Source organism: Scyliorhinus torazame, unplaced genomic scaffold (genome assembly GCF_047496885.1).
Source record: "Scyliorhinus torazame isolate Kashiwa2021f unplaced genomic scaffold, sScyTor2.1 scaffold_151, whole genome shotgun sequence".
Classification (NCBI taxonomy): Eukaryota; Metazoa; Chordata; class Chondrichthyes; order Carcharhiniformes; family Scyliorhinidae; genus Scyliorhinus; species Scyliorhinus torazame.
This window is the reverse complement of record NW_027307878.1, coordinates 257,809-329,897: the sequence shown is the minus strand read 5'-3', so window position 1 is coordinate 329,897 and position 72,089 is coordinate 257,809. Positions and strand designations below refer to the sequence as shown.

Sequence of the window (72,089 nt, the reverse complement as noted above, 5' to 3'; positions counted from 1 at the left end):
TCCTTCTGGTAGTGTGGCGACCAAAATTGAACACTATACTCCAAGTGTGGCCTAACAAAGGTTCTATATAGCTGCAACATGACGTGGCTATTTTTATACTCAATGCCCCGGCCAATGAAGGCAAGCATGCCGTATGCCTCTTGACTACCTTCTCTGCCTATGTTGCCACTTTTAGTGACCTGTGGACCTGTACCCAAGATCTCTCTGACTGTCACTATTCTTTAGGGTTCTACCATTCACTGTATATTTTCTACCTGTATTAGACCTTCCAAAATGCATTACGTCACATTTGTCCGGATTAAACTCCATCTGCCATCTCTCAGCCCAAGTCTCCAAAGGAAATAAATCCTGCTGTATCCCCTGACAGTCCTAATCTCTATCCGCAATTCCACCAACTTTTGTGTCGTCCGCAAACTGACTAATCAGACGCGCTACATTTTCCTCCAAATCATTTGTATATACTACGAACAGCAAAGGTCCCAGCACTGATCCCTGCGAAACACCACTAGTCACAGCCCTCCAATCAGAAAAGCACCCTTCCATTGCTACTCTCTGCCTTCTATGACCTAGCAAGTTCTGTATCCATATAGACAACATACACTGCCCTACCTGCAGCAACCATCTTTGTGACCTCCTCAAAAAAGTCAAGTTAGCGAGACACGACATCCCCTTCACAAAACCGTGCTGTCTTTCGCTCATATGTCTACTTGCTTTCAAATAGGAGTAGATCCTGTCTCGAAGAATTCTGTCCGGTAATTTCCCTACCAGTGACGTAAGGGTCACCGGCCTGTAGTCCCCCGGATTATCCTTGCTACCCTTCTTAAACAATGGAACAACATTGGCTATTATCCAGTCCTCCGGGACATCACCGGAAGACAGTGAGGGTCCAACGATTTCTGTCAAGACCTCAGCAGTTTTCTCTCTTGCCTCCTTCAGTATTCTGGGGCAGATCCCATCATGCCCTGGGGACTTATCCACCTTAATATTTTTCATGACGATAATCCTCAACTCTACTGTCCCACCTTCTACCCCTAGCGCTCGATCCCCTCATTGATTAAATATCTGCCTCTCTCAGCCTTGAACATGCTTAGCGCCAGTATTCCACAGATTCACGGCTCTCTGAGAGAACAGATTCCTCCTGATCTCTGTTTTACCTGGCGTGCTTTGACTCAGATATCATGCTCTCTGTTTCGAGACACTCGAGACACAAGAGGAAATCCTCTCAGCATCCAGCCTGTCAAGCCCCCAGAGTATCCTATATGTCTCAATAAGGTTACGTCTCTTTCTTTGAAACTCCTTCATAGAAATTACCTCCAAAGACGGGATCAACCTCGTGATTTTTCTCCGGACTGTTTCAAATGTCGGTATATACATTTCCTGAAATGTTGAGTTTATTCACACGGTGCATCAATCACATTGCGCAGTTTGGAGAACGAACGGCTGCCGTGAAGAGAGCTCTAAGACCCGACGTGGTCAGCACGGGGAGCAGCATGGTAGCACAAGTGGGTAGAACTGTGGCTGCACAGCGCCAGGGTCCCAGGTTCGATTGCCTGCTGGGTCACTGTCTGTGCGGAGTCTGCACGTTCTCCCCGTGTCTGCGTGGGATTCCTCCGGGTGCTCCGGTTTCTTCCCACAGACCAAAGACGTGCTGGTTAGGTGGATTAGCCATGCTAAATTGCCTTGAGTGACCAAAAAGGTTAGGAGGGGTTATTGGGTTACGGAATTTGGTGGAAATGTGGGCTTAAGTGGGTCGGTGCAGACTCGATGGGCCGAATGGCCTCCTTCTGCACTGTATGTTCTATGTTCTTGGTGCCCAAATGGACAGACAGAGACCCCCCCTTACAGTCCAACTCCGACAGCGGAGTCCGCACTATCGACGATCGACAATCTGCTTTCATTAAAAACAGTTAGGAATGAGAGAGCCTGTGATGTTGAGCATGCACCTGATGTGCCATTAAACCGAGTAATAGTCCACATACTGTCAACCGCCGCCAACACCACCCAACCACAATTACCACTACCCCTATCCCTCTAACCTCCTGCTCCATATACAGTTTCCACAGGAAAGACCTGGACCCAACTCCAGAATCATATTCTGCTCTGAAATCAAAATCTTTTTTTTTTTCTTTTTTTTTTCAGCATGGAAACAGGCCCTTCGGCCCAACCAGTCCATGCCGCCCAGTTTTTACCAATAAGCTAGTCCCAGTTGCCCGCACTTGGCCCATAACCCTCTATACCCATCTTACCCATGTAACTATCGAAATGCTTTTTAAAAGACACAATTGTACCCGCCTCTACTACTACCTCTGGCAGCCCATTCCAGACACTCACTACCCTCTGAGTGAATAAATTGCCCCTCTGGGCCCTTCTGAAACTCTCCCCTCTCACCTTAAACCTATGCCCTCTAGTTTTAGACTCCCCTACCTTTGGGAAAAGATGTTGACTATCTACCTTATCTATGCCCCTCATTATTTTATAGACCTCTATAAGATCACCCCTAAGCCTCCTACGCTCCAGGGGAAAAAGTCCCAGTCTATCCAGCCTCTCCTTATAACTCAAACCATCAAGTCCCGGCAACATCCTAGTAAATTTTTTCTGCACTCTTTCTAGTTTAATAATATCCTTTCTATAATAGGGCGACCAGAACTGCACACAGTATTCCAAGTGTGGCCGTACCAATGTCTTGTACAACTTCAACAAGACGTCCCAACTCCTGTATTCAATGTTCTGACCAATGAAACCAAGCATGCCGAATGCCTTCTTCACCACCCTGTCCACCTGCGACTCCACCTTCAAGGAGCTATGAACCTGTACTCCTAGATCTTTTTGTTCTACAGCTCTCCCCAACGCCATACCATTAACTGAGTAGGTCCTGGCCTGATTCGATCTGCCAAAATGCATCACCTCACATTTATCTAAATTAAACTCCATCTGCCATTCGTCGGCCCACTGGCCTAATTGATCAAGATCCCGTTGCAATCCTAGATAACCTTCTTCACTATCCACTGTGCCACCAATCTTGGTGTCATCTGCAAACTTACTAACCATGCCTCCTAAATTCTCATCCAAATCATTAATATAAATCACAAATAACAGTGGACCCAGCACCGATCCACTGGTCACCGGCCTCCAGTTTGAAAAACAACCCTCTACAACCACGCTCTGTCTTCTGTCGTCCAGCCAATTTTGAATCCAATTGGCAACCTCACCCTGGATCCCGTGAGCTTTAACCTTCTGCAACAACCTACCATGCGGTACCTTGTCAAAAGCTTTGCTAAAGTCCATGTAGACAACGTCTACTGCACTGCCCTCATCTACCTTCTTGGTCACCCCCTCAAAAAACTCAATCAAATTTGTGAGACATGATTTTCCATGCACAAAGCTATGCTGACTGCCCCGAATCAGTCCTTGTCTCTCTAAATGCTTGTAGATCCTGTCTCTCAGAATATCTTCCAGCAACTTACCTACTACAGACGTTAGGCTCACCGGTCTGTAGTTCCCAGGCTTTTCCCTGCTGCCCTTCTTAAACAAGGGCACAACATTCGCCACTCTCCAATCTTCAGGCACCTCACCTGTGGCTGCCGATGATGCAAATATCTCTGTTAGGGGACCGCAATTTCCTCCCTAGCCTCCCACAACATCCTGGGATACATTTCATCAGGTCCCGGGGATTTATCTACCTTGATGCGCTTTAAGACTTCTAGCACGTCATCCTCTGTAATATGCACACTTCTCAAGACATCACTATTTATTTCCCTTAGTTTCCTAACATCCATGCCTTTCTCCACCGTGAATACCGATGAGAAATATTCATTCAGGATATCAACCAACTCTTGTGGCTCTGCACATAGATGTCCTTGTTGATCCTTAAGAGGCCCTACTCTGTCCCTAGTTACTCTTTTCCCCTTTATGTATCTGTAGAATCTCTTTGGATTCTCCTTTGCATTATTTACCAAAGCAATTTCATGTCCCTTTTTTGCCCTCCTGATTTCCCTCTTAACTCTATTTCGACAATCTCTATACTCTTCAAGGGATCCACTTGATCCCAGTTGTTTATGTACGTCATATGCCTCCTTCTTTTTTTGACCAGAGTCTCAATATCTCGAGTCATCCAGGGTTCCCTACTTCTACCAGCCTTGCCCAGCACTCTAAAAGGAATGTGCACCCTGGTTAACACATTTTTAAAAGCCTCCCATTTACCAGCCGTCCCTTTGTCTGCCAACCAGCCGTCCCTTTGTCTGCCAACAGTCTCCCCCAATCTACCTCTGAAAGTTCCTGTCTGATACCATCAAAATTTGCCTTGCCCCAATTAACATAAGAACTAGGAGCAGGAGTAGGCCATCTGGCCCCTCGAGCCTGCTCCGCCATTCAATGAGATCATGGCTGATCTTTTGTGGACTCAGCTCCACTTTCCGGCCCAAACACCATAACCCTTAATCCCTTTATTCTTCAAAAAACTATCTATCTTTATCTTAAAAACATTTAATGAAGGAGCCTCTACTGCTTCACTGGGCAAGGAATTCCATAGATTCACAACCCTTTGGGTGAAGAAGTTCCTCCTAAACTCAGTCCTAAATCTACTTCCCCTTATTTTGAGGCCATGTCCCCTAGTTCTGCTTTCACCCGCCAGTGGAAACAACCTGCCCGCATCTATCCTATCTATTCCCTTCATAATCTTATATGTTTCTATAAGATCCCCCCTCATCCTTCTAAATTCCAACGAGTACAGTCCCAGTCTACTCAACCTCTCCTCGTAATCCAGCCCCTTCAGCTCTGGGATTAACCTAGTGAATCTCCTCTGCACACCCTCCAGTGCCAGTACGTCCTTTCTCAAGTAAGGAGACCAAAACTGAACACAATACTCCAGGTGTGGCATCACTAACACCTTATACAATTGCAGCATAACCTCCCTAGTCTTAAACTCCATCCCTCTAGCAATGAAGGACAAAATTCCATTTGCCTTCTTAATCACCTGTTGCACCTGAAAACCAACTTTCTGCGACTCATGCACGAGCACACCCAGGTCTCTCTGCACAGCAGCATGTTTTAATATTTTATCATTTAAATAATAATCCCTTTTGCCGTTATTCTTACCAAAATGGATAACCTCACATTTGTCAACATTGTATTCCATCTGCCAGACCCTAGCCCATTCACTTAGCCTGTCCAAATCCCTCTGCAGACTTCCAGTATCCTCTGCACTTTTTGCTTTACCACTTATCTTAGTGTCGTCTGCAAACTTGGACACATTGCCCTTGGTCCCCAACTCCAAATCATCTATGTAAATTGTGAACAGTTGTGGGCCCAACACTGATCCCTGAGGGACACCACTAGCTACTGATTGCCAACCAGAGAAACACCCATTAATCCCCACTCTTTGCTTTCTATTAATTAACCAATCCTCTATCCATGCTCCTACTTTAGCCTTAATGCCATGCATCTTTATCTTATGCAACAACCTTTTGTGTGGCACCTTGTCAAAGGCTTTCTGGAAATCCAGATATACCACATCCATTGGCTCCCCGTTATCTACCGCACTGTTAATGTCCTCAAAAAATTCCACTAAATTAGATAGGCACGACCTGCCCTTTATGAACCCATGCTGCGTCTGTCCAATGGGACAATTTCCATCCAGATGCCTCGCTATTTCTTCCTTGATGATAGATTCCAGCATCTTCCCTACTACCGAAGTTAAGCTCACTGGCCTATAATTACCCACTTTCTGCCTACCTCCTTTTTTAAACAGTGGTGTCACGTTTGCTAATTTCCAATCCGCCGGGACCACCCCAGAGTCTAGTGAATTTTGGTAAATTATCACTAGTGCATTTGCAATTTCCCTAGCCATCTCTTTTAGCACTCTGGGATGCATTCCATCAGGGCCAGGAGACTTGTCTACCTTTAGCCCCATTAGCTTGCCCATCACTACCTCCTTGGTGATATCAATCCTCTCAAGGTCCTCACCTGTCATAGCCTCATTTCCATCAGTCACTGGCATGTTATTTGTGTCTTCCACTGTGAAGACCGACCCAAAAAACCTGTTCAGTTCCTCAGCCATTTCCTCATCTCCCATTATTAAATCTCCCTTCTCATCCTCTAAAGGACCAATCTTTACCTTAGCCACTCTTTTTTGTTTTATGTATTTGTAGAAACTTTTAGTATCTGTTTTTATATTCTGAGCAAGTTTACTCTCATAATCTATCTTACTCTTCTTTATAGCTTTTTTAGTAGCTTTCTGTTGCCCCCTAAAGATTTCCCAGTCCTCTAGTCTCCCACTGATCTTTGCTACTTTGTATGTTTTTTCCTTCAATTTGATACTCTCCCTTATTTCCTTAGATATCCACGGTCGATTGTCCCTCTTTTTACCGTCCTTCCTTTTTGTTGATATAAACCTTTGCTGGGCACTGTGAAAAATCACTTGGAAGGTTCTCCACTGTTCCTCAACTGTTTCACCATAAAGTCTTTGCTCCCAGTCTACCTTAGCTAGTTCTTCTCTCATCCCATTGGAATCTCCTTTTTTTAAGCACAAAACACTAGTGCTTGATTTTACCTTCTCACCCTCCATCTGTATTTTAAATTCCACCATATTGTGATCGCTCCTTCCGAGAGGATCCCTAACTATGAGATCCTGAATCAATCCTGTCTCATTACACAGGACCAGATCTAGAACCGCTTGTTCCCTCATAGGTTCCATTACATACTGTTCGAGGAAACTATCGCGGACACATTCTATAAACTCCTCCTCAAGGCTGCCTTGACCGACCTGGTTAAACCAATCAACATGTAGATTAAAATCCCCCATGATAACTGCTGTACCATTTCTACATGCATCTGTTATTTCTTTGTTTATTGCCTGCCCCACCATAATGTTACTATTTGGTCTATAGATTACTCCTATCAGTGACTTTTTCGCCTTACTATTCCTGATTTCCACCCAAATGGATTCAACCTTATCCTCCATAGCACCGATGTCATCCCTTACTGTTGCCCGGATGTCATCCTTAAATAACAGAGCTACACCACCTCCCTTACCATCCACTCTGTCTTTCCGAAAAGTTTGATACCCTCGGATATTTAACTCCCAGTCGTGACCATCCTTTAACCATGTTTCAGTAATGGCCACTAAATCATAGTCATTCACGATGATTTGCGCCATCAACTCATTTACCTTATTCCGAATACTACGAGCATTCAGGTAAAGTACACTTATGTTGGCTTTTTTACCTCTGTTCTGAATCTTAACACCTCGATCAGTAACCTCTCCTAAGTTATATTTCCTCTTAACTTTTCTCCTAATTTTCCTTGTCGTCGAACCCACATCTTCCTGTAACAACCTGCCGCATCGCTTACCATTAATGTTTTCACTTCCCGTTTTATTTCTTTTAGTATTCCTGGTCCTATTCAGTGAGCTCCCCTCAGTCACTGTACCTTGGACTGTCGCCCTTTTTGATTTTTGACTATGGCTTCTCTGCCTTACACTTTACCCCTTACTGCCTTTTATTTCTGTCCCTGTTTTCCTACCTTCCAACCTCCTGCATCGGTTCCCATCCCCCTGCCACATTAGTTTAAACTCTCCCCAACAGCTCTAGCAAACACACCCCTAGGACATCGGTTCCAGTCCTGCCCAGGTGCAGACCGTCCGGTTTGTACTGGTCCCACCTCCCCCAGAATCGGTTCCAATGTCCCAGGAGTTTGAATCCCCCCCTCTTGCACCATCTCTCGAGCCACGTATTCATCCTCTCTATCCTGACATTCCTACTCTGACTAGCTCGTGGCACTGGTAGTAATCCTGAGATTACTACCTTTGAGGTCCTACTTTTTAGTTTAACTCCTAGCTCCCTAAATTCAGCTTGTAGGACCTCGTCCCGTTTTTTACCTATATCGTTGGTGCCTACGTGCACCACGACAGCTGGCTGTTCACGCTCCCCCCCAGAATGTCCTGCAGCCGCTCCGAGACATCCTTGACCCTTGCACCAGGGAGGCAACATACCATCCTGGAGTCTCGATTTTGTCCGCAGAACCGCCTGTCTATTCCCCTTACAATTAAGTCCCCTATCAGTATAGCCGTGCCATTCTTCTTCCTGCCCAGCTGCGCAGCAGAGCCAGCCACGGTGCCATGAACCCGGCTGCTGCCGCCTTCCCCTGGTGAGCCATCTCCCTCAACAGTATCCAAAGCGGTATATCTGTTTTGCAGGGAGATGACCGCAGAGGACACCTGCACTGCCTTCCTACACTTGCTGTCTTTTGGTCACCCATTTACTACCTCCCTCAGTACCTTTCACCTGCGGTGTGACCAACTCGCTAAATGTGCTATTCACGACGTCCTCAGCATCGCGGACGCTCCAAAGTGAGTCCATCCGCAGCTCCAGAGCCATCAAGCGGTCTAACACTAGCTGCAACTGGACACACTTCCTGCACGTGAAGGAGCCAGGGACAGTGGACGTGGAATTTTAACTCTTGGGCCAGACCTATCATTCTCCATAGCTATCTTAAAACTAATGGAGTTATGGTCACTTGTCCCAAAGTGATCCCTCACTAACACTTCTGTCACTTGCCCTTCCTTATTTCCCATGACGAGGTCAAGTTTTGCCCCCTCTCTAGTCGGTCCATCCACATACTGAATGAGAAATTCCTCCTGAATACACTCAACAAATTTCCTTCGATCCAAGCCCCTAATGCTATGGCTGTCCCAGTCAATGTTGGGAAAGTTAAAGTCCCCTACTATTACCACCCTATTTTTCTTGCAGCTATCTGTAATCTCCTTACATATTTGCTCCTCAATTTCCCGCTGACTGTTTGGGGGCCTGTAGAACAGTCCTATCAAGGTGATCTCTCCCTTCTTATTTTTCAGTTCCACCCATATAGACTCAGTGGGCGAACCCTCGGATATATCCCCTCTAAGTACTGCCGTGATGTTCTCCCTAATCAAAAACGCCACTCCCCCTCCTCTCTTACCTCCTGTTCTATCCTTTCTATAGCATCTGTACCCCGGAACATTGAGCTGCCAGTCCTGCCCCACCCTTAGCCATGTTTCAGTCATAGCTATAATATCCCAGTCCCATGTGCCCATCCATGCCCTGAGTTCATCCGCTTTGCCCGTCAGGCCCCTTGCATTGAAATAAATGCAGTTTAATGTAGACCTTCCTTGCTCTCTGCCCTGCTTTCTCTGGTCATGCTTTACACATTCTCCCTTCCTGCCTTTTGTTTCCGTCCCCACTGACTTCCTACATCGGTTCCCATCCCCCTGCCACATTAGTTTAAACCCTCCCCAACTGCACTAGCAAACACACCCCCGAGAACATTGGTTCCGGTCCCAACCAGATGCAGACCGTCCGATTTGTACAGGTCCCACCTCCCCCAGAACCGGTCCCAATGTCCCAGGAATTTGAAACCCTCCCTCTTGCACCATCTCTCAAGCCACGTGTTCATCTTAGTTATCCTGTCATTCCTACTCTGACTATCACGTGGCACTGGTAGCAATCCTGAGATTACTACCTTTGAGGTCCTACTTTTTAGTTTAACTCCTAACTCCCTAAATTCAGCTTGTAGGACCTCATCCCGTTTTTTACCTATATCGTTGGTGCCTATATGCACCACGACAGCTGGCTGTTCACCCTCCCCCTCCAGAATGCCCTGCAGCCACTCCGAGACATCCTTGACCCTTGCACCAGGGAGGCAACATACCAACCTGGATTCTCGTTTGCGACCACAGAAACGCCTGTCTATTCCCCTTACAATTGAATCCCCTATCACTATAGCTCTGCCACTCTTTTTCCCGCCCTTCTGTGCAGCAGAGCCAGCCACGGTGCCATGAACCTGGCTGCTGCCACCTTCCCCTGGTGAGCCATCTCCCCCAACAGTTTCCAAAACGGTAAATCTGCACGGCCTTCCTACTCTTCCTCTGTCTGTTGGTCACCCATTCCATATCTGCCTCAGTAATTTTAATCTGCGGTGTGACCAACTCACTGGATGTGCTGTCCACAACTTCCTCAGCATCGCGGATGCTCCAGGATTCCTCAGCATCGCGGATGATCTGCAGCCAATAATATTACTTATAACGCAGATGAGCTCCAGTTTCAATCGGTTTTAAGAAATACAGATCATAATTATAAATTGAACATTCACCGACACACTCTGTAACACAGCGGGGTTTGGAGACACTTACCGGCTGTGACAGTCACCACCGTCCCAGATCCCTCTGCAGAAGCATCGTACCATATATTACACAGTGACGCGGTTCTCAGACTCCCCGGTACAATAACCACTGACACCTCAACCCGTAGGAAACTGATCACCAGTCATTCGAAGCTGCCCAATTATTCGGAGGTTTGAAATACATAAACAACACCCAACGTTTCAAAGACTTTGTTGATTTAAACCGTTCTCTGTGAGGCCCTGAGCTATGACTAAATTGTACGAGGCAGGAAATATTCGCTTCATATAAACCAAGAAAAATGGAAAAGAAAGATGAAAATGGTGGAAATTACTATGAAACGTAACCAGGTTACAGCCACAATAACATCAGCCCGAAAATTCGCTGCCAGGCCGGGCGAATTGTTATTTGCTTTGTACGGAGGAAATTGTCCAGATCTCTGTCACTGTGAATATCCCAAAGTAGCACCGTATGGCAAGTCAATATAAAAACCCCGGCTATATGGTGAACGTGGGGACATAACTTCAGCAGTGGGGACTGCGGTCCCAGTTCCAGCTGTTGGAACAGGATCCGTCTGGTCTGAGGGTCTGTCACTGAGATCAGTTATTCCCAATCTCCATTCACTGACCCTAATTCCGGGAAAAGCATCAACATCCGCACACACTCAGCGTTTATAAAACTCAAGATGTCACCGGTAATGATCCAGTCTCATTATAAACCAGAGCATGGGATAGACAGTGTGAGGCGGAACTGTGGGGGTTTCAGGGCAGATTAACTCCGCTTTTACGTTTATTTATGTGATAATCCGCAGTGAGGGATTTTGTATCGCGGGAAGCCGAGAACCATCACTGTGTGCTCCTGTATTGATACTGAGCTTTACAGTAATAGGTGGCGCTGTCTTCAACTCTCACATCCCGAATTTCCAGCCAAAATGTCCTTGCTGCTTCATTCACCGACACAACAAACCTCCCTCCGCTGGAGACCCGCTCCCGCTGTGTGCCGGGCTGGGTTTGTCTGAAGAAATCCCCGCTCTTCAATTTAACAGTATATAATCCACCATATAAAACACAGGTGATGGTGAGGGACTGACACTCCTCCCTGGTCACCGCTGCCGGGCTCTGTGTCACTGACTGACTCAAACATCCTGGAAATTAAACAGAGACAGTTTAATGGACCATCATAGCCAGAAACACACATCAGGGCTAAAACCCCAGACAGGGTATGTAATTAGAATGGACTCGGGCAGCTTTATATTAAATCCACACAATGTGGGTTAGTTTGATCGGTACTCACCGGGTAAACAGACACACAGGGTGAAAACAAGGAGGCTTCCCATCGTTCTGCTGCCTGGAGCTGATAGTTTAGATGACGGGAATCTGGAGACTGCAGACCTGGACTGCTCTGGAGCACTGTTCCTCAGAGCTGAATTAAAATTAAATTACGCCCTCATATCGGCAAATTAGGCCACGCCCACAGTCCACCTCACAACAGAACTTGAGTATTTAAGGGGGACAGCCTGTTGTGAACACTCAGCCGAAGATCCACAGCTCCTGCTACCAGGGAGCCTCCAGTTTCCTGTCGCTTCATTGGATTTGTGAGCTGCGGTTGAAACGGAGCTCAAACTGGGCGCCAAGGTAGCACAGTGGTTGCTTCACAGCGCCAGGGTCCAGGGGTCGATTTGTGACTTGGGTCACTGTCTGTGCGGAGTCTGCACGTTCTCCCCGTGTCTGTGTGGGTTTCCTCCGGGTGCTCCGGTTTCCTCCCACAAGTCCCGAAAGACGTGCTGTTAGATGAATTGGACATTCTGAATTCTCCCTCTGTGTACCCGAACAGGCGACGGAATGTGGCGACTAGGGGATTTTCACAGTAACTTCATTGCAGTGTTAATGTAAGCCTACATGCGACAATAATAAAGATTATTATGATTATTATAAACCCCCCCCCCCCCCACCTCAGTCTATTTCTATTGAACAGGGGGGTTGAGGACGTGTTGTTTTGTCACTGGAGGCTCCCGCCCCTATCCCTTAGTGCAGTGAGTTGGGAGATCGGTCCATGTGATTTTGTTGGGTGGTCGTATTTCCACTATTATTGCAATGGTGCCGGTAATACCTTTAACAAACCCTGAACGGGTTCACGGAGCCTCGGTTAAGTGACTGATCAGAATGCCGGAGCCTCAGAACCAGCAGCTTCCTTCAATCCAGAAACTGATGATCAGGTTACAATATGACACAGACCACTGACAATATCCAGGTAGATATTTATAATATACATGATGATTACTGCACCATCGCCGTCTATGTTTTATAATACCAACAATGCTTCAATTTAGTAACGATTACTTTCCAGTTCTGTCATATTCAGAATGCTCATTTGTAGTGACAGAGAATGGACAAATATTCAGAAGGGCAGTGCACACTGTGGGATCGGTTTAGGGGCTTGGAAGAATGAGGACAGACAATATAAAGTGAATGCTGCAAGTTGTAAGGCACTGTGGAAAGAGCGAGAGAGGTGATGTGACGGGAGGAAAGGTTGAGACTTCTGTTAAATGCATTTTAGGTTATTGGCTTGATCAACAGGAAGCGTGTATCGAAGGTGAAACTGTTGAAGGTAACTATGCATTTGTATACCGTTGATAATATCTCGGCTAGATTAATGTCCAAATCTGGCTACACATCTGAGAATGATTTGAGGGTTCAGGAAGGGTGCGGGTCAGAATCATTCAAATGGAACTAATGAAGAAATGCTTCCGCTTTGTGCAAAGATTGGGGAATGTGATCCTGTTCTCTGTAAAACAGGGAAGTCTGAGCGAATATCTGGTTGATATTAGACCATAAGACATAGGAGCAGAATTAGGCCACTCGGCCCATCGAGTCTGCTCTGCTGTCAACAATTCCGGTTGAATAAATAAGGAAATATTGCCTCTAGTGGCAGAAGGTTCAGTCACCAGAGGATTTTCATTTGAAGGATTGGCATCTGCCAAAGAACCAAAGACAAGTTGCGCATGTATTTCTTTTGCAATGTGAGCGTTTCTGACGTGTTCACTGACTAAAAGGCTGGTGGAAGCGGATTTAAAAGTAAAAAAAGGAATAGGATAACGTCCTGAAATTGAACCTTTAGCAAGGCAGCTGAACGGAGCAGTGGAGTGAGAGTAATTTAGTAGTTCTGCTCAGAGGTCAGATAGGCACCTTGTGCTGAATGATCTGATTGTAGGAATGAATGATGCGGGAATGGAACAGGAAGTTCTTGATGATTCCAGTATCCAAATATTTACCTATTTCCTGTGCAGTTACTTTTCGAAGGTTTGTGTTAATCTCATGCAATTGAGCAACATATGGCGTGAGTAACATATTTGGAGAAAGAAGGCATGACTTTACCGAGTTCATACTCCAGAGACAACCACCGAGATCTGGCACTGTCCAAGGACGGAGGAGGCTGTGTTTTAATCAGATGAGTTCTGAAGGAGAAGCAGAGAAAGCAATTTTCTTTAACACACCGAGTACCTGATCGTTTGAGTGAAACATACAGATAAAGCAGAGAGTTGGGCGCACATTGCTTAAAGACCATAAGACCATAGGGGCTGGTTTACCACACGGGGGCTAAAAAGCTGACTTGTAATACAGAACAAGGCCGGCAGCACGGGTTCAATTCCCGTACGGGGCTCCCAAACAGTCGCCGGAATGTGGCGACAAAGGTCTTTTCACAGGAACTTCATTGAAACCTACTTGTGACAATAAGCGATTATTATTATCATCATAAGACATAGAAGCAGAATTAGGCCACTCGACCCATTCAATCATGGCTGATATTTTTCTCATCATCATTCTCCTGCCTAGTCCCCATAACCCCTGATACCCTTTTTAATCAAGAACCTATCTATCTCTGTCTTAAAGACACACAGTGATTTGGCCTCTACAGCTGTCTGCGACAAAGTATCCCATAGATTCACCACTCTCTGGCTGACGAAATTCCTCCTCATCTCTGTTTTAAAGGATCGTCCCTTTAGTCGGAGATTGTGTCCACTGATTCTAGTTTTTCCTACAAGTGGAAACATCCTCTCCATGTCCACTCTATCCAGGCTTCATAGTATCCTGTAAGTTTCAATAAGATTCCCCCCTCATCCTTCTAAACTCCAACGAGTACAGACCAGGATTCTCAACCGTTTCTCATACGACAAGCTTTTCACTTCAGGAATCCTTCTTGTGAACCTCCTCTGGACCCTTTCCAAGGCCATCACACCTGTCCTTAGGTACGGGGCCCAACACTGCCTAAAATACTCCAATTTGAGTCTGACCAGAGCCTTATACAGCCTCAGAAGTACATCCCTGGTCTTCGATTCTAACCCTCTTGGCACGAATGCAGCATTGTATTTGGCTTCCTAACTGCCGACTGAACATGCACGTTGACCTTGAGAGAATCATGAACAAGGACATCCAAGTCCCTTTGTGCTTCTGGTTTCAGAAGCATTTCCCCATTTAGAAAATATTCTATGTCTAAATTCCTCCTTCCAAACTGCATAACCTCACACGTTTCCACATTGCATTTCATCTGCCACTTCATTGCCCTCTCTCCTAGCCGTTCCAAATTCATCTGCAGCCCACTTGCTTTCTCAATACTATCGTTGTATCATCTGCACACCGACCAACAGTGCCTTCAGTTCCTTCTTCCAGATCATTAATGTATATTCTGAAAAGTTGTGATTCCAGCACAGACCCCTGATGCACACCACTAGTCACCAGCTGCCATTCTGAAAAAGACCCCTTTATCCCGAATCTCTGCCTTCTGCCAGTCAGCCAATCCTCTATCCATGCCAATGTCTTTACCTTAACACCATGGACTCTTAACATTTTGAACAATCTCCTATGCGGCACCTTGTTAAAGGCCTTCTGAAATCTAAAGAAATCACGTCCACTGGTTCTCCTTTGCTGCAGTTCCTTGTTACCTCCTCAAAGATCTCCCACAGATTTGTCAGACATGACCACCCTTTGACTCATTCCTATTTTACCATGCACTTACAAGTACTCGGTGATCTCATCTTCAATAACAAACTCTAAAATCTTACCAACGACTAAAGTCAGGCTAACCGGCATATAATTTCCCGTCTTCTGCCTCCCTCCCTTTTTAAAAAGTTTTTAAAATAAATTTAGAGTGCCAAATTCATTTTTTCCAATTAAGGGGCAATTTTAGCGTGTTCAGTCCACTTACCCTGAACATCTTTGTGTTGTGGGGATAACCCCACGCAAACACGGGGAGAATGTGCAAAATCCACACGGACAGTGACCCAGAGCCTGCAGAGAAGGTGGAATTGATCCTGTGCAGCACTTCGATCCGCATCCTCCCCCTATCTCCATGACTATTTCCTCCCCCCATTTATGCTGCGTTTTATCCAGTGGCATCCTGACCTCTTGCAAAGGTCGTCCATATCTTTCACCACATGTGCCTCCTCCTAGCTTGACAAGTTTTAGCATCCTGTCCAGTAGGGTGTGTCCGGGTAGCTGGGGTCTCTTTATGGAGAAACACCCGCTGCTGCAGCTATCGAAGTTCGTTCCGTTTCGGGAGTTAGAACTTCTCCGAAATTTCGGCAATCTATCTAATGTAAGTTATGAAATAGTAAGTTAAGAAAATAGAATTTTATTATCGTCAAGTCAAGTATGGGGTCTACTGCAATTTTCCATCACTTCCATAAGTCATCACATACTCGAGATATATATTAGAAACTTCCTGTGATGGTGAGATGAAGCCTTGCTAACAAAGCAGCGTCTGGTTGATTGCTGCTCCCTTTTTTCGATCTGATTTATTTGCATTTTCACCTGGAAACCCAGGAATTGCAAGTTCAACTTTGTAATAGAATGACCACTGCGACGTTACGTTGTAACTAAGAAAATTAGGAGAATTGTTTATCAATGCATGATACCGCTCGTAAAAAGTCTATACCCTAATCATGTGCTTGAGTTCACCTTAAAATCTTAATTGAGAAACATTCAATTATTATTACTCTTTCAGAATATTTGTAAAGATTTGAGGTGTATTGATGTTAGACTCTGCTGTAATCTGAATATTATTTTCACGTTTTCCCGGTTTCTGCGTGGGTCTCCTCGGGTGCTCCTGTTTTTCGCACAGCCCAGAAATGTGCATATTAGCTGGATTAGCCATGATCAATACGCGAGGTTATGATTATAAGGTGGGCGAGTGGGCCGAGGACTCCAGTTCTTTCGCAGGGTGGGTACGAACTCGATGGACTGAATGGTCTCCTTCTGCATTGTCGGGATTCTATGGATATTGACAGCATCTTTGTGCTTGACCTGACATTGCTGACGATGACTGTAATGATCAACATCATCGGCCTCTCTAGCAATACTACCGGCTAAAGGGACATTTGTTTACCTTAACAGTGCTATACAGGACTCGTTTTTCGCGTGGTAGCTAAGAGGATAAACAGTTTCATGCTATTTGTTGTTCGGCCTGCCAGGTTTGCGAAAATACATTCAAGAATACCATTCAAAATCTGAAAAAAATTGGATAAACATTTAATGTGCAAAGCTTATGTATGAAGTAAAACATTGTGTGTGTGTATTCGTTATTCCCGTGCACCAGATGAGGTTTCTGTCTTTGACTGGACATTCGTGCTCAGGGGCAACCCATACCGAACTGCTCTGAGGTCGATTAAACCGTCGACCCACTTTTTGTGGTGTTGGCCAGTTCATGTCTGCGTGACTTACAGTTAACAAACTGGTGTGAAGTCCCGAAATCCTCAAGTTTGTTTTTAAAATTATCTTCTCTCCTTTCCATGCCACTTTAGATTGTTGATCAGGCCTATTTCTATCTTTCCCGGATATTGGCAATGCAAGGCGCGTGTCTACTGCTAGAACACGATCCTCAGGCGTTGGACTCAGGGAAGTTGTCAGGTCTAAGGCCTTTCGATCAAAGGTTGAACTGAATCCTCAACAGCCCATTTAGAGAGATGTTTAATCATTTCCGGCAAAGTCAGCTCTGAAAGGAGCCAGACAGACACGAAACGTTGACTCTATTTATTTATTCGCAGATTCTATCTGGCCTGCTGAGATTAATTATCCAGCATTTTTTGTTGTAAATACAATTGCAAGGTGAGATTCTGCCATATCCCACCCTCAAAACATGCCGCTTGCTAAACAGACAAAGGCGGACCGACAGATTATTACTGTGGGGCAATGAGGGAGGCAGGCATTATCAACAGAAACAACTGAAAAACCCTCACCAACCTGGTAGGCCACTGAACAACACACAAATAAGCTGACTTCACGCCAGACTTCCAGGCTCGGCGGAACAACACGAGACCGCAGGTCCCTTTATAAGCCTGTCACTTATTCAAAGAACGCACACTCAGAGAGAAACAGGGCACCCTGTGACCCATCGGGGATACGCGTCACACCGTCATTTGCAAACCAGCACTACCCCCTAAAGTATTTCAGTCCAGCTCTGAGGCCCACTCTCCCAGAGCAGTCTCCATCTCCTCGTCATATAGACCATCAGCTCCAAGCAGCAGAGCGATGGAAATCCTCCTTGTTTTCATCCTGTGTGTCGTCTTACCCCGTGAATACGATAAGACTGTCCCATGTTTTGTGGATTTAATCTAAAGCTGCCCGAGTCCATCCCAATTACAGACACTGTCTCGGGTTTCATCCCCGTTGTGGTTGGGCTTTGATGGGCCATTAAACTGTCTCTGTTTAATTTCCAGGATGCCTGAGTCAGTCAGTGACACAGAGCCCGGTAGTGGTGACCAGGGAGGAGTGCCAGTCTCTCACCATAAACTGTGTTTTCAGTGCTGGTTATCGGGCTTTTTTCAAATCTAGGAATTTCTTTCGACAATCTCGGACCGGGACATGTTGGACGCCGATCTGGAGTGGAGGGAGATTTGTTGTCAGGACTCAAAAAGCAAAACAGTCATTTTCGCTGGAAGTTCTGGATGTGAGAGTTGAAGACAGCGCCACCGACTACTGCAACGCTCATCACTGGTACTGCACACATGTTGGATGGAACTGTCACCGTGGAAGGGCCCTGAGCAATTACCGCCACAATGTGAGGGGGGGCAATGTGAGGGGGGGCAATGTGAGGGGGGGCAGTGTGAGGGGGGGCAATGTGAGGGGGGCAATGTGAAGGGGGCAATGTGAGGGGGGCAATGTGAGGGGGGCAATGTGAGGGGGGCAATGTGAGGAGGGCAATGTGAGGGGGGCAATGTGAGGGGGGCAATGTGAGGGGGGCGAATTTGAAGGGGGGCGAATTTGAAGGGGGGGCGAATTTGAAGGGGGGGCGAATTTGAGGGGGGGGAAATAAAATTGGCGGGGGGGGGACTGAGGAGGGGGAATAAAATTGGCGGGGGGGGGGGGAATAAAATTGGCGGAGGGGAATAAAATTGGCGGGGGTGGGGGGGGGGCAGAACCCAGCGGGGGGGGGGGGGCAGATGGGAAAGGCCGTGAAGACGATTATAATGAATAATCTGAGCGGGTCCAGGAACTGACCCGTAAAGTTGTGCATCACGAACCAGCCGTCCAACCAACTGAACTAATCTGGCCCCCGACAACGCCGCCTGGCGTGGTGGTGGAGGAAGTATACCTGGAAATTATTGTAACTTACTACACAAGTTACTACACAAGTAACTTACTACACAGTCCAAAGATGTGCAGGTTAGGTGGATTGGCCATGATAAATTGCCCTTAGTGTTCAAAATTGCCCTTAGTGTTGGGTGGGGTTACTGGGTTATGGGGATAGAGTGGTGTGGGCTTGGGTAGGGTGCTCGTTCCAAGAGCCGGTGCAGACTCGATGGGCCGAATGGCCTCCTTCTGCACTGTAAATTCTATGAATTCTATGAATTCTATGAAGTTAACGTATGGCTCTGATCTTTTATGCTGTTGTCTGATGGTGGACAAATGGAACCAAGGCGAAGGCGAGTGAAAGCAACATATAACATAGTACAGTGCTCAATTTCAAGTTGCTCTAGTTTCACACTATTGTCTCATATTATTATTAATGGTGATTGGCAGGATATAGTCCATTTGCGGGATCTGTCTATGGTTTGCTGAGCTCATGTCATTGCTCTGCTGACATTTTCCCATTCCTTTTCCTTTCCCTTATGATTGAGATCACAATTGCAATGATCAGGCAAAAGATGAGGACAAGTCACATCTTGGGTCTTTGAAATGACATTGAAATAAGAGGAGAGGGTGAAGAGAGGATGATGGGACACTCTCGAAGAATGCTAACAATGACAATATGTTTTATAGTTTAAACAGGGACATTCCCTCACCCTGCGTGCTTTAATAACTGTTTATTGGACGATTGACCAACCGGGACAGCAGAAATCCACGTTTCGGATACTGAGTGAATAAAGTCGTGTCATTACACTCAACTATTGTCTTTCTTTCTTTTCGTTATTGATAATATTGTAAATATGCTTCGAACACTGACGACCTCGATTTCACATCTTCATATACATATTGTCACAGAAGGAATCCCCGGGGTGATGCTGACTGTGTGGGTTCGAGGTTTCAGAGGCATGGAGCAAGGAGAGAGAGTCTCTCGGGTGATGCTCAGTGAGTTCAGGGGAATTGTATCAGAGGGAATGGAGCAGCAAGAGAGGATCCCTGGAGTGATTTGCAGTGAGTTCAGGGGGGTGGTATCAGAGGGGATAGTGCAGGGCGAGAGGATCCCTGGGGTGATTATTTGCCAACATAACGTAATGCTAGCATATAATTCATGTCCAGGACGTAGACAGAGTCATAGATGTTTACAGCATGGAACCAGGCCATTCGGCCCAACATGTCCATGCTACCCAGTTTTTACAACTAAGCTGCTCCCAATTACCTGCATTTGGCCCATCCCATGTCCCGTTATATCCACCTTACCAATAATATCTTTTATTGTTGTCACAAGCAGGCTTATATTAACACTTCTTATGGGCCAGGATTTAGAGAACCCCAAACTGTATCATGGAGTTCACCTGACCCACAACTTTTAATAGATTGTGGTATGGGGAGCACACGGCCCACTCTGCAGGTGTGGTACAGCAGAAATGGAAAAGCATTTTTAAAAGCAAAACAATGTTTATTCTATAAACAATGTTTATGAACTCAAGTTAACCTTTTAAAAACATACAATGAACATCTTTGCAACCATCAATTCAAATATAACCCCCAAATAATACAACACTAAGTAAATGTGAGGTAATGCATTTTGGAAGGGCTAATGCAGGTAGGGAATATACAGTGAATGGTAGAACCCTCAAGAGTATTGAAAGTCAAAGAGATCTAGGAGTACAGGTCCACAGGTCATTGAAAGGGGCAACACAGGTGGAGAAGGTAGTCAAGAAGGCATACGGCATGCTTGCCTTCATTGGCCGGGCATTGAGTATAAGAATTGGCAAGTCATGTTGCAGCTGTATAGAACCTTAGTTAGGCCACACTTGGAGTATAGTGTTCAATTCTGGTCGCCACACTACCAGAAGGATGTGGAGGCTTTAGAGAGGGTGCAGAAGAGATTTACCAGAATGTTGCCTTGTATGGAGGGCATAAGCTATGAGGAGCGATTGAATAAACTCGGTTTGTTCTCACTGGAACGAAGGAGGTTGAGGGGCGACCTGATAGAGGTATACAAAATTATGAGGGGCATAGACAGAGTGGATAGTCAGAGGCTTTTCCCCAGGGTAGAGGGGTCAATTACTAGGGGGCATAGGTTTAAGGTGAGAGGGGCAAGGTTTAGAGTAGATGTACGAGGCAAGTTTTTTACGCAGAGGGTAGTGGGTGCCTGGAACTCACTACCGGAGGAGGTAGTGGAAGCAGGGACGATAGGGACATTTAAGGGGCATCTTGACAAATATATGAATAGGATGGGAATAGAAGGATACGGACCCAGGAAGTGTAGAAGATTGTAGTTTAGTCGGGCAGTATGGTCGGCACGGGCTTGGAGGGCCGAAGGGCCTGTTCCTGTGCTGTACATTTCTTTGTTCTTTGTTCTTTGTTAATCCTTCAGCTGTCCTTTTAACATCCATAAGACTTTTTTAAAAACCGTTAAACAGAAGCACATCAGGTTAAAGTCAATACTGAGAGCAGTTATTAGTTTTAAATCACCAAAGGGTCGATTTACAGTCTTTACATTACAGAGCGAGAGACTCATACACCTTCTGGCTGTGACTGCAGCTATCCAGCTCTGAAAACGAAACTAAAACACACCCTGCAGCAAACAGCCTAAAACGAAAGTAAAAAGCTGACAGACAGCCCAGCTCCACCCACATTCTGACATCACTGATAAACACCCATTTCTTAAAGGTACATTTCCTAAACACCCATTCCTTAAAGGTACTCTCACATGATACACCAGAATCAAGTTACTTTGAAAATACCCCAGTCGCCAAACTCCAGCGCCCGTTCAGTTGCACTGAGGGAGATTTCAGAATGTCCAATTCACCTAACAAGCACGTCTTTCGGGACATGTGGAGGTAACCGGAGCATTCGGAGGAAATCAACCCTGTCACAGGGATAATGTGGAGATTCCGCACAGACAGTCATCCAAGAGAGAATCGAAACGGGGTCCCTGGCGCTGTGAAGCAACAGTGCTAACCACTGTGCTACCATTCTGCCAAACCAACGTGTACCCGCCTGTGGAATCTCGTTCCAGACATTCACCACGCTGTGTGTGAAAAAAGTGCCCCTCTGGACGCTTTTGCATTTCTTCCCTCACACATTAAACCTATGACCTCTAGTTTTAGACTCCCCTACTTTTGGGGAAAGATATTGCCTATCTACCTTGTCTATGCCCCTCATTATTTTACAGACCCCTTTAAGATCATCCAAAAGCCACCTACGCTCCAGGGAGAAAAAGACCCACTCTATCCAACCTCTACTTATAACTCAAACCATCAAAGTCCCGGTAGCATCCGAGTAAATCTTTTCTGCACTTTCTAGGTAATAATAATAATCACTTATTGTCACAAGTAGGCTTCAATGAAGTTACTGTGAAAAGCCCCTAGTCGCCACATTCCGGCGCCTGTTCGGGGAGGCTGGTACGGGATTTGAACCCGCGCTGCTGCCTTGTTCTGCATTACAAGTCAGCTATTTAGCCCACTGTGCTAAACCAGTTAATAATATCCTGTCTATAATAGAGTGACCATACTGTACACGATGATCCAAATGTGGCCTTACTATTATCCTGCAAATTTCAACAAGATGTCCCAACTCCTGAATTCAGTGTTCTGACCAATGAAGCTAATCATGCCTTCTTCACCACCCTGACCTCCGTGACTCCACTTTCAATGAGCTATGAACCTGTACTCCTAGATTTATTCGTTCTATAGCTCTCCCCAACTCCCTACCTCTGCGTGAGTAACTCCTGCCTCGATTCGATCTACCTCATATTCAACTAAATTAAACACCATCTGTCATTCATCGGCCCACCAGCCAATTGATCAAGGTCCCGTTGCAATCCGAGATAACCTTCTTCCTTGGTCGTGTAGTCTGCAGTCTCTCTCCAAGTTATTCTGATTTTCCGTTCACACCAGTAATTTGGACAATTTCACTTTCTCCCCCGTTTGTCTTAGGGACAAAAGTCAAGGTAACCTTGTTATTGGTGGTAAACAATGTTTCCTAAAGTTCAGTACTGGGACTACTGTTTTGTATTATACAAATTCCATGTTATGCATTGATTGAAATTTCCAAATTTTCCGATGCTGCTAAAGTTGCTGCTCAAAGCTTTGACACAGAGTCATCCAGACTCGAAACGTTAGCTCCCTTCTCTCTACAGAGACGCTGTCAGACCTGCTGAGGTTGTCCAGTATTTTGTGATTGAAATGTGAACTCAAATCAGATGTGCGTTATGGACAGAATGTGTGAGTGTTTAGAAGAGTAAGAAGCGAGTTGACTTAAATGTTGAAGATCCTGAGGGGTTTGACATGGTCCGTTTCTTCGTGTAGGCATTGGATTGGATTTGTTTATTGCTACGTGTACAGAGGAACTGTGAAAAATATTTTTCTGCGTGCAACTCAAACAAATCATTGAGTACATGAAAAGAAAATACGTAACAAGGCAACACAAGGTACACAATGCAAATACACAGACAAAGGCATCCATTGAAGCATACAGGCCTGTGGATTTAATTGATGTGCGAAATGATTTCTCACAGGTATCAGCATCTTTGCTTAAATTGTTCAATGGTTCATTAAGGGTAAATCGTCAAATAATATATTCTACTTCTTTATTTTAATATTTCACTTACAACCTCTAATGTATGAAAATCTACCAGGACACTAATACTATCTTTTTGTATCCGGAGGAGAAAGCCTGGCGAGAGACCGGCTGAAGATTCCCTGGAATGGGTCGATAGCTCTAGATTCAGAGCATGGGAAACGTTCTAATTGAAATGTTATTAAATCTCTTGGAACCTAACAGCATTCTTATTGAGAAGCTGTTTCTCCGTCTAAATGGTGTTAAAGTAAAGATTGGATTTTCTGGAGAAGGGATTGAGGCTAGAATTATGAAAAATCGCTGCATTCACACAGTTACAAAATTTGGATTTCCCAATGTCATTTGGCTTTGGTTGTACCGTTATCCGTCATATTCAAGGTTGATATTGATGGATTTTGAGGCACTGTGTGACTTGAAGAAAAAAGGGACAGAGCAGAATCGTGGATTCCATCTGGAAGTTCAGTCCCGATCGCACTAAATGGCAAAGCAGAATCTCACATTTCTTATGTTCCGAAGGGAAAATCTCTGAAGAAGGGTTGAGACAGAATTGAAAGGCCTGGCCACACAAACCTGGTAATTAGGACCCAGCCGTCTACTCTACATCTGGTTCAATTTTCGTAACTTGGCAAGTTAGTGGAGAGAAGGGAAAACTGGAGGCAGGTTCCTAATGGCTGCCGAAGACCAATTTCACCCCATAATTCAAGAGCACAAATTCTGGGACTACAAGATATATTTTGATTTATAATTTAAACCAACACCTTTGGCTTTGCTACTTGACTACGTTTACTATGAGATTCGCAAGATATTTTGCCGCATTCTTCAACTCTTCTCTGAATTTTCTCTGCGTCACTGCATAAATGCACGTGTTGGTGCAACAGCTCAGCAGCTGAAGCATGTTTCCACTTTCTTGGCGAATAAATCTGGGGTCATTGAAATTGGATCCTCCGAAATAAGGTTCATTTGTAATTTTCACGTACAGGAAATCGACAACATACGTCATCCATAACAGAACGAAGCTTCCGGAGATGGCGAAGAGTAAGACAATAGACTTCCTCCTGTTCAGCATCTCTGGATCACTCTGATTCTCTCCACTGCTGTTAGCCCGGAGTCTCCGGCGGGATCTATTGGCCCCCAGAATGTGCCTGACGGTCAAAGCATTGATTAGCAAAATCAGGAGGAAGGGCAGACCTGGATTTAACACACGTGCAAACCAATCATAGGCTGTCCATGCAAGTGAGGTGTAGAAGCTTGCTTTTATGTTACAAAACCACGGCACATTGTTCATTAGATAGAGTGGTTCATACATAAAGTACCAGGGAACGCTTTTGAAACAGCTCAACAAACAAACGGTTCCTATCACCACAGCTGCTGTTTTCTCGGTGCAATAGTTTGTCTTCAGTTTCTGGGAACAAATGGCTATATAACGATCAAAGGTGAAAGCTACGGTTAACCAGACAGAACTCTCTGTGGCCGCATAGATTATCACGGTACTCAGAGTGCATGACGGAGTCAATGACATAAAGCTAACTGGAAAATAAATGCCAATAATCCGATTGAATATGACAGCGGTGACAACGACTAGGAGATCGGTCACTGCCATAGACACCAGATACCGAGTGATGCATTTGGAGAGACCACACCTTCCCCTGGAGAGGACCACAATCGCCACCAAGTTAACTGAGAGATACAAGAAAATTAAAATTGTAAAGTTATTAAACATATTCTAACCATGCACACGGCATAATTCTGACTTTTTCCAGTTCATCTTCGTTATGGAGGACACCTAATTCAGTTATTCTTGGATTTTCAATGTCAATTCTGTTTCAAAAACAGCTGCAAGGGCATCCTAAATTTATGCAACATCTTTAAAGCTAATGGTGTCTCAAGCCGTTTCAGAGAAGATTGAGACAGCAAAATGTGACACCTCACTACATGAGAGGGTATTGTGTCAAATGTCGGATAATTGGACAAGCAGGTAAGTTTAAGAAAAGCATTGCAGAGGCTGATTGAGGAAGAGAGTAAATGCGATTCAAGGCGGCCATTTCATAGCGAAGGACCAAACGATTAAAGATCTGAAGGTCACGTTGGCATTCCAGTTTTGGATCATGTATCAGGTAAACGGGAAAAGCCTGTTAACACAGCTGACATATTAGTTACATTTGTATTTTTAAAATGTAAAATAAGATGAGGGCGGCACGATAACACAAGGGAGGCACGGTAGCACAATGTTTAGCACTGCTGCATCACAGCTCCAGTGTCCCAGGTTCAATTTCGGCCTCGGGTGACTCCCTTGTGAAGTTTACACGTTCTCCCCGTGTCTGCGTGGGTTTCCTCTGAGTGCTCCGGTTTCCTCCCACAGTTCAAACATGTGCAGGTTAGGTGGATTGGTCTTGTTGCCTAATTTGCCCCTTACTGTCCAAAAAGGTTAGGTGGGGTTACTGTGTTACGGGGATCGGGTAAAGGCTTGGGCTTAAGTAGGCTGCTCTTGCCAAGAGAAGATGCAGACTTGATGAGCCAAATGGCAGTAAATGCACTGCAAATTCTGTTTTAAAAAAGTATATAAGGAAATATTCTAAACAAATCGGATGTGTCAGTTTAATACAACTGAAGAAACATCGAATGGTCCGCGTCTCCAAAACCGCTGGCTTGGAAGCTAGTTTCCATTCTGATGAGAAATGATGTTCTTTGTTCTACGACGGAGGCGAAAGATATTCGGTTTATTGTCTCAAATGTCGAAGAGGCAATCTCGTTGAAACAAATAACATTCTCAAAGGTCGTCACAGGATCTATAGAGAGAGGTCATGGCCGCAAATTCTGGATTCATAGGGAACTATTTTAAGAAAAAGGAAAGATTATTTCGGACTGAGACGAGCACGAATCTATTCACAAAAATGGATGTGTTGTTTTAGAATTCTCTGCCAAGATGGCTCTGGACCTCTTTATTGTTAAATATACGTATTGCTGGCTGAGAGAACCAAGTCATATATGGTGCGGGCAAAATGGAATTTAATCCATTGGGCTTGGGAACCTGAATTGTAGCTCCAGTATACAGGAGGTTGAGAGTAGTGAGGTCAGGAGTAAGGTTTCAATGTTGCAGGAGTGTACTGGCAGGCAGGAAGGTGGTTTAAAGTGTGTCTTCTTCACTGCCAGGAGCATCCAGAAGAACGTGGGTGAACTTGCGGCATGGGTTGGTACCTGGGGCTTCGATGAAATGGCCATTTTGGAGACATGGATAGAGCAGGGACAGGAATGGTTGTTGCAGGTGCCGGGGTTTAGATATTTCAGTAAGCTGAGGAAAGGAGGTAAAAGAGGGGGAGGGGGTGGCATTGTTAGTCAAGGACAGTATTACGGTGGCAGAAAGGACGTTTGATGAGGACTCGCCTTTTGAGGTAGTATGGGCTGAGGTTAGAAACAGGAAAGGAGAGGTCACCCTGTTAGGATTTTCTATAGGCCTCCGAAAAGTTCCAGAGATGTAGAGGAAAGGATTGCACAGATGATTCTGGGTAGGAGCGAAAGCAACAGGGTAGTTGTTATGGGGGACTTTAACTTTCCAAATATTGACTGGAAAAGCTATAGTTCGAGTACTTTAGATGGGTCCGTTTTTGTCCAATGTGTGCAGGAGGGTTTCCTGATACAGTATGTAGATAGGCCAACGAGAGGCGAGGCCATATTCGATTTGGTACTGGATAATGAACCAGGACAGGTGTTAGATTTGGAGGTAGGTCAGCACTTTGGTGATAGTGACCACAGTTCGATTACGCTTACTTTAGTGATGGAAAGGGATAGGTATATACCGCAGGGCAAGAGTTATATCTGGGGCAAAGGCAATTATGATGCGATGAGGCAAGACTTAGGATGCATCGGATGGAGAGGAAAACTGCAGGGGATGGGCACAATGGAAATGTGGAGCTTCTTCAAGGAACAGCTACTGCGTGTCCTTGATAAGTATGTACCTGTCAGGCAGGGAGGAAGTGGTCGAGCAAGGGAGCCGTGGTTTACTAAAGCAGTCGAAACACTTGTCAAGAGGAAGAAGGAGGCTTATGTAAAGATGAGACATGAAGGTTCAGTTAGGGCGCTCGAGAGTTACAAGTTAGATAGAAAGGACCTAAAGAGAGAGCTAAGAAGAGCCAGGAGGGGACATGAGAAGTCTTTGGCAGGTAGGATCAAGGATAACCCTAAAGTCATGTCAGGAATAAACGAGCGACTAGAGTAAGAGTAGGGCCAGTCAAGGGCAGTCGTGGGAAGTTGTGCTTGGAGTCCGAGGACATAGGAGAGGTACTAAAGGAATGTTTTTCGTCAGTATTCATACAGGAAAAAGGCAATGTTGTCGAGGAGAATACTGAGATTCGGGCTACTAGAATAGAAAGGCTTGTGGCTCATAAGGAGGAGGTGTTAGCATTTCTGGAAAGTGTGAAAATAGATAAGTCCCCTGGGCGGATGGGTTTTATCCTAGGATTCTCTGGGAAGCTAGGGAAGAGATTGCTGAGCCTTTGGCTTTGATCTTTAAGTCATCTTTGTCTGCAGGAAAAGTGCCAGAAGACTGGAGGATGGCAAATATTGTCCCCTTGTTCAAGAAGGGGAGTAGATACAATCCCGGTAACTATAGACCAGTGAGCCTTACTTCTGTTGTGTGCAATATCTTCGAAAGGTTTTTAAGAGATAGGATGGATAATCATCTGGAAAGTAATGATTTGATTAGAGATAGTCAACACTGTTTTGTGAAGGGTAGGTCGTGCCTCACAAACCTTATTGAGTTCTTTGAGAAGGTGACCAAACAGGTGGATGAGGGTAAAGCAGTTGATGTGGTGTATATGGATTTCAGTAAAGCGTTTGATAAGGTTCCCCACGGTAGGCTACTGCAGAAAATACGGAGGCATGGGATTCAGGGTTATTTAGCAGTTTGGATCAGAAATTGGCTAGCTGGAAGAAGACAAAGGGTGGTGGTTGATGGGAAATGTTCAGACTGGAGTCCCGTTACTAGTGGTGTACCACAAGGATCTATTTTGGGGCTACTGCTGTTTGTCATTTTTATAATTGACCTGGAGGAGGGCGTAGAAGGATGGGTGAGTAAACTTGCAGATGACACTGAAGGTGGAGTTGTGGGCAGTGCGGAAGGATGTTACAAGTTACAGAGGCACATAAATAAGCTGCAGCGCTGGGCTGAGAGGTGGCAAATGGAGTTTAATGCAGAAAGGTGTGAGGTGATTCATTTTGGAAGGAATAACAGGACGACAGAGTACTGTGCTAATGATAAGATTCTTGGCAGTGTGGATGAGCAGAGAGATCTCGGTGTCCATGTACATAGATCCCTGAAAGTTGCCACCCAGGTTGAGAGGGTTGTTAAGAAGGCGTAAGGTTTGTTAGCTTTTCTTGGTAGAGGGATTGAGATTCGGAGCCATGAGGTCATGTTGCAGCTGTACAAAACTCTGGTGCGGCCGCATTTGGAGAATTGCGTGCAATTCTGGTCGCCGCATTATAGGAAGAATGTGGAAGCATTGGAAAGGGTGCAAAGAAGATGTACCAGAATGTTGCCTGATATGGAGGGAAGGTCTTATGAGGGAAGGCTGAGGGACTTGAGGATGTTTTTGTTAGAGAGAAGAAGGTTAAGAGGTGACTTAATTGAGGCATCCAAGATGATCAGAGGATTGGACAGGGTGGACAGTGAGAGCCTTTTTCCTCAGATGGTGATGTCTAGCACGAGGGGACATAGCTTTAAATTGAGGGGAGATAGATATAGGACAGATGTCAGAGGTAGGTTCTTTACTCAGAGAGTAGTAAGGGCGTGGAATGCCCTGCCTGCAACCGTAGTGGACTCGCCAACACTAAGGGCATTCAAATGGTAATTGTATAGACACATGGACGATAAGGGAATAGTGTAGATGGGCTTTAGAGTGGTTTCACAGGTCGGCGCAACTTCGAGGGCCGAAGGGCCTGTACTGCGCTGTAATATTCTATGTTCTATGAATATCAGTCACGAGTTTATTGAATGGAACAACAGGCGCAACCTGCTGCATGCTGCACTCTGCCTTATGTTGACGTGCGCAGGTTAAAGGCTCGGAATCCTACGGTGATTACCTCACCCTTTGACAGCAATCTCTTTGCCACCCCCCCCCCCCCCACCCCCCGCCATTCGCCCTGCGCCAAACCTGCCCACCATCTACAAGGCACAAGCCAGGAACGGAATGGAATACTTGCTTAGAATAGTGCAGCTCCAATAATGCTCAGTAAGCTCAATATCATCCAGGACAAATCAGTCCACTTGATTGACACCCATTCCACCGACATTAATTCCATTCACAACGGATGCATCGTAGCATCAGTGTGTACAATTTAGAAGATTCATTGCAGGAACTCAGTAACTTTCCTTCAGCAACACACCTTCGAAACCCACGACTGCTACCATCGAGAAGGAGAAAAACAGCAGATACCTACCACTGTGAGGTTCTCCTACAATTCACTCACCATCCTGACTTGGAAATATATTCCCGTCCCTTCACTGTCGCTGGATAAAAATCGTGGAACATCCTCCCTAACAGCACATTAGGTGTGTCTACACTACAGGGACTGCAGTGCTCAAGAAGGCAGATCACTACCACCACATTCTCAAGAGCAATTAAGGATGGGAAAAAATTGCTGGCCTAGCTAGCGACGGCCACATCCTTTAAAAATGACCTTTTTATAAAACGGCAGATCATTTTAAGTTGTTCATTCAATTGATTTGACGTCTTAGAAGAACCATCATTTATTGTATTTATTGTCCATCGATTCTAACCATTGAAAGGCTATTCGTGAGCCACGACATACCGACTGAGTGGTTTCATGAGTCATTTCAGAGAATTGTTAATGTTCAATTATATCACTGTGAATCTGGAATTATGTATCTGCCAGTGTTGATGTTCTTCAATAAAGGACGTTATGGAACCTGGTGAACTTTCTGCAGTCACTGATAGTTTCAAAACCATCATTAATGATAATATCAGTTCATTCCAGATTTATTTATTATCTGAATTTAAATTAAATTCTGCGTTTTGATCTCGTATCTCTGGATAATTAATCCAGGAACATGACCGCAATCTCCCCTTCACCGAACATTACATGATTCCCACCAAATATCTATGATTCGTCTGTAATATCCTTTGCTCAACCTCAACAATGGGTTTGTAAAGCAGTTATTGAAGAGCACAGTAAGAGTACTCGCAACCGCACAGGGAAGATGAATGAAGTGGCTGTGTCACTAGTCTAGTAATGCAGTAGCTGGACGAATGTTTCAGGGAAATGGCGAATAAATTAGCTTGTTTTACGCTCGGTCCGGTTTTCTTCTCCTGTGATATCAATGCGACAGAAAAGCAGATCAAGTGCAAAACTGGACGCCAGTGAACATTACAACGCAATAACAATTTCAATCCCCCATCTTTTTTAACCAGGTGAATCTTCATTTTAAGCGAAAGGATGAAATAGCTGACAGTGAATCTGCAGCTCGTTCCGCATCCCCCCAGAAATGTAGTTCACCTCAAAGCAATGCTATCGCAATTCATCAATTGTATTACATGGTAATAATTTGCTACTGCTTGATTGAGACTTAATACGAATTCAAAATCTACCTAAAGGTTACATTCTTAAGTTACATACCTGTAGATCAGGTACTATTGATTTCGAAAAGGTGACCAAATATTATTAATTTTATCCAGGCAACTGACATTGGCAGCCGAGCCTCGATATGGCAAGGAATAGTCCCAGATCCACTGATGTGTCAGAAATTAATGATTAAGGTCGAGCTTTTAACAATGAAGACATAATTTAATAAGGATGATCTAAGCTTCCTTTTCTCAAATAAGGTTTAAAAACACGTGGGGACGATTATATCATGCTGTTAGTTACAATGGGTTGAAGTAACTTCATAAAACAGTGATTCGTCAAGTCAATGAGTTAGTGCAGCGACTTACCCGGAACTCCAATGGCAGCAAGAATTGGGTAATAAATGGCATAAACTACACCAGTTATTTGGCCGTGCATTCTGCAGTCAGTCACACAGATTCTTTATGAGAAAGTCAAAAAGTCCGCCTTTATACAGTCTGAAATCTACAGGGAGGCAATTAGTATCTAAAATTATTTACAGTTGCGTGAACAAACAGTTTCAGCAGTTATTTTCATTTTCATATTTGGAGGAGTTAGAATTTTGGGAGACCCCAGGAAGATGACAACCAGTCTTTGTGTGTTGGGCAGCCCAGTATATTCCTGAATGATAATAATTGGGCAAATATATGACCGCTTACTCACGTCGAATGGTCATTTTTGTCAGACAACAAAGAAATATTATAACCACGAGACCGAAGCCAGCTTAGCTCAGTGACATTAGAGCAGGAAACAATCAGAATGACAGTCACAGTCACGTGCTGTCGAATGTGCTCGCATAATGGAAGTTAGACTTACATGCAAGATATCGGCTTCCAAGTAACCCAAATTAAACACACATAATATAAATTATCCGGCACGCCCCAACGACTATACTGACCATACAAACTCTTATCAGAACTTGAATTTACACCATGAAACGCCATGAGTTTGACGCCATGAAACAGCACAATGTGTCTCACGTGGGAGACTAAATTGAGACTGAATCACTTCAGAAAATCTAAGGATATTTTTGTATGTATCCTAGACCGCTTCATTATTATAATTGGCTGTTTCACTGTTAATGCATAGCCGGATCAACATTATTGCATTGCACTCTATCATTCTGGATCAACATTATTGCATTACACTGTATCTCTGTAGGTTTGAATGCGCTAAGTATTGATTTTTGGACCCTGGGTCCGATATTAATACAACGGGCTCTGTCTATATTATTGCTCCTCCATTTACTGATTATAATTGCATCCTAAACCTTACGCTTTGGTCTATACCGATACATGGATAATCAAAATCGAGATTATCTGTATTGTTGTTTCTCGAGGAATTAAGGGCTATGGAGAGAGAGCGGGTAAATGGAGTTGAAATCAGCCATGATTGAATGGTGGAGTGGACTCGATGGGCCGAATGGCCTTACTTCCGCTCCTATGTCTTATGGTCTTATTAACATGTAATGACATGTAATCCTTGAAAAACACTGATTCCGCTTTACATGAAATAATTTGTATGAAATCATTTATATTTAGCGAAAATAAACATTTGATATTCAGTCATCACCCCGAATAAATATATTTACAATATCGTTTTCTTCTCAATCGTATTCCAAACAACCTTAGCTCCCCTCAAATTCTAAATATAAACAGCTCGAGTTATGCAGGCCTCTTCTAATGTCCTGACCTAACCCCTTCCTTTAAGGTCTGGATCAAGATTAACAGGGTTTGAAAACTGGGTGTTCTAATGCTGAGCGCAGTCTGTAGATACGCCGTGATCTCCTGACCCCGAATAAATGGGAGACACAGGCAGTTACCATGAACCTCACAAGCTGGCAGGACATTGCTATCTAACATTGAAGGAAAATGGCAGACGTATTTCGATGACGTATAGTGGGCCATGTTTCTGTGATTTTGTAAGCTCCGACATCTCCCGTCCAAATGGGCAAGAAGACTATTAATTGAATGCGTGTAAAGCTAAACAGCAAGAAATTGCGGGTAGCGAGATGGATAGAAAACTGGTTGGCAGATAGGAAACAAACAGAAGGAATTAACGGGTGGTTTCAAATTGACAGGCAGTGACCAGTGGGGTACCTGTGATCGGTGCTACGACCCCAGCTATTCACAATATATGTTGACGATTTAGATGAGGGAACAAAATGTTAAATCTCCAAATTTGCAGATGGCATCAAGTTGGGTGGGAGGGTGAAGAAGATGCAGATATCTTTCAGTGTAATTTCGACAAGTTGAGTGAGTGGGCAAATGAAATGACAGTATAATATGAATAAATGCGACATTATGCACTTTGGTAGAAAAGAAAAGACAGACTATTGTCTGGTTGGACATAAATTAGGAGAGGGGAACATGCAAAAATACCTGGTCACTGAAGGTAACCATGCAGGTACAGAAGGTGGTAAAGAAGCCAAATGTTCTGCTGGCCTTCATGACGAAGGATTCGAGTACAGGAGCAGGGATAACTTGCTGCAATTATACAGGGCTATGGCAAGGCCATACCTGGAATATTGTGTGCAGTTTTGGTCTCCTTATCTGAGGAAGGGTGTTCTATCTATGGAGGGAGTGCAGCGAAGGTTTACCAGACTGATTCCTGGGATGGCAGGACTGACATACGAGGATAGATTGAATTGGTTAGACTTGTATTCGCTGGAGTTCAGATGAATGCGTTGGCATCTCATAGAAACTTGTAAAATTCTAACAGGACAGGGCATATGGATGTTCTCGATGGTGGGTGTGTCCAGAACCAGGGGTCACAGTCTGAGGATACGGTGTAGATAATTTAGGACAGAGACGAGGAGAAATGCCTTCACACAGAGAGTGGTGAGCCTGTGGAATTCGTTACCATAGACAGTAGTTGAGTCCAAAACATTGTATGTTTTCAAGAAGCAGTTAGATATAGCACTTAGGGTGAAGGGGATCAAAAGATATGGGGGGAACTGGGATTAGGCTATTGAGTTGGATGATCAGCCATGATTATAATGAATGGCAGAGCGCGATTGAAGAGTCGAATGACCTCTCCCTGCTCCTATTTTGTCTACGCTACATATGTTTCGAAGACTCCTCGCCAACGTCTGGGTACACGTTCTAAAGAGTTAATACAGAACCTGAAGTGCGATTTCCGGAACCGCGCCCAATTTTCCATTTCAGGGAGACCAGTTGTTTATCAACGGTCACCAGCAATTCCTCTCTTTTATATCATGCACATGTGTTCTGAAGCCCACCAAACCGTATGTTTTAATAATCACTTGAACAGCTACAGTCAACGAATTTTGCCCAAATAGTTCAGGTCCCTTTGTTCTTTCATGCAGTTTAAACTTTAAGTGATTTAATTATTTTGTGAGGACAGAGAGAAGCATATTGACAGTTCCAATGAACAAAAAGAAATGTGAAAACTTGACGAGTGTAACAAATTTGTTTTCTGCTCTAAATATGCAAAGTTAATTATAAATACATTCGTCAAGATTCAATGCATTTTCGTTGTGTCTATGTGTGGGAGTGCTTGTCTGTTCCTGTCACCTGTCTCCAATCCCCGAAATGGCGAAGACCTTAGACTGTCCCCGTGCTCTGTATCACTGTTAAACATTAGAACATAAGAACATTAGAAGTATGAGCAGGAGGAGGACATCTGACCTTTCGAGCCTGCTCCGCCATTCAATGAGAGCATGGCTGACCTTTTGTGAACTCAGCTCCACTTTCCCGCCCGAACACCATAACCCTTTACTCCTTTATTCTTCAAAAAACTATCTTTATCTTAAAAACATTTGATGATGGATCCTCAACTGCTTAATTGGGCAGGGAATTCCATCGATTCATGGCCCTTTGAGTGAAGAGGTTCCTCCTAACCTCCGTCCTAAATCCACTTTCACCCAATAGCAGCAGAGAGATAGAGGGACAGATTGGGTGGCAGATCTTGGAAAAATGCAGAAGTAACAGAGTTGTTGTCATGGGTGACTTCAACTTCCCTAATATTGACTGGAACCTCCTTAGTGCAAATGGTTTGGATGGAGCAGATTTTATCAAGTGTGTACAGGAAGGATTCCTGACTCAATATGTAGATAGGCCGACGAGGGGGAGGGCATATTGGACTTTGTGCTCGGCAACGAACCAGGCCAGGTGTCAGATGTCTCGGTGGGAGAGCATTTCGGTGACTGTTACCACAACTCCTTGACCTTTAACATAGTCATGGAGAGGGATAGGAACACACAGTATGGGAAGGTATTTAATTGGGTGAGGGGAGATTATACTTCTATTAGACAAGAGCTGAGGAGCATAGAGTGGGAACAATTGTTCTTGGGGAAATGCACAACAGTAATGTGGGGATTGTTTAAGGAGCACTAGCTGCGAGTGCTGGGTAGTGTTGTCCCACTGAGACGAGGAAGGAATGGTAAGGTGAAGGGGCCTTGGATGACAAGATAAGTGGAGTTTCTAGTCAGGAGCAAGCTTATGTAAGTTTGAGGAAACAAGTATCTGACTCGGCTCTAGAGGGTTAGAAGGTAGCCAGGCATGAAAGCAAAAATGGACTGAGGAGAGATAGAAGGGGGCATGAAAAAGCCCTGGTGGGAACGATTAGGGAAAACCCCAAGGCGTTCGACACTTATGTGAGAAATAAGAGGATGATCAGAGTGAGAATAGGGCCGTTCACGGATAGTGGAGGGAACTTGTGCCTAGAGTCGGAAGAGATGGGGGCGGCCTAAATGAATACTTTGCCTCAGTATTCAAGAGAGAGGGACCTTGTTGCCCATGTGAACAAAGTGAAGCAGGTTAATAGACTCTAACAGGTTGATATTAAGAAGAAGGATGTGTTGGAAATTTTGAAAAGCATCAGGATAGATAGGTCCCCTGGGCCTGACGGGATATACCCAAGGTTACTACGGGAAGCGAGGGAGGAGATTGCTGCGCCGTTGGCGATAATCTTTGCGCCCTGACTTTTCACTGGAGTAGTACCGGATGACTGGAGAGAGGCAAATGTTGTTCCACTATTCAAGAAAGGGAATAGGGAAATCCCTGGGAATTACAGACCCATCAGTCTTACGTCTGTGGTGAGCAAATTATTGGAAAGGATTCTGAGAGATAGGATTTATGATTATTTAGAAAAAACAGTTTGATTAAAGATAGTCAGTAAGGCTTTGTGAGGGGCAGCTCATGCCTCACAAACCTCATTGAATTCTTTGAGGATGTGACGAGACACATTGATGAAGGTCGGGCACTGGATGTGGTGTATATGGATTTCACAAAGGCATTTGATAAGGTTCCCCATGGTAAGCTCATTCAGAAAGTTAGGGGGCATGGGATACAGGGAAATTTGGCTGTCTGGATACATTATTGGCTGGCCGAAAGAAGCCAGTGAGTGTTAGTGGATGGAAATTATTCTGCCTGGAGATCGGTGACCAATGTCACGCAAGGATCTGTTCTGGGGCCTCAGCTCTTTGTAGTTCTTATTAATAACTTGGATGAGGAAGTGGACGGGTGGGTGAGAAGTTTACCGGTGATACCAAGGTTAGTGGAGTTGTAGATAATGTTGAGGGTTGTTTCAGGTTACAATAGGACATTGACAGGATGCAGAGCTGGGCTGAGAAGTGGCAGATGGAGTTCAACCTTGATAAACGTGAAGTGATTCATTTTGGAAGGTCGAATTTGAATGCTGAATACAGGGTAAAGGCAGGATTCTTGGACGTGTGGAGGAACAGAGGGATCTTTGGGTCCTCGTACACAGATCCCTCAAAGTTGCCACCCAGGTTGATAGGGTTGTTAAGAAGGCGTATGGTGTGTTGGTTTTCATTAACAAGGGGATTGAGTTTAAGAGCAGCGAAGTTCTGCTGCAGCTTAATAAAACTCGAGTTAAATCACACTTGGAATATTGTGTCCAGTTCTGGTCGCCTCATTATAGGAATGATGTGGCTGCTTTGGAGAGGATACAGAGGAGATTTACCAGGATGCTGCCTGGACTGGAGGGCATGTCTTATGAAGAAAAGTTGAGGGAGCTAGGGCTTTACTCACTGGAGGGAAGAAGGAAGAGAGGTGGCTTGATAGAGGTGTACAAGGTAATGAGAGGCATGGATAGAGTGGATAGCCAGAGACTTTTCCCCAGGGTGGAAATGGCTGTCATGAGGGGACATAATTTTAAGGTGATTGGAGGATAGTATAGGGAAGATGTCAGAGGTAGGTTCTTTACACAGAGAGTGGTGTGTGTGGAATGTACTGCCAGCAGAGCTGGTGGAGTCAGAGTCATGAGGGACATTTAAGCGACCCTTAGACAGGCACATGGACAGCCGTAAATTGAAGGGGTAGTAGGTTACGTTGATCTTAGATTGGGGTAAATGGTCGGGACAACATCGTGGGCTGAAGGGCCTGTACTGTGCTGTACTTTTTTTATGTTCTATGTTCTTTTATGTTCTACTTCTTCTTATTTTGAGCCTATGCTCTCTCGTTCTGCTTTCACCCGCCAGTGGGAACAGCACCCCCCCCCCCCCCCACCGAATCTATCCCACCTATTCCTTCTTAATTTTATATGTTTCCATACGATTCCCCACCCCCCCCCCCGCCCCCCCCCCGCATCCTTCCAAATTCAAACGAGTACAGTCCCAGTCTACACACCCTCTCCTCGTAATCCAACCCCCTCAACTCTAGGATTAACCAAATGAATCTCCTCTGCACACCCTCTAGCGCCAGGACGTCCTTTCTCAGGTAAGGAGACCAGAACTGAACACAAAACTCCAGGTCTGGCCTCACTATCACCTTATACAGTTCAGCATAACATCCCCAGTCTTAAACTCCATCCCTCCAGCAACGAAGGACAAGACTGCATTCGTCTTCTTAATCACCTGTAAACCAACATTTTGCGACACAGGCACCAGGACAGCAAGGTCCCTCTGCACAGCAGCATGTTTTAATATTTTATAATTTAAATAATTATCCCTATTGCTGTTATTCCTACCAAAATGGATAACCTCACATTTGTCAAGATGTTACTGTAAACCTTTCACATTCGGGCTTTCTGCGGCTCCCTCCATGCTTTGAAAAATGAAAATGAAAATATCTTATTGTCACAAGTAGGCTTTAAATGAAGTTACTGTGAAAAGTCCCTAGACGCCACATTCCGGCGCCTGTTCGGGGAGGCTGGTACGGGAATTGAATCGTGCTGTTGGCCTGCCTTGGTCTGCTTTCAAAGCCAACGATTTTGCCCTGTGCTAAAGCAGCCCCTTGTGCTAAAGCAGCCCCTTATCACTGTGCTCTGTATCACTGTGTCTGTAATCCTCACCATGTTCAGTGTTTTCTAAAGTTCTGTCCGTGCTCTGTATCACTGTGTCTGTAATCCTCACCATGTTCAGGGTTTTCTAAAGTTCTCTCCGTGCTCTGTATCACTGTGTCTGTAATCCTCACCATGTTCAGGGTTTTCTAAAGTTCTCTCCGTGCTCTGCATCACTGTGTGTGTAATCCACACCATGTTCGGGTTTCTGTACAGCTCTCTCCGTGCTCTGTATCACTGTGTGTGTAATCCTCACCATGTTTAGGTTTCTGTACAGCTCTCTCCGTGCTCTGTATCACTGTGTGTGTAATCCACACCATGTTCAGGTTTCTGTCCAGCTCTCTCCGTGCTCTGTGTCACTGTGTGTAATCCTCACCATGTTCAGGTTTTTGCTAGCTCTCTCCGTGCTCTGTATCACTGTGCTGTGTGCCGGCTCAATGCAGCGTAATACACAGCGGAGTCGCTCAGTTGAAGCTCAGAGATGTTTCACCGGCTGATTTTCTTGGCAGTATCGACAGAAGCAGAAATTCTTCCCCCGGCAGCGGTTTCTTTATTCTCCTCCCCTGAAGTGTGTCTCTGAAGCAGGTATTCCAGAGCCTGTCCTGGGGACTGGCGGTACCAGTGTGCTGTGTACTGACAGAACCCTGAATATTCCCAGTTTAAAGTAACTGTGTCACCGGCAGCAGAGGTTTGGAAAGGCGTGGTCTTGGACCCCAGGGAATTGGAATCTGCAGGATAAAAATAAACATTATTTGTTCGTATATCCGCTGGTTCCCGGGTGTTTGTGAAGTGCATCCCACTGGTGTCTTTGTCTGAATTTACAGCCGGTTCGAACAGTTTATGCTTTTTCGAAATATAAAATATGTTCAAATGGTTAATAAGTGATATTTTATTTTACACACGATTTCTTCCGATCTGGAATGCAATGGCAGACAGCGTGTCGGGATCACATTTAGGAGTAACTTTCAAACTGAAAATCAACCTGTGCTGGACCTGTAAAAAATGCAGAGCAACCTTGAAATTTTGGATTAGTTGGAGCAATTTGATTGCATTGAAAGAGGATAAGCATCTACGCAAAGGGCCGAATGTAATCAAAGAACAAAGAACAAAGAAATGTACAGCACAGGAACAGGCCCTTCGGCCCTCCAAGCCCGTGCCGACCATACTGCCCGACTAAACTACAATCTTCTAAACTTCCTGGGTCCGTATCCTTCTATTCCCATCCTATTCATATATTTGTCAAGATGCCCCTTAAATGTCCCTATCGTCCCTGCTTCCACTACCTCCTCCGGTAGCGAGTTCCAGGCACCCACTAACCTCTGCGTAAAAAACTTGCCTCGTACATCTACTCTAAACCTTGCCCCTCTCACCTTAAACCTATGCCCCCGAGTAATTGACCCCTCTACCCTGGGGAAAAGCCTCTGACTATCCACTCTGTCTATGCCCCTCATAATTTTGTATACCTCTATCAGGTCGCCCCTCAACCTCCTTCGTTCCAGTGAGAACAAACCGAGTTTATTCAATCGCTCCTCATAGCTTATGCCCTCCATACCAGGCAACATTCTGGTAAATCTCTTCTGCACCCTCTCTAAAGCCTACACATCCTTCTGGTAGTGTGGCGACCAGAATTGAACACTATACTCCAAGTGTGGCCTAACTAAGGTTCTATACAGCTGCAACATGACTTGCCAATTCTTATACTCAATGCCCCGGCCAATGAAGGCAAGCATGCCGTATGCCTTCTTGACTACCTTCTCCACCTGTGTAGCCCCTTTCAATGACCTGTGGACCTGTACTCCTAGATCTCTTTGACTTTCAATACTCTTGAGGGTTCTACCATTCACTGTATATTCCCTACCTGCATTAGCCCTTCCAAAATGTATTACCTCACATTTGTCCGGATTAAACTCCATCTGCCATCTCTCCGCCCAAGTCTCCAGACAATCTAAATCCTGCTGTATCCTCAGACAGTCCTCATCGCTACCCGCAATTCCATCAACCTTTGTGTCGTCTGCAAACTTACTAATCAGACCAGTTACATTTTCCTCCAAATCATTTATATATACTACAAAGAGCAAAGGTCCCAGCACTGATCCCTGTGGAACACCACTGGTCACAGCCCTCCAATTAGAAAAGCATCCCTCCATTGCTACCCTCTGCCTTCTATGGCCTAGCCAGTTCTGTATCCACCTTGCCAGTTCACCCCTGATCCCGTGTGACTTCACCTTTTGTACTAGTCTACCATGAGGGACCTTGTCAAAGGCCTTACTGAAGTCCATATAGAGAACATCTACTGCCCTACCTGCATCAATCATCTTAGTGACCTCCTCGAAAAACTCTATCAAGTTAGTGAGACACGACCTCCCCTTCACAAAACCGTGCTGCCTCTCACTAATACGTCCATTTGCTTCCAAATGGGAGTAGATCCTGTCTCGAAGAATTCTCTCCAGTAATTTCCCTACCACTGAAGTAAGGCTCACCGGCCTGTAGTTCCCGGGATTATCCTTGCTACCCTTCTTAAACAGAGGAACAACATTGGCTATTCTCCAGTCCTCCGGGACATCCCCTGAAGACAGCGAGGATCCAAAGATTTCTGTCAAGGCCTCAGCAATTTCCTCTCCAGCCTCCTTCAGTATTCTGGGGTAGATCCCATCAGGCCCTGGGGACTTATCTACCTTAATATTTTTTAAGACACCCAACACCTCGTCTTTTTGGATCACAATGAGACCCAGGCTATCTACACCCCCTCCTCCAGACTCAACATCGACCAATTCCTTCTCTTTGGTGAATACTGATGCAAAGTATTCATTTAGTATCTCGCCCATTTCCTCTGGCTCCACACATAGATTCCCTTGCCTATCCTTCAGTGGGCCAACCCTTTCCCTGGCTACCCTCTTGCTTTTTATGTAAGTGTAAAAAGCCTTGGGATTTTCCTTAACCCTATTTGCCAATGACTTTTCGTGACCCCTTCTAGCCCTCCTGACTCCTTGCTTAAGTTCCTTCCTACTTTCCTTATATGCCACACAGGCTTCGTCTGTTCCCATCCTTTTAGCCCTGACAAATGCCTCCTTTTTCTTTTTGACGAGGCCTACAATATCACTCGTCATCCAAGGTTCCCGAAAATTGCCGTATTTATCTTTCTTCCTCACAGGAACATGCCGGTCCTGTATTCCTTTCAACTGACACTTGAAAGCCTCCCACATGTCAGATGTTGATTTGCCCTCAAACATCCGCCCCCAATCTATGTTCTTCAGTTCCCGCCTAATATTGTTATAATTAGCCTTCCCCCAATTTAGCACATTCATCCTCGGACCACTCTTATCCTTGTCCACCAGTACTTTAAAACTTACTGAATTGTGGTCACTGTTACCGAAATGCTCCCCTACTGAAACATCTACCACCTGGCCGGGCTCATTCCCCAATACCAGGTCCAGTACCGCCCCTTCCCTAGTTGGACTGTTTACATATTGTTTTAAGAAGCCCTCCTGGATGCTCCTTACAAACGCCGCCCCATCTAAGCCCCTGGCACTAAGTGAGTCCCAGTCAATATTGGGGAAGTTGAAGTCTCCCATCACCACAACCCTGTTGTTTTTACTCTTCTCCAAAATCTGTCTACCGATCTGCTCCTCTATCTCCCGCTGGCTGTTGGGAGGCCTGTAGTATACCCCCAACATTGTGACTGCACCCTTCTTATTCCTGATCTCTACCCATATAGCCTCACTGCCCTCTGAGGTGTCCTCTCGCAGTATAGCTGTGATATTCTCCCGAACAAGTAGCGCAACTCTGCCTCCCCTTTTACATCCCCCTCTATCCCGCCTGAAACATCTAAATCCTGGAACGTTTAGCTGCCAATCCTGCCCTTCCCTCAACCAGGTCTCTGTAATGGCAACAACATCATAGTTCCAAGTAGTAATCCAAGCTCTAAGTTCATCTGCCTTACCCGTAAAAAATATTAAGGTAGATAAGTCCCCAGGGCCTGATGGGATCTACCCCAGAATACTGAAGGAGGCTGGAGAGGAAATTGCTGAGGCCTTGACAGAAATCTTTGGATCCTCGCTGTCTTCAGGGGATGTTCCGGAGGACTGGAGAATAGCCAATGTTGTTCCTCTGTTTAAGAAGGGTAGCAAGGATAATCCCGGGAACTACAGGCCGGTGAGCCTTACTTCAGTGGTAGGGAAATTACTGGAGAGAATTCTTCGAGACAGGATCTACTCCCATTTGGAAGCAAATGGACGTATTAGTGAGAGGCAGCACGGTTTTGTGAAGGGGAGGTCGTGTCTCACTAACTTGATAGAGTTTTTCGAGGAGGTCACTAAGATGATTGATGCAGGTAGGGCAGTAGATGTTGTCTATATGGACTTCAGTAAGGCCTTTGACAAGGTCCCTCATGGTAGACTAGTACAAAAGGTGAAGTCACACGGGATCAGGGGTGAACTGGCAAGGTGGATACAGAACTGGCTAGGCCATAGAAGGCAGAGGGTAGCAATGGAAGGATGCTTTTCTAATTGGAGGGCTGTGACCAGTGGTGTTCCACAGGGATCAGTGTTGGGACCATTGCTGTTTGTAGTATATATAAATGATTTGGAGGAAAATGTAACTGGTCTGATTAGTAAGTTTGCAGACGACACAAAGGTTGGTGGAATTGCGGATAGCGATGAGGGCTGTCTGAGGATACAGCAGGATTTAGATTGTCTGGAGACTTGGGCGGAGAGATGGCAGATGGAGTTTAATCCGGACAAATGTGAGGTAATGCATTTTGGAAGGGCTAATGCAGGTAGGGAATATACAGTGAATGGTAGAACCCTCAAGAGTATTGAAAGTCAAAGAGATCTAGGAGTACAGGTCCACAGGTCATTGAAAGGGGCTACACAGGTGGAGAAGGTAGTCAAGAAGGCATACGGCATGCTTGCCTTCATTGGCCGGGGCATTGAGTATAAGAATTGGCAAGTCATGTTGCAGCTGTACAGAACCTTAGTTAGGCCACACTTGGAGTATAGTGTTCAATTCTGGTCGCCACACTACCAGAAGGATGTGGAGGCTTTAGAGAGGGTGCAGAAGAGATTTACCAGAATGTTGCCTGGTATGGAGGGCATAAGCTATGAGGAGCGATTGAATAAACTCGGTTTGTTTTCACTGGAACGAAGGAGGTTGAGGGGCGACCTGATAGAGGTATACAAAATTATGAGGGGCATAGACAGAGTGGATAGTCAGAGGCTTTTCCCCAGGGTAGAGGGGTCAATTACTAGGGGGCATAGGTTTAAGGTGAGAGGGGCAAGGTTTAGAGTAGATGTACGAGGCAAGTTTTTTACGCAGAGGGTAGTGGGTACCTGGAACTCGCTACCGGAGGAGGTAGTGGAAGCAGGGACGATAGGGACATTTAAGGGGCACCTTGACAAATATATGAATAGGATGGGAATAGAAGGATACGGACCCAGGAAGTGTAGAAGATTGTAGTTTAGTCGGGCAGTATGGTCGGCACGGGCTTGGAGGGCCGAAGGGCCTGTTCCTGTGCTGTACATTTCTTTGTTCTTTGTTCTTTGTTCTTTGTAATGCTCCTTGCATTAAAACATATGCACTTCAGGCCACCAGACCCGCTGTGTTCAGCAACTTCTCCCCGTCTGCTCTGCCTCAGAGCCACACTGTCCCTATTCCCTAGCTCTCCCTCAATGCTCTCACCTTCTGACCTATTGCTCCCGTGCCCACCCCCCTGCCATACTAGTTTAAACCCTCCCGTGTGACACTTGCAAACCTCGCGGCCAGGATATTTATGCCTCTCCGGTTTAGATGCAAACCGTCCATCTTATACAGGTCACACCTGCCCCGGAAGAGCTCCCAGTGGTCCAGATAACGGAAACCCTCCCTCCTACACCAGTTGTTTAGCCACGTGTTTATCTGCTCTATCTTCCTATTTCTAGCCTCACTGGCACGTGTCACAGGGAGTAATCCCGAGATTACAACCCTCGAGGTCCTGTCTTTTAATCCTGCCGCACTCGATTCCATGATGTATATTACATTTTAGTTTTCAGTTTCCTTGGAGAGAGACAAACCGAGGGAAAATGTTACTTTCACAGGCAATCTGTTTCCAAAACGGTTGTCTGATACGAAGCCAACTGTATTGCGTCAATCCGTACAGCGAAATTATTGCGATTCATCAGCACCAATTGGGTCTAACCTAAGTTAAACTTTGATGACCACAAATTTATTGCAGTTCAACATCTCTCCGACGTTTCGATCTGCTTTTCCATCTATTTGTCGGTCTGTCAGCTTTCTTCTATTAGCATCATTTTTCCGTATATCACTTCAATGTGAAATATTTCCGATAAGTTTCATTTTATTTCTACATTTACTTTGTACTTGTTGCCTTTTTTGCAATGGTGCAAACGTGTCCCAAAATCTCTCAGGTGTCGGTTGGATTCAGTGTGTTCAGTTTCCGCGGTGGGTTTTCCTGTTACTCACTGGGAACTGCCTCTTCGGGCTCTCTGACAATAACAATTCTTTCCGTCATGAACTGATTCTCTCCTGGGTCTTTTTTTCCCTAACTTTTACATTATGCAAAATCGGCAGAGCATAAAGAGGCCATTCACTCCAACTGATTTATATTGTGAGTATTCTGCAGGCAAAGAAAAAAGAATAAAGAACAAGGAACAATACAGAACAGGAACAGACCCTTCGGCCCTCCAAGCCTGTACAAGTCATGATACCAACCTTTGCTAAAACCCTCAGCACTTCCTTGTGCCGTATCCCTCTATATCCATCCTATCTATGTGTTTGCAAAGATGCCTTATGAACGTCATTAATGTATCTGCTTCCACAACCTCCCCTGGCAACGCGTTCCAGGCACTCACCACCCACTGTGTAAAAACCTGCCTCGCACATCTCCTCTAAATGTTACCACACGGACCATAAGCCTATGCCCCTTGCTGACTGACCCCTCCACGCTGGGAAAGCGTGCCTGCCCGTCCACTCTATACATGCCCCTCATAATCTTGTGGACGTCTATCAGGACACCCCACGGCCTACGTCTTTCTAATGAAAACAGTCCAAGTCTATTCAGCCTCTCCACATAGCTAACACCTTCCAGACAAGGCAACATCCTGGTAAACGTCCTCTGCACCCTCTCCAAAGCCTCCACATCCTGCTGGTAGTGTGGTGACCAAAGTTGTGCGCAATATTCCAAGTGCGGCCTTACAAAGTTTCTATACAACTGTAGAATGACTTGCCAGGTGTTATACTCGATGCCCCGACAAATGAAGGCAAGCATTCTGTATGCTTTCTTGACCACCTTGTCCACTTCTGTTGCCACCTTCAAAGATCTGTGGACATGCACGACCAGATCTCTCTGACTTTCTATATTCCGAAGAGTTTTGCCACTTACTGTATATTTCCCCTCTATGTTCAACCTAGCAAAATGCATTACCTCACAGTTGTCCGGATTAAACTCCACCTGCCATTTCTCTGCCCAAGTCGCCAAACTATCTGTGTCCTGCTGCATCTTCTGACAATCCTCAACACTATCTGCCACTCCACCAACCTTGGTGTCATCCGCGAACTTACGAATCAGACTGGCTACATAGTCCTCCAAATTGTTTATGTACACCACAAACAACAGAGGCCCCAGCACTGTGGAACGCCACTAGTCACAACCTTCCATTCAGAAACCCCCTTTGCTACCCTTTGCCTTCTGTGACCGAACCAGTTCTGTATCCATCTTGCCACCTCACCTCAGACCATAATCCCAGATGACCAAAGACCGTTTTCCCCTTTGAGGGGGAGAGCTGACTGGTGGTGATTTAACGTGATCACCGCACCTCAGGCGAGGGAAACGTCATTTCGGTCACTGCCACAATCAATGCTTCTTTATTAATAACATCAAAACATCAGTCGGTACGAGAATTGAAACTACGCTGTTGGCCTTGCTCTGTATCACGAGCCAGTTGGCTGTTTAGCTAAACCACCCCCCTGCATAATGCCCTATTTACCTGGATCAGTCAGGAAAATTATTTGCACCACCACCATCTCATTATACTCTTCAAATTATTGGAGATTTATCTCAATTCTCCTCAAGGATCTCTGTCCGCAGAGAATGGTGGCACAACTTCTTCACCTTTTCCTGTGAGATGTATATTGCTGCTGATCTCTTTCCTCAGAAATTTAATAAATTGCAACATAGAATCGAACAAATCGGCAGGGGCTTCCATTTAACTTTGAACCCATCTCGGCCTTTCAGAAATAACCCGCTGATCTCAAGCCTGAACTACGTTTTCCCGTAGTTTCTCTACGTCCCTTGATTCCTTTAGGTTCTATAACTCTATCCAACACTGCCTTGAATATAGTCAACCACGGAGTACTCACCGCTTCTGAGATATGGAATTCAGAAATTCACAACAATGAATTTGACTGAAGAAAATTCTCCTCTTTTCAGTTTTAATATTTGAACCTGTATTCTCAAACTGACCCCGAGTTATACTTCGCAGCCTGAGGAAGAAGCAACCCAGAATCTGTCCCAACAAGCCGCATAAAAATGTTATATTTTCTAAAGAGATCAACTCTCATTCCTCTAAACGTCTGTTTTCGCTTCATACTCTCTTTCGGAGGATAATCCTTTTATCTCTGGAAATAGATGGATGATTATTTCCTCACTTCCTTCAAAGCATGTCGATCCTTTCTCAAGTAGGAGCCCAAATCCTTTACATAGAATTCTAGACTGGGATTCATTTCGGTCACTGCCACAATCAATGCTTCTTTCAATTGTGTTCAATAGGTTCATCAGCTGAGGTGGCGAGTGAGGTGTATATATTGCAAAGGCGAGCAGCTCATGCATAAATCTTCCTCATAGTTACCAAAGAGACAACTTGCATTTATAGCAGAGTTAACACAATGACAAGCCCATGCAGCTGCTAGTGCCATAGTATTTCCGATGCCAAAGCGGGTGCAAGATGGTGTACCGAGTGGTCTGTTCAAATGTCACTCTTTAGACTTTGCAACGGTTTGATAAAACTAAATGGCTTGCGAGGTCATTATTGTATTGGTCATTAAAGAGTAAACTACATTGCTTTGTGTCTGCCGTCCAATACCGAGTAGATCAGACAAGAACGACATATTTCCTTCCATAAAGAGCGTTACTGAACCAGATGGCTTGCAATAATCGACAATGGTTGCACGCTCACCATACCAAGACTAGCTTTTACTTCTATTTGTTTTATTTATTGAATTTAAATTCCACACGTTGATGTGCTGAAATCTGAACCCATGTTACCGGAGTATTGGCATGGTTTCTGGATTACTGGTCCAATTACATTATCACTAGTTCTCCACATCCAACCTTTCTCGTCTGTAATACGGTTTGGTTTGGAGTCACTTACCGGGAGTGACCGTCACAACCGTTCCGGATCCATCTGCATCACCATCTTTCAAAACGTATCACAGTGACACGGCTCTCAGTCTCACCAGTACAAGAACCGCCTTTGCGTCAACCTGTCGGAAAATCATCACTGGACAGTTTGAATTGCAAAATTATTCAGGAGTTTTAGATAAATAAACAATAATCAATGTTTCAAGCTACCTGTCGGTTCAAAGGATTCTGTGTGAGGCCTTGGGCCCTTATAACATCGCCCCAAGAACATTGCCCGGAGATGTGATCTTCATATTAACTGAGGACAATCCGAACTGACATAAAAAAAGAGTGTTGTCCTCCAGAAAGATAACTGAATGGCGAAAATAAATAAAATCACACTGGAATACAATAATAATAAGACCAACCGGATAATTCACTCTCCGTGCTCTTGAAAATATATTTCAATTGTGGCGGTAATTGCTCAGGGCCCTTCCACGGTGACAGTTCCATCCAACATGTGTGCAGTACCAGTGATGAGCGTTGCAGTAGTAGGTGGCGCTGTCTTCAACTCTCACATCCAGAACTTCCAGCGAAAATGACTGTTTTGCTTTTTGAGTCCTGACAACAAATCTCCCTCCACTCCAGATCGGCGTCCAACATGTCCCGGTCCGAGATTGTCGAAAGAAATTCCCAATTTGAAAAAAGCCCGATAACCAGCATTGAAAACACAGTTTATGGTGAGAGACTGGCACTCCTCCCTGGTCACCACTACCGGGCTCTGTGTCACTGACTGACTCAGGCATCCTGGAAATTAAACAGAGACAGTTTAATGGCCCATCAAAGCCCAACCACAACGGGGATGAAATCCGAGACAGTGTCTGTAATTGGGATGGACTCGGGCAGCTTTAGATTAAATTCACAAAACATGGGACAGTCTTATCGTATTCACGGGGTAAGACGACACACAGGATGAAAACAAGGAGGATTTCCATCGCTCTGCTGCTTGGAGCTGATGGTATATATGACGAGGAGATGGAGACTGCTCTGGGAGAGTGGGCCTCAGAGCTGGACTGAAATACTTTAGGGGGTAGTGCTGGTTTGCAAATGACGGTGTGACGCGTATCCCCGATGGGTCACAGGGTGCCCTGTTTCTCTCTGAGTGTGCGTTCTTTGAATAAGTGACAGGCTTATAAAGGGACCTGCGGTCTCGTGTTGTTCCGCCGAGTCTGGAAGTCTGACGTGAAGTCAGCTTATTTGTGTGTTGTTCAGTGGCCTACCGGGTTGGTGAGGGATTTTCAGTTGTTTCTGTTGATAATGCCTGCCTCCCTCATTGCCCCACAGTAATAATCTGTCGGTCCGCCTTTGTCTGTTTAGCAAGCGGCATGTTTTGAGGGTGGGATATGGCAGAATCTCACCTTGCAATTGTATTTACAACAAAAAATGCTGTATAATTAATCTCAGCAGGCCAGATAGAATCTGCGAATAAATAAATAGAGTCAACGTTTCGTGTCTGTCTGGCTCCTTTCATAGCTGACTGCCGAAAATGATCAAACATCTCTCTAAATGGACTGTTGAGGTTTCAGTTCAACCTTTGATCCAAAGGCCTTAGACCTGACAACTTCCCTGAGTCCATCGCCTGAGGATCGTGTTCTAGCAGTAGACACGCGCCTTGCATTGCCAATATCCGGGAAAGATAGAAATAGGCCTGATCAACAATCTAAAGTGGCATGGAAAGGAGAGAAGATAATTTTAAAAACAAACTTGAGGATTTCGGGACTTCACACCAGTTTGTTAACTGTAAGTCACGCAGACATGAACTGGCCAACACCACAAAAAGTGGGTCGACGGTTTAATCGACCTCAGAGCAGTTCGGTATGGGTTGCCCCTGAGCACGAATGTCCAGTCAAAGACAGAAACCTCATCTGGTGCACGGGAATAACGAATACACACACACAATGTTTTACTTCATACATAAGCTTTGCACATTAAATGTTTATCCAATTTTTTTCAGATTTTGAATGGTATTCTTGAATGTATTTTCCCAAACCTGGCAGGCCGAACAACAAATAGCATGAAACTGTTTATCCTCCTAGCTACCACGCGAAAAACGTGTCCTGTATAGCACTGTTAAGGTAAACAAATGTCCCTATGGCCGGTAGTATTGCTAGAGAGGCCGATGATGCTGATCATTAAAGTCATCGTCAGCAATGTCAGGTCAAGCACAAAGATGCTGTCAATATCCAATGAATCCCGACAATGCAGAAGGAGACCATTCAGTCCATCGAGTTCGTACCCACCCTGCGAAAGAACTGGAGTCCTCGGCCCACTCGCCCACCTTATAATCATAACCTCGCGTATTGATCATGGCTAATCCAGTTAATCTGCACATTTCTGGGCTGTGCGAAAAACAGGAGCACTCGTAGGAGATCCACGCAGAAAACGGGAAAACGTGCAAATAATATTCAGATTACAGCACAGTCTAACATCAATACACCTCAAATCTTTACAAATATTCTGAAAGAGTACTAATAATTGAATGTTTCTCAATTAAGATTTTAAGGTGAACTCAAGCACATGATTAGGGTATAGACTTTTTACGAGCGGTATCATGCATTGATAAACAATTCTCCTAATTTTCTTAGTTACAACGTAACGTCGCAGTGGTCATTCTATTACAAAGTTGAACCTGCAATCCCTGGGTTTCCAGGTGAAAATGCAAATAAATCAGATCGAATATAAGGAGCAGCAATCAACCATACGCTGCTTTGTTAGCAAGGCTTCATCTCACCATCACGGGAAGTTTCTGATATATATCTCGAGTATGTGATGACTTATGGAAGTGATGGAAAATTGCAGTAGACCCCATACTTGACTTGACGATAATAAAATTCTATTTTCTTAACTTACTAATTCATAACTTACATTAGATAGATTGGCGAAATTTCCAGAAGTTCTAACTCCCGAAAGGGAAGGAACTTCGATAGCTGCAGCAGCGGGTGTTTCTCCACAAAGAGACCCCAGCTACCCGGACACACCCTACTGGACAGGATGCTAAAACGTGTCAAACTAGGAGGGCGCACATGTGGTGAAATATATGGGCGACCTTTACAAGAGGTCAGGATGCCACTGGATAAAACGCAGCATAAATGGGGGGAGGAAATAGGCTTGGAGATAGGGGGAAGATGCGGATCGAAGTGCTGCACAGGATCAATTCCACCTTCTCTTCTGCAGGCTCTGGGTCACTGTCCGTGTGGTGTTTGCACATTCTCCCCGTGTTTACGTGGGGTTATCCCCAAAACACAAAGATGTTCAGGGTAGGTGGACTGAACACGCTAAAATTGCCCCTCAATTGGAAAAAATGGATTTGGCACTCTAAATTTTAAAAAGTTTTTAAAAAGGATGGGAGGCAGAAGACGGGAAATTATATGCCGGTTAGCCTGACTTTGGTCGTTGGTAAGATTTTAGAGTCTGTTGTTGAAGATGAGATCACCGAGTACTTGTAAGTGCATGGTAAAATAGGAATGAGCACGGCTTTGTCAAAGGGTGGTCATGTCTGACAAATCTGTGGGAGCTCTTTGAGGAGGTAACAAGGAACTGCGGCAAAGGAGAATCAGTGGACGTGATTTATTTAGATTTCAGAAGGCCTTTAACAAGGTGCCGCCTGGGAGATTGTTCAAAGTGTTAAGAGCCCATGGTGTTAAGATAAAGACATTGGCATGGATAGAGGATTGGCTGACTGGCAGAAGGCAGAGAGTGGGGATAAAGGGGTCTTTTTCAGAATGGGAGCCGGTGACTAGTGGTGTGCATCAGGGGTCCGTGCTGGAATCACAACTTTTCAGAATATACATTAATGATCTGGAAGAAGGAACTGAAGGCACTGTTGCTAGGTGTGCAGATGATACAACGATAGTATTGAGGAAGCAAGTGGGCTGCAGATGGATTTGGAACGGCTAGGTGAATGGGCAATGAAGTGGCAGATGAAATGCAATGTGGAAACGTGTGAGGTTATGCAGTTTGGAAGGAGGAATTTAGACATAGAATATTTTCTAAATGGGGAAATGCTTCTGAAACCAGAAACACAAAGGGACTTGGATGTCCTTGTTCACGAATCTATCAAGGTCAACGTGCAGGTTCAGTCGGCAGTTAGGAAGCCAAATACAATACTGCATTCGTGCCAAGAGGGTTAGAATCGAAGACCAGGGATGTACTTCTGAGGCTGTATAAGGCTCTGGTCAGACTCAAATTGGAGTATTTTAGGCAGTGTTGGGCCCCGTATCTAAAGACAGGTGTGATGGCCTTGGAAAGGGTCCAGAGGAGGTTCACAAGAAGGATTCCTGAAGTGAAAAGCTTGTCGTATGAGAAACGGTTGAGAATCCTGGTCTGTACTCGTTGGAGTTTAGAAGGATGAGTGGGGGGGGGGGGGGGGGGGGGAGGATCTTATTGAAACTTACAGGATACTACGAAGCCTGGATAGAGTGGACATGGAGAGGATGTTTCCACTTGTAGGAAAAACTAGAATCAGTGGACACAATCTCCGACTAAAGGGACGATCCTTTAAAACAGAGATGAGGAGGAATTTCTTCAGCCAGAGAGTGGTGAATCTATGGGATACTTTGTCGCAGACAATTGTAGAGGCCAAATCACTGCGTGTCGTTAAGACAGAGATAGATAGGTTCTTGATTAAAAAGGGTATCAGGGGTTATGGGGACTAGGCAGGAAAATGGTGATGAGAAAAATATCAGCCATGATTAATGGGTCTAGTGGCCTAATTCTGCTTCTATGCCTTATGATGATGATGATAATAACCGCTTATTGTCACAAATAGGTTTCAATGAAGTTACTGTGAAAAGCCCCTAGTCGCCACATTCCGGCGGCTGTTTGGGAGCCCGGTACGGGAATTGAACCCGTGCTGCCGGCCTTGTTCTGTATTACAAGTCAGCTGTTTAGCCCCCGTGTGGTAAACCAGCCCCAATGGTCTTATGGTCTTTAAGCAATGTGCGCCCAACTCTCTGCTTTATCTGTATGTTTCACTCAAACGATCAGGTACTCGGTGTGTTAAAGAAAATTGCTTTCTCTGCTTCTCCTTCAGAACTCATCTGATTAAAACACAGCCTCCTCCGTCCTTGGACAGTGCCAGATCTTGGTGGTTGTCTCTGGACTATGAACTCGGTAAAGTCATGCCTTCTTTCTCCAAATATGTTACTCACGCCATATGTTGCTCAATCGCATGAGATTAACACAAACGTTCGAAAAGTAACTGCACAGGAAATAGGTAAATATTTGGATACTGGAATCATCAAGAACTTCCTGTTCCATTCCCGCATCATTCATTCCCACAATCAGATCATTCAGCACAAGGTGCCTATCTGATCTCTGAGCAGAACTACTAAATTACTCTCACTCCACTGCTCCGTTCCGCTGCCTTGCTAAAGGTTCAATTTCAGGACGTTATCCTATTCCTTTTTTTACTTTTAAATCCGCTTCCACCAGCCTTTTAGTCAGTGAACACGTCAGAAACACTCACATTGCAAAAGAAATACATGCGCAACTTGTCTTTGGTTCTTTGGCAGATGCCAATCCTTCAAATGAAAATCCTCTGGTGACTGAACCTTCTGCCACTAGAGGCAATATTTCCTTATTTATTCAACCGGAATTGTTGACAGCAGAGCAGACTCGATGGGCCGAGTGGCCTAATTCTGCTCCTATGTCTTATGGTCTTGTGGTCTAATATCAACCAAATATTCGCTCAGACTTCCCTGTTTTACAGAGAACAGGATCACATTCCCCAATCTTTGCACAAAGCGGAAGCATTTCTTCATTAGTTCCATTTTAATGATTCTGACCCGCACCCTTTCTGAGACCCTCAAATCATTCTCAGATGTGTAGACCAGATTTGAACATTAATCTAGCCGAGATATTATCAACGGTATACAAATGCATAGTTGCCTTCAACAGTTTCACCTTCGATACAAGCTTCCTGTTGATCAAGCCAATAACCTAAAATGCATTTAACAGAAGTCGCAACCTTTCCTCCCGTCACATCATCTCTCTCGCTCTTTCCACAGTGCCTTACAACTTGCAGCATTCACTTTATATTGTCTGTCCTCATTCTTCCAAGCCCCTAAACCGATCCCACAGTGTGCACTGCCCTTCTGAATATTTGTCCATTCTCTGTCACTACAAATGAGCATTCTGAATATGACAGAACTGGAAAGTAATCATTACTAAATTGAAGCATTGTTGGTATTATAAAACATAGACGGCGATGGTGCAGTAATCATCATGTATATTATAAATATCTACCTGGATATTATCAGTGGTCTGTATCATATTGTAACCTGATCATCAGTTTCTGGATTGAAGGAAGCTGCTGGTTCTGAGGCTCCGGCATTCTGATCAGTCACTTAACCGTGAACCCGTTCAGGGTTTGTTAAAGGTATTACCGGCACCATTGCAATAATAGTGGAAATACGACCACCCAACAAAATCACATGGACCAATCTCCCAACTCACTGCACTAAGGGATAGGGGGCGGGAGCCTCCAGTGACAAAACAACACGTCCTCAACCCCCCTGTTCAATAGACTGAGGTGGGAGGGGATTTTTATAATAATCATAATAATCTTTATTATTGTCGCAAGTGGGCTTACATTAACACTGCAATGAAGTTACTGTGAAAATCCCCTAGTCGCCACATTCCGTCGCCTGTTCGGGTACACAGAGGGAGAATTCAGAATGTCCAATTCATCTAACAGCATGTCTTTCGGGACTTGTGGGAGGAAACCGGAGCACCCGGAGGAAACCCACACAGACACGGGGAGAACGTGCAGACTCCGCACAGACAGTGACCCAAGTCACAAATCGACCCCTGGACCCTGGCGCTGTGAAGCAACAGTGCTAACCACTGTGCTACCTTGGCGCCCAGTTTGAGCTCCGTTTCAACCGCAGCTCACAAATCCAATGAAGCGACAGGAAACTGGAGGCTCCCTGGTAGCAGGAGCTGTGGATCTTCGACTGAGTGTTCACAACCGACTGTCCCCCTTAAATACTCAAGTTCTGTTGTGAGGTGGACTGTGGGCGTGGCCTAATTTGCCGATATGAGGGCGTAATTTAATTTCAATTCAGCTCGGTGGAACAGTGCTCCAGAGCAGTCCAGGTCTGCAGTCTCCAGATCCCCGTCATCTAAACTATCAGCTCCAGGCAGCAGAACGATGGGAAGCCTCCTTGTTTTCACCCTGTGTGTCTGTTTACCCGGTGAGTACCAATCAAACTAACCCACATTGTGTGGATTTAATATAAAGCTGCCCGAATCCATTCCAATTACAGACCCTGTCTGGGGTTTTAGCCCTGATGTGTGTTTCTGGCTATGATGGTCCATTAAACTGTCTCTGTTTAATTTCCAGGATGTTTGAGTCAGTCAGTGACACAGAGCCCGGCAGCGGTGACCAGGGAGGAGTGTCAGTCCCTCACCATCACCTGTGTTTTAGATAGTGGAGGCTATACTGTTAAATTGAAGAGCGGGGATTTCTTCAGACAAACCCAGCCCGGCACACAGCGGGAGCGGGTCTCCAGCGGAGGGAGGTTTTTTGTGTCGGTGAATAAAGCAGCAAGGACATTTTGGCTGGAAATTCGGGATGTGAAAGTTGAAGACAGCGTCACCTATTACTGTAAAGCTCAGTATGAATACTGGAACACACAGTGATGGTTCTCGGCTTCCCGCGATACAAAATCCCTCACTGCGGATTATCACATAAACAAATGTAAAAGCGGAGTTAATCTGCCCTGAAACCTCCACAGTTCCGCCTCACACTGTCTATTCCATGCTCTGGTTTATAATGAGACTGGATCATTCCCGTTAACATCTTGAGTTTTATAAACGCTGAGTGTGTGTGGATGTTGATGCTTTTCCCGGAATTAGTGTCAGTGAATGGAGATTGGGAATGACTGATCCCAGTGACAGACCCTCAGACCAGTCGGATCCTGTTCCAACAGCTGGAACCGGGAACCGCAGTCCCCACTGCTGAAGTTATGTCCCCACGTTCACCATATAGCCGGGGTTTTTATATTGACTTGCCATACGGTGCTACTTTGGGATATTCACAGTGACGGAGATCTGGACAATTTCCTCCGTACAAAGCAAATAACAATTCGCCCGGCCTGGCAGCGAATTTTCGGGCTGATGTTATTGTGGCTGTAACCTGGTTACGTTTCATTGTAATTTCCACCATTTTCATCTTTCTTTTCCATTTTTCTTGGTTTACATGAAGCGAATATTTCCTGCCTCGTACAATTTAGTCATAGCTCAGGGCCTCACAGAGAACGGTTTAAATCAACAAAGTCTTTGAAACGTTGGGTGTTGTTTATGTATTTCAAACCTCCGAATAATTGGGCAGCTTCGAATGACTGGTGATCATTTTCCTGCGGGTTGAGGTGTCAGTGGTTATTGTACCGGGGAGTCTGAGAACCGTATCACTGTGTGATAACTGGTACGATGCTTCTGCAGAGGGATCTGGGACGGTGGTGACTGTCACAGCCGGTAAGTGTCTCCAAACCCCGCTGTGTTACAGAGTGTGTCGGTGAATGTTCAATTTATAATTATGATCTGTATTTCTTAAAACCGATTGAAACTGGAGCTCATCTGTGTTATAAGTAATATTATTGGCTGCAGATCATCCGCGATGCTGAGGAATCCTGGAGCATCCGCGATGCCGAGGAAGTTGTGGATAGCACATCCAGTGAGTTGGTCACACCGCAGATTAAAATTACTGAGGCAAATAGGGAATGGGTGACCAACAGACAGAGGAAGAGTAGGAAGGCCGTGCAGATTTACCGTTTTGGAAACTGTTGGGGGAGATGGCTCACCAGGGGAAGGTGGCAGCAGCCAGGTTCATGGCACCATGGCTGGCTCTGCTGCACAGAAGGGCGGGAAAAAGAGTGGCAGAGCTATAGTGATAGGGGATTCAATTGTAAGGGGAATAGACAAGCGTTTCTGCGGACGCAAACGAGAATCCAGGTTGGTATGTTGCCTCCCTGGTGCAAGGGTCAAGGATGTCTCGGAGCGGCTGCAGGGCATTCTGGAGGGGGAGGGTGAACAGCCAGCTGTCGTGGTGCATATAGGCACCAACGATATAGGTAAAAAAATGGGATGAGGTCCTACAAGCTGAATTTAGGGAGTTAGGAGTTAAACTAAAAAGTAGGACCTCAAAGGTAGTAATCTCAGAATTGTTACCAGTGCCACGTGATAGTCAGAGTAGGAATGACAGGATAGCTAGGATGAATACGTGGCTTGAGAGATGGTGCAAGAGGGAGGGTTTCAAATTCCTGGGACATTGGGACCGGTTCTGGGGGAGGTGGGACCTGTACAAATCGGACGGTCTGCATCTGCGTGGGACCGGAACCAATGTTCTCGGGGGTGTGTTTGCTAGTGCAGTTGGGGAGGGTTTAGACTAATGTGGCAGGGGGATGGGAACCGATGTAGGAAGTCAGTGGGGACGGAAATAAAAGGCAGGAAGGGAGAGTGTGTAAAGCATGACCAGAGAAAGCAGGGCAGAGAGCAAGGAAAGTCTACATTAAACTGCATTTATTTCAATGCAAGGGGCCTGACGGGCAAAGCGGATGAACTCAGGGCATGGATGGGCACATGGGACTGGGATATTATAGCTATGACTGAAACATGGCTAAGGGAGGGACAGGACTGGCAGCTCAATGTTCCGGGGTACAGATGCTATAGAAAGGATAGAACAGGAGGTAAGAGAGGAGGGGGAGTGGCGTTTTTGATTAGGGAGAACATCACGGCAGTACTTAGAGGGGATATATCCGAGGGTTCGCCCACTGAGTCTATATGGGTGGAACTGAAAAATAAGAAGGGAGAGATCACCTTGATAGGACTGTACTACAGGCCCCCAAATAGTCAGCGGGAAATTGAGGAGCAAATATGTAAGGAGATTACAGATAGCTGCAAGAAAAACAGGGTGGTAATAGTAGGGGACTTTAACTTTCCCAACATTGACTGGGACAGCCATAGCATTAGGGGCTTGGATCGAGGGAAATTTGTTGAGTGTATTCAGGAGGAATTTCTCATTCAGTATGTGGATGGGCCGACTAGAGAGGGGGCAAAACTTGACCTCGTCTTGGGAAATAAGGAAGGGCAAGTGACAGAAGTGTTAGTGAGGGATCACTTTGGGACAAGTGACCATAACTCCATTAGTTTTAAGATAGCTATGGAGAATGATAGGTCTGGCCCAAGAGTTAAAATTCCACGTCCACTGTCCCTGGCTCCTTCAAGTGCAGGAAGTGTGTCCAGTTGCAGCTCCTGTTAGACCGCTTGACGGCTCTGGAGCTGCGGATGGACTCACTTTGGAGCGTCCGCGATGCTGAGGACGTCGTGGATAGCACGTTTAGCGAGTTGGTCACACCGCAGGTGAAAAGTACTGAGGGAGGTAGTAAATGGGTGACCAAAAGTCAGCAAGAGTAGGAAGGCAGTGCAGGTGTCCTCTGCGGTCATCTCCCTGCAAAACAGATATACCGCTTTGGATACTGTTGAGGGAGATGGCTCACCAGGGGAAGGCGGCAGCAGCCAGGTTCATGGCACCGTGGCTGGCTCTGCTGCGCAGCTGGGCAGGAAGAAGAATGGCAGGGCTATAGTGATAGGGGACTCAATTGTAAGGGGAATAGACAGGCGGTTCTGCGGACGAAATCGAGACTCCAGGATGGTATGTTGCCTCCCTGGTGCAAGGGTCAAGGATGTCTCGGAGCGGCTGCAGGACATTCTGCGGGGGGGGAGGGTGAACAGCCAGCTGTCGTGGTGCACGTAGGCACCAACGATATAGGTAAAAAACGGGACGAGGTCCTACAAGCTGAATTTAGGGAGCTAGGAGTTAAACTAAAAAGTAGGACCTCAAAGGTAGTAATCTCAGGATTGCTACCAGTGCCACGAGCTAGTCAGAGTAGGAATGTCAGGATAGAGAGGATGAATACGTGGCTCGAGAGATGGTGCAAGAGGGAGGGATTCAAACTCCTGGGACATTGGAACCGATTCTGGGGGAGGTGGGACCAGTACAAACCGGACGGTCTGCACCTGGGCAGAACTGGAACCGATGTCCTAGGGGGGTTGTTTGCTAGAGCTGTTGGGGAGAGTTTAAACTAATGTGGCAGGGGGATGGGAACCGGTGCAGGAAGTTGGAAGGTAGTAAAACAGGGACAGAAATAAAAGGCAGTAAGTGGGAAAGTGTAAGGCAGAGAAGCCATAGTCAAAAATCAAAAAGGGCGACAGTACAAGGTACAGTGACTGAGGGGAGCTCAGTGAATAGGACCAGGAATACCAAAAGAAATAAAACGGGAAGTGAAAACATTAATGGTAAGCGATGCGGCAGGTTGTTACAGGAAGATGTGGGTTCGACGACAAGGAAAATTAGGAGAAAGGTTAAGAGGAATTATAACTTAGGAGAGGTTACTGATCGAGGTGTTAAGATTCAGAACAGAGGTAAAAAAGCCAACATAAGTGTACTTTACCTGAATGCTCGTAGTATTCGGAATAAGGTAAATGAGTTGATGGCGCAAATCATCGTGAATGACTATGATTTAGTGGCCATTACTGAAACATGGTTAAAGGATGATCACGGCTGGGAGTTAAATATCCGAGGGTATCAAACTTTTCGGAAAGACAGAGTGGATGGTAAGGGAGGTGGTGTAGCTCTGTTGTTTAAGGATGACATCCGGGCAACAGTAAGGGATGACATCGGTGCTATGGAGGATAAGGTTGAATCCATTTGGGTGGAAATCAGGAATAGTAAGGCGAAAAAGTCACTGATAGGAGTAATCTATAGGCCACCAAATAGTAACATTATGGTGGGGCAGGCAATAAACAAAGAAATAACAGATGCATGTAGAAATGGTACAGCAGTTATCATGGGGGATTTTAATCTACATGTTGATTAACCAGGTCGGTCAAGGCAGCCTTGAGGAGGAGTTTATAGAATGTATCCGCGATAGGTTCCTCGAACAGTATGTAATGGAACCTATGAGGGAACAAGCGGTCCTAGATCTGGTCCTGTGTAATGAGACAGGATTGATTCAGGATCTCATAGTTAGAGATCCTCTCGGAAGGAGCGATCACAATATGGTGGAATTTAAAATACAGATGGAGGGTGAGAAGGTAAAATCAAGCACTAGTGTTGTGTGCTTAAAAAAAGGCGATTACAATGGGATGAGAGAAGAACTAGCTAAGGTAGACTGGGAGCAAAGACTTTATGGTGAAACAGTTGAGGAACAGTGGAGAACCTTCCAAGTGATTTTTCACAGTGCCCAGCAAAGGTTTATACCAACAAAAAGGAAGGACGGTAAAAAGAGGGAAAATCGACCGTGGATATCTAAGGAAATAAGGGAGAGTATCAAATTGAAGGAAAAAACACAAAGTAGCAAAGATCAGTGGGAGACTAGAGGACTGGGAAATCTTGAGGGGGCAACAGAAAGCTACTAAAAAAGCTATAAAGAAGAGTAAGATAGATTATGAGAGTAAACTTGCTCAGAATATAAAAACAGATAGTAAATGTTCCTACAAATACATAAAACAAAAAAGAGTGGCTAAGGTAAATATTGGTCCTTTAGAGGATGAGAAGGGAGATTTAATAATGGGAGATGAGGAAATGGCTGAGGAACTGAACAGGTTTTTTGGGTCGGTCTTCACAGTAGAAGACACAAATAACATGCCAGTGACTGATGGAAATGAGGCTATGACAGGTGAGGACCTTGAGAGGATTGATATCACCAAGGAGGTAGTGATGGGCAAGCTAGTGGGGCTAAAGGTAGACAAGTCTCCTGGCCCTGATGGAATGCATCCCAGAGTGCTAAAAGAGATGGCTAGGGAAATTGCAAATGCACTAGTGATAATTTACCAAAATTCACTAGACTCTGGGGTGGTCCCGGCGGATTGGAAATTAGCAAACGTGACACCACTGTTTAAAAAAGGAGGTAGGCAGAAAGTGGGTAATTATAGGCCAGTGAGCTTAACTTCGGTAGTAGGGAAGATGCTGGAATCTATCATCAAGGAAGAAATAGCGAGGCATCTGGATGGAAATTGTCCCATTGGACAGACGCAGCATGGGTTCATAAAGGGCAGGTCGTGCCTAACTAATTTAGTGGAATTTTTTGAGGACATTAACAGTGCGGTAGATAACGGGGAGCCAATGGATGTGGTATATCTGGATTTCCAGAAAGCCTTTGACAAGGTGCCACACAAAAGTTTGTTGCATAAGATAAAGATGCATGGCATTAAGGGGAAAGTAGGAGCATGGATAGAGGATTGGTTAATTAATAGAAAGCAAAGAGTGGGGATTAATGGGTGTTTCTCTGGTTGGCAATCAGTAGCTAGTGGTGTCCCTCAGGGATCAGTGTTGGGCCCACAACTGTTCACAATTTACATAGATGATTTGGAGTTGGGGACCAAGGGCAATGTGTCCAAGTTTGCAGACGACACTAAGATAAGTGGTAAAGCAAAAAGTGCAGAGGATACTGGAAGTCTGCAGAGGGATTTGGACAGGCTAAGTGAATGGGCTAGGGTCTGGCAGATGGAATATAATGTTGACAAATGTGAGGTTATCCATTTTGGTAAGAATAACGGCAAAAGGGATTATTATTTAAATGATAAAATATTAAAACATGCTGCTGTGCAGAGAGACCTGGGTGTGCTCGTGCATGAGTCGCAGAAAGTTGGTTTTCAGGTGCAACAGGTGATTAAGAAGGCAAATGGAATTTTGTCCTTCATTGCTAGAGGGATGGAGTTTAAGACTAGCGAGGTTATGCTGCAATTGTATAAGGTGTTAGTGAGGCCACACCTGGAGTATTGTGTTCAGTTTTGGTCTCCTTACTTGAGAAAGGACGTACTGGCACTGGAGGGTGTGCAGAGGAGATTCACTAGGTTAATCCCAGAGCTGAAGTGGCTGGATTACGAGGAGAGGTTGAGTAGACTGGGACTGTACTCGTTGGAATTTAGAAGGATGAGGGGGTTCTTATAGAAACATATAAGATTATGAAGGGAATCGATAGGATAGATGCGGGCAGGTTGTTTCCACTGGCGGGTGAAAGCAGAACTAGGGGGCATAGCCTCAAAATAAGGGGAAGTAGATTTAGGACTGAGTTTAGGAGGAACTTCTTCACCCAAAGGGTTGTGAATCTATGGAATTCTTTGCCCAGTGAAGCAGTAGAGGCTCCTTCATTAAATGTTTTTAAGATAAAGATAGATAGTTTTTTGAAGAATAAAGGGATTAAGGGTTATGGTGTTCGGGCCGGAAAGTGGAGCTGAGTCCACAAAAGATCAGCCATGATCTCATTGAATGGCGGAGCAGGCTCGAGGGGCCAGATGGCTTACTCCTGCTCCTAGTTCTTATGTTCTTCTGTTAATTGGGGCAAGGCAAATTTTGATGGTATCAGACAGGAACTTTCAGAGGTAGATTGGGGAGACTGTTGGCAGACAAAGGGACGGCTGGTAAATGGGAGGCTTTTAAAAATGTGTTAACCAGGGTGCAGGGTAAGCACATTCCTTTTAGAGTGAAGGGCAAGGCTGGTAGAAGTAGGGAACCCTGGATGACTCGAGATATTGAGACTCTGGTCAAAAACAAGAAGAAGGCATATGACGTACATAAACAACTGGGATCAAGTGGATCCCTTGAAGAGTATAAAGATTGTCGAAATAGAGTTAAGAGGGAAATCAGGAGGGCAAAAAAGGGACATGAAATTGCTTTGGCAAATAATGCAAAGGAGAATCCAAAGAGATTCTACAGATACATAAAGGGGAAAAGAGTAACTAGGGACAGAGTAGGGCCTCTTAAGGATCAACAAGGACATCTATGTGCAGAGCCACAAGAGTTGGGTGAGATCCTGAATGAATATTTCTCATCGGTATTCACGGTGGAGAAAGGCATGGATGTTAGGAAACTAAGGGAAATAAATAGTGATGTCTTGAGAAGTGTGCATATTACAGAGGAGGACGTGCTAGAAGTCTTAAAGCGCATCAAGGTAGATAAATCCCCGGGACCTGATGAAATGTATCCCAGGATGTTGTGGGAGGCTAGGGAGGAAATTGCGGGTCCCCTAACAGAGATATTTGAATCATCGGCAGCCACAGGTGAGGTGCCTGAAGATTGGAGAGTGGCGAATGTTGTGCCCTTGTTTAAGAAGGGCAGCAGGGAAAAGCCTGGGAACTACAGACCGGTGAGCCTAACGTCTGTAGTAGGTAAGTTGCTAGAAGATATTCTGAGAGACAGGATCTACAAGCATTTAGAGAGACAAGGACTGATTCGGGGCAGTCAGCATAGCTTTGTGCATGGAAAATCATGTCTCACAAATTTGATTGAGTTTTTTGAGGGGGTGACCAAGAAGGTAGATGAGGGCATTGCAGTAGACGTTGTCTACATGGACTTTAGCAAAGCTTTTGACAAGGTACCGCATGGTAGGTTGTTGCAGAAGGTTAAAGCTCACGGGATCCAGGGTGAGGTTGCCAATTGGATTCAAAATTGGCTGGACGACAGAAGACAGAGCGTGGTTGTAGAGGGTTGTTTTTCAAACTGGAGGCCTGTGACCAGTGGATCGGTGCTGGGTCCACTGTTATTTGTGATTTATATTAATGATTTGGATGAGAATTTAGGAGGCATGGTTAGTAAGTTTGCAGAGGACACCAAGATTGGTGGCACAGTGGATAGTGAAGAAGGTTATCTAGGATTGCAACGGGATCTTGATCAATTAGGCCAGTGGGCCGACGAATGGCAGATGGAGTTTAATTTAGATAAATGTGAGGTGATGCATTTTGGCAGATCGAATCAGGCCAGGACCTACTTACTCAGTTAATGGTATGGCGTTGGGGAGAGCTATAGAACAAAAAGATCTAGGAGTACAGGTTCATAGCTCCTTGAAGGTGGAGTCGCAGGTGGACAGGGTGGTGAAGTAGGCATTCGGCATGCTTGGTTTCATTGGTCAGAACATTGAATACAGGAGTTGGGACGTCTTGTTGAAGTTGTACGAGACATTGGTACGGCCACACTTGGAATACTGTGTGCAGTTCTGGTCGCCCTATTATAGAAAGGATATTATTAAACTAGAAAGAGTGCAGAAAAGATTTACTAGGATGTTGCCGTGACTTGATGGTTTGAGTTATAAGGAGAGGCTGGATAGACTGGGACTTTTTTCCCTGGAGCGTAGGAGGCTTAGGGGTGATCTTATAGAGGTCTATAAAATAATGAGGGGCATAGATAAGGTAGATAGTCAACATCTTTTCCCAAAGTTAGGGGAGTCTAAAACTAGAGGGCATAGGTTTAAGGTGAGAGGGGAGAGTTTCAGAAGGGCCCAGAGGGGCAATTTATTCACTCAGAGGGTAGTGAGTGTCTGGAATGGGCTGCCAGAGGTAGTAGTAGAGGCGGGTACAATTGTGTCTTTTAAAAAGCATTTAGATAGTTACATGGGTAAGATGGGTATAGAGGGTTATGGGCCAAGTGCGGGCAACTGGGACTAGCTTATTGGTAAAAACTGGGCGGCATGGACTGGTTGGGCCGAAGGGCCTGTTTCCATGCTGATTTCAGAGCAGAATATGATTCTGGAGTTGGGTCCAGGTCTTTCCTGTGGAAACTGTATATGGAGCAGGAGGTTAGAGGGATAGGGGTAGTGGTAATTGTGGATGGGTGGTGTTGGCGGCGGTTGACAGTTTGTGGACCATTACTCGGTTTAATGGCACATGCTCAACATCACAGGCTCTCTCATTCCTAACTGTTTTTAATGAAAGCAGATTGTCGATCGTGCGGACTCCGCTGTCGGAGTTGGACTGTCAGGGGGGTCTCTGTCTGTCCATTTGGGCACCAAGAACATAGAACATACAGTGCAGAAGGAGGCCATTCGGCCCATCGAGTCTGCACCGACCCACTTAAGCCCACATTTCCACCCTATTCCGTAACCCAATAACCCCTCCTAACCTTTTTGGTCACTAAAGGCAATTTATCATGGCTAATCCACCTAACCAGCACATCTTTGGTCTGTGGGAAGAAACCGGAGCACCCGGAGGAATCCCACGGAGACACAGGGAGAACGTGCAGACTCCGCACAGGCAGTGACCCAGCAGGGAATCGAACCTGGGACCCTGGCGCTGTGCAGCCACAGTTCTACCCACTTGTGCTACCATGCTGCCCCCCGTGCTGACCACGTCGGGTCTTAGAGCTCTCTTCACGGCAGCCGTTCGTTCTCCAAACTGCGCAATGTGATTGATGCACCGTGTGAATAAACTCAACATTTCAGGAAATGTATATACCGACATTTGAAACAGTCCGGAGAAAAATCACGAGGTTGATCCCGTCTTTGGAGGTAATTTCTATGAAGGAGTTTCAAAGAAAGAGACGTAACCTTATTGAGACATATAGGATACTCTGGGGGCTTGACAGGCTGGATGCTGAGAGGATTTCCTCTTGTGTCTCGAACCAGAGAGCATGATATCTGAGTCAAAGCACGCCAGGTAAAACAGAGATCAGGAGGAATCTGTTCTCTCAGAGAGCCGTGAATCTGTGGAATACTGGCGCTAAGCATGTTCAAGGCTGAGAGAGGCAGATATTTAATCAATGAGGGGATCGAGCGCTAGGGGCATAAGGTGGGACAGTAGAGTTGAGGATTATCGTCATGAAAAATATTAAGATGGATAAGTCCCCAGGGCATGATGGGATCTGCCCCAGAATACTGAAGGAGGCAAGAGAGAAAACTGCTGAGGTCTTGACAGAAATCGTTGGACCCTCACTGTCTTCCGGTGATGTCCCGGAGGACTGGATAATAGCCAATGTTGTTCCATTGTTTAAGAAGGGTAGCAAGGATAATCCGGGGGACTACAGGCCGGTGACCCTTACGTCACTGGTAGGGAAATTACCGGACAGAATTCTTCGAGACAGGATCTACTCCTATTTGGAAGCATGTTGACATATGAGCGAAAGACAGCACGGTTTTGTGAAGGGGATGTTGTGTCTCGCTAACTTGACTTTTTCGAGGAGGTCACAAAGATGGTTGCTGCAGGTAGGGCAGTGTATGTTGTCTATATGGATACAGAACTTGCTAGGTCATAGAAGGCAGAGAGTAGCAATGGAAGGGTGCTTTTCTGATTGGAGGGCTGTGACTAGTGGTGTTTCGCAGGGATCAGTGCTGGGACCTTTGCTGTTCGTAGTATATACAAATGATTTGGAGGAAAATGTAGCGCGTCTGATTAGTCAGTTTGCGGACGACACAAAGGTTGGTGGAATTGCGGATAGAGATTAAGACTGTCAGGGGATACAGCAGGATTTATTTCCTTTGGAGACTTGGGCTGAGAGATGGCAGATGGAGTTTAATCCGGACAAATGTGACGTATTGCATTTTGGAAGGTCTAATACAGGTAGAAAATATACAGTGAATGGTAGAACCCTAAAGAGTATTGACAGGCAGAGAGATCTTGGGTACAGGTCCACAGGTCACTAAAAGTGGCAACATAGGCAGAGAAGGTAGTCAAGAGGCATACGGCATGCTTGCCTTCATTGGCCGGGGCATTGAGTATAAAAATAGCCACGTCATGTTGCAGCTATATAGAACCTTTGTTAGGCCACACTTGGAGTATAGTGTTCAATTTTGGTCGCCACACTACCAGAAGGATGTGGAGGCTTTCGAGAGGGTGCAGAAGAGATTTACTAGGATGTTTCCTGGTATGGAGGGCATTAGCTATTCAGATAGGTTGAATAAACTATGTTTGTTCTCACTGGAACGATGGAGTTTGAGGGGACGTAATAGAGGTCTACAGAATTATGAGGGACAGAGACAGAGTGGATAGCCAGAGACTTTTTTTCCAGGTAGAGGGGTCAATTACTAGCGGGCATAGGTTTAAGGTGCGCGGGGGGGGGGGGGGGGGGCGGGCAACGGGGGTGACGGGGGGGACGGTTTAGAGGAGATTTACGAGGCACGTTTTTTACACAGAGGTTAGTGGGTGCCTGGAACTCGTTGCCCGAGGAGGTGGTGAAAGCAGGAAGGATAGTGACCTTTAAGGGGCATCTTGACAAATATATGAATAGAACGGGAATAGAGAGATACGGACCCCAGAAGTGTAGACGATTTTAGTTTAGACGGGCAGCATGGTCGGCTTGGAGGGCCGAAGGGGCTGTTCCTGTGCTCTACTTTTCTTTGTTCTTTTGATTATATTAGATTAGCCATGACCTCATTGAATGCAGGAACAGGCTCGATGGACCGAGTGGCCAACGTCAGCTCCTACTTCTTATTGTCTTAACATAGAACATAGAACATAGAAAATACAGCACAGAACAGGCCCTTCGGCCCACGATGTTGTGCCGAACCTTTGTCCTAGATTAATCATAGATTATCATTGAATTTACAGTGCAGAAGGAGGCCATTCGGCCCCCTGAGTCTGCACTGGCTCTTGGAAAGAACACCCTACCCAAACTCAACACCTCCACCCAACACCAAGGGCAATTTTGGACACTAAGGGCAATTTATCATGGCCAATCCACCTACCCTGCACATCTTTGGACTGTGGGAGGAAACCGGAGCACCCGGAGGAAACCCACGCAGACACGGGGAGGACGTGCAGACTCCGCACAGACAGTGACCCAAGCCGGAATCGAACCTGGGACCCTGGAGCTGTGAAGCAATTGTGCTATCCACAATGCTACCGTGCTGCCCTTAAGAACAAATAAATCTACACTATATCATTTTACGGTAATCCATGTACCTATCCAATAGCTGCTTGAAGGTCCCTAATGTTTCCGACTCAACTGCTTCCACAGGCAGTGCATTCCATGCCCCCACTACTCTCTGGGTAAAGAACCTACCTCTGATATCCCTCCTATATCTTCCACCTTTCACCTTAAATTTATGTCCGCTTGTAATGGTTTGTTCCACCCGGGGAAAAAGTCTCTGACTGTCTACTCTATCTATTCCCCTGATCATCTAATAAACCTCTGTCAAGTCGCCCCTCGTCCTTCTCCGTTCTAATGAGAAAAGGCCTAGCACCCTCAACCTTTCCTCGTAAGACCTACTCTCCATTCCAGGTAACATCCTGGTAAATCTTCTTTGCACCTTTTCCAAAGCTTCCACATCCTTCCTAAAATGAGGTGACCAGAACTGTACACAGTACTCCAAATGTGGCCTTACCAAAGTTTTGTACAGCTGCATCATCACCTCACGGCTCTTAAATTCAATCCCTCTGTTAATGAACGCGAGCACACAGTAGGCCTTCTTCACAGCTCTATCCACTTGAGTGGCAACTTTCAAAGATGTATGAACATAGACCCCACGATCTCTCTGCTCCTCCACATTGCCAAGAACTCTACCGTTAACCCTGTATTCCGCATTCATATTTGTCCTTCCAAAATGGACAACCTCACACTTTTCAGGGTTAAACTCCATCTGCCACTTCTCAGCCCAGCTCTGCATCCTAGCTATGTCTCTTTGCAGCCGACAACAGCCCTCCTTACTAGCCACAACTCCACCAATCTTCGTATCATCTGCAAATTTATTGACCCACCCTTCAACTCCCTCATCCAAGTCATTAATGAAAATCACAAACAGCAGAGGACCCAGAACTGATCCCTGCGGTACGCCACTGGTAACTGGGATCCAGGCCGAATATTTGCCATCCACCACCACTCTCTGACTTCCAGCGATTAGCCAGTTCGTTATCCAACTGGCCAAATTTCCCACTATCCCATGCCTCCTTACTTTCTGCAGAAGCCTACCATGGGGAACCTTATCAAATGCCTTACTAAAATCCATGTACACTACATCCACTGCTTTACCTTCATCCACATGCTTGGTCACCTCCTCAAAGAATTCAGTAAGATTTGTAAGGCAAGACCTACCGCTCACAAATCCGTGCTGACTATCCCTAATCAAGCAGTGTCTTTCCAGATGCTCAGAAATCCTATCCTTCAGTACCCTTTCCATTACTTTGCCTACCACCGAGGTAAGACTAACTGGCCTGTAATTCCCAGGGTTATCCCTAGTCCCTTTTTTGAACAGGGGCACGACATTCGCCTCTCTCCAATCCCCTGGTACCACCCCTGTTGACAGTGAGGACGAAAAGATCATTGCCAACGGCTCTGCAATTTCATCTCTTGCTTCCCATAGAATCCTTGGGTATATCCCGTCAGGCCCGGGGGACTTGTCTATCCTCAAGTTTTTCAAAATGCCCAACACATCTTCCTTCCTAACAAGTATTTCCTCGAGCTTACCAGTCTGTTTCACACTGACCTCTCCAACAATATCGCCCCTCTCATTTGTAAATACAGAAGAAAAGTACTCGTTCAAGACCTCTCCTATCTCTTCAAACTCAATACACAATCTCCCGCTACTGTCCTTGATCGGACCTACCCTCGCTCTAGTCATTCTCATATTTATGGTCTTATGGTGTAATAGGACTACAGCCAGGTTAGAGACCTGCAGCGGCTCGTCCAATACCTGCCCCTAGACAGCAGGAGCGTGACACAGCATACTTCAGAAAAAGATTATTGCAGCTCCAGATGGAATTTTATTAATGTGCAATACGTCACTGAAATTAGTTACGTTGTACCAGCCATTTATTTCATTTGCCTTCATATAAGATTCACTTTGCTCCTTGTTTTCCACCATCAGATGTAAATGTGATAGTTTGGGAATGCAGACACTTCCTATTTTGAATGCAGATGTTTGAAAGGTGGGAATGCGATAATTATCAATATCCCTGATTATTGTTAAATGAAACAGTGACAGTGCAGTGCGAGAATGAGGATCATGTCTTAAAATAATAAAGGAGAACGGTAACATAGAGGACAATTATAAGCTGCGGGAATGTTAATTTAGAACCAGCAATATATAATTAATGGAGGGGAAAGAAAGATTGGATGATCTCTGAATACAGCCAGATACACGGGTGCATTATCGGGTTTGGAGATGAAAGGACTGAAATGGACTACGGTCTGGAATGCTGCATAGGATCCAGTCTCCTCAGTTCAGAAACGATCTCCATGCTTGGGAGGAAATTTAACAAATATTCCTGAGATACATTACTGTGAGTTGAAATTAAGTTCTTTAGACCGAGATTCCATGTAATGTAGAGCTCGGAGATGTAACTTCGCCAGAACATACAATGTGTTCAAGGGGCTTGGCAGAGCAGATACTGGGTAAGTGTATCCACGCTGTTTAGGTTATAACTTGGGATCCCAGTTTCAGAATATGTGTTTCGGCAGTAGAGTAAAGAAAAGGATACATTTCTTCAGTTAATCAATTCTTGTGAATCTTTGATTTCTGTTCCTCAGGGAGTTCTGGATTCTCAGATGTGAGTTTATTCATAGAAGTGTTCAATAGATGATTAGATACAAAAGTATCAAAGGTAATGGCGACAATGGGGGACTAGTTGTTGAGGTAGGGGATCAGCGATGATATAAATGAATTGCGGGTCAACTTTGAAAGGAGGTCTCGTCGGTTTTGCTTCTACCCGTTAGAAATTATCTTTTGAATCTTGCAGTTCAGCGGACGGAAATCAGCAACAATGCAAATCTCTCTGGAAAGATTCAACATGTTGGGTCCATTTTCACCGAAGGATGAAGAATCACGAGGAGGATTGATACATAAATTAAATTATGAACATAAATCTCAATGGCGATTTGTGCGTTCTTCCAGAGGAAGGGACGGTGAACATGTAATAGTCATTAACAGAAAACAGACACAAATTGAAAACAGATATTTCAACTCAGAGACATCAGGATATACAATTCGCTGCCACATTGAGTGGTTGGCGCAGAGACTATTGATTCAGAAATGGGTAGGATTGAAAATAAAGGAAGGGAAACAGAATGGAGCGAAACAAGGTGCTGGATGGAAATGGCCAACTCGATTTCGGGTGGGTTAGGCTGACCTGGAGTATGCACAGACATAAATCAGTTGGGCCAAATCGTTCATTCCTCTCCAGTAAATTATACACAATGTAAAACTTACAGAAAAGTCCGCTCAGAGAACCCGGGAAAGAATCAGTTAATAAAGAGAAAGAATTGTAATTGTCAGAGAGCCGGAAGAGGCAGTTGCCAGTGAGTAACAGTAAACCCACTGCGGAAACTGAACAGACTGAACCCAGCCGACAACTGAGAGACTTTGGGACAAGTTCCCATGATCACGAAAAGCAAAGACAGCGCAAAGTAAATGTAGAAATAAAATGAAACTAACAGTAAATGATTCAATTTAAAGAGAAACGGAGAAAAATATTATTGATTGAAGAAAATAGACAAATAGAGTAAAAGACAATCAGAAACTCCGGGAAATTATAAATTGCAGTCAGTGATTGACATATAATTACGGATGCCCAACGTCGGTTTGTATCCATAGCCAATGAATCGCAATCAGTTTCTGTTGGATCTTGCTGCGCTAAGTGATAAATGCAGTTCGGTTACACTCGGCCAATTATATCAGGAAACAGATTGTCTCACTGATATGACAATGTTCCCTCGCGTCTGTCCCTCAGCAAGGAAAATAGGAGCAGAAATGTCACATCCACGGTAAAACCATACAGAAGTAAGGATTGCATTAGGCACCACGGGCAGATGCTGCCCTTTTGACAATGAAATACAATTCTTCCCATGAACCATTTAATTTTCCCATAAATCTGCATTTTCCTATCCCGGTCATTGACCATTGCCAGATTATAAACCTTTGTGGAATCAGCTCCCACCACTCATTCCGACAGTGCATGGCGGAACTTTCGAGCTTGTGGCGTTAAAGATAATAACCACTCATCCCTCACTGGTTCGTGTTGACATAAAAGTTCATACAGTTCAAGCAGAATTAAAATAAAAACAATGCTATAAACAACTGAGCTATTCGCGTGATTGACAAATAATGGCTCTCCGAATAAAACAAACGTCGTTTTTTTCATCCGCCAGATTCCTGTCCCTTGGTGTCCAAGAACCCGCCTCTCCAAACTTCTGCTCCCGGTGACACAGTTACTTTAAACTGGGAATATTCAGGATTCTGTCAGTACACAGTACACTGGTACCGTCACTCCTCAGGACAGGCTCCGGAATACCTGCTTCAGAGACACACTTCAGGACAGGAGAATAAAGAAAACGCTGCCGGTGGGAGAATTTCTGCTTCTATTGATACTGCCAAGAGAATCAGCCGGTTAAAGATCTCCAAACTTCAACAGAGCGACTCTGCTGTGTATTGCTGTGAGCTGAGCCGCCGCGCAGCACAGTGATTCAGAGCACGGAAAGAGCTGTACAAAAACCTGAACATGGTGAGGATTACACACACAGTGATTCAGGGCACGGAAAGAGCTGTACAAAAACCTGAACATGGTGAGGATTACACACACAGTGACACAGAGCACGGAGAGAGCTGTACAGAAACCTGAACATGGTGAGGATTACACACACAGTGACACGGAGCATGGAGAGAGCTGTACAGAAACCTGAACATGGTGAGGATTACACACAGAGTGATACAGAGCACGGAGTGAGCTGTACAGAAACCTGAACATGGTGAGGATTACACAC

The 72,089-nt window shown here is 45.2% G+C and overlaps 1 protein-coding gene and 1 pseudogene across 1 annotated transcript; one reads left to right on the top strand and one right to left on the bottom strand.

Annotated features, from left to right (window-relative positions):
- Positions 1-38,649: 38,649 nt before the first annotated feature.
- LOC140405614 (uncharacterized) lies at positions 38,650-52,900 on the bottom strand (annotated as a pseudogene).
- An 867-nt stretch (positions 52,901-53,767) lies between these two features.
- LOC140405613 (uncharacterized) lies at positions 53,768-71,791 on the top strand. The gene is made up of 4 exons (XM_072494159.1): positions 53,768-53,783; positions 54,972-55,251; positions 56,034-56,104; positions 71,478-71,791. Exons 1-4 carry the CDS (start codon positions 53,768-53,770, stop codon positions 71,789-71,791), a joined length of 681 nt encoding a protein of 226 aa, XP_072350260.1.
- Positions 71,792-72,089: the final 298 nt, after the last annotated feature.

Coding starts and splice junctions, on each gene's coding strand:
- LOC140405613 (XM_072494159.1), top strand. Junction 55,252..56,033: donor TACTGTAAAGCTCAGTATGA/ATACTGGAACAC, acceptor GAGTCTGAGAAC/CGTATCACTGTGTGATAACT. Junction 56,105..71,477: donor GGTGGTGACTGTCACAGCCG/GTAAGTGTCTCC, acceptor TTCATCCGCCAG/ATTCCTGTCCCTTGGTGTCC.